The sequence below is a fragment of the Homarus americanus genome, unplaced genomic scaffold (assembly GCF_018991925.1).
Source record: "Homarus americanus isolate GMGI-L3 unplaced genomic scaffold, GMGI_Hamer_2.0 scaffold41877, whole genome shotgun sequence".
NCBI lineage: Eukaryota > Metazoa > Arthropoda > Malacostraca > Decapoda > Nephropidae > Homarus > Homarus americanus.
Window position 1 is genome coordinate 541,287 of NW_024755445.1, and position 72,089 is coordinate 613,375.

Below are 72,089 nucleotides of genomic sequence, written 5' to 3' on the forward strand. Positions count from 1 at the left end.
ACGAAATACTTCATCAATAGTGGTTATGTCAAGTCATAAATTCTTTCGTAAAAAAAATAACTCTCTCTCTCTCTCTCTCTCTCTCTCTCTCTCTCTCTCTCTCTCTCTCTCTCTCTCTCTCTCTCTCTCTCTCTCTGCCCTAGTATAGGTAACAGTAAAGAAAGGTATAGAAAGGAAGAAGAGTATAGAGAAATGAGAGAAAGTAGAGAATGTGGAACTGGGGAAAGTAAATATAATAGTAAAGATGAAGACAGATAATGAAGGAGAGTTAAAGGAAAATCATGATAAGTAAGAAATGTAGAAAACGATAAAACAAAGGAGAAATATAAATGAAACACGAGGAAGATAGGGAGAGTGAGAGGAGAGGAGGACAAGAGAAGGAAAGAAAAACAAAGATAAGGAATAATGCGGAAAACAAATATAGTAAATGATAGGAGAAGGAAAATCGGACAAGATGATTATAATGAAGAAAGAGAAGAGTAAGGAGAGGAGGAGAGGAAAGTATGACAAGATGAAGAAATCTGGATAAAAAGACGAATGAAACGAACCAAAGTAAACAACAGGAGAGGAATAATGAAGAAGAAGAAGAAGAAGAAGAAGAAGAAGAAGATAGTAATATACCAGAGAAAGACAGTCAAGGAAGAAGGAGGAGAGAAGAGGAAAGGAGAGTCAGCAGGAAGGAAGTGAACAAAGAAAGAACACGAAGAGGAGGAGGAGGAGGGGAAAGAGGAAAGAGAAGGGAAGATACAGGTCCCAGGTGTTTGGTAATGACATCGTTAGTGGAGGGTAAAGACCAGGAGAATGAGACACACACACACACAGGTAAAGTGATCTTGAGTTCTACCTGAGGGCTTCCCTTTCATCATCTCTCTCTCTCTCTCTCTCTCTCTCTCTCTCTCTCTCTCTCTCTCTCACACACACACACACAATGGATTAACCTCAAGAGTATGGTTAGTAACAGCGGTAGGGAAGGTGTACAGTATTTAGGTGGTCATTTGAGTGAGGTGTAGTGGTGAGTGATAAGGCGGGTGGTCTAGCGGGGTAATGATGTTGTTTTGGGTCAAATAACTGCTTCAATAACTGCTTCACTGTGAACCGGAACATCGACGTGGTGAAGATGATAATCATTGGGCCACAGTTCATATATATATATATATATATATATATATATATATATATATATATATATATATATATATATATATATATATACTCACAGTTCAGGTAATATGGTCCCAATTTCCCGAGAACGATCCTATTCTCTTCCCAGCGGCGAAGGGCCTCCTAAACAAAACTAACCGCAGGAGGTACCTTCCTTGTGTGTGTGTGTGTGTGTGTGTGTGTTTAATACATTTAGGTGTACAGATAAGTGGGAGTGCTCGCGTGCCAGTAGTTGTACATGTATACATTATGCTGCCCTAAATATATATCTACTCTATATTCAACAATTCAACCTTTCTCACATATAATTACATCTATTTCTACAAGTCAATTCCATCTTAGCTTCATTTTTTATTTAACAGGAATATTTCAGGTGTTTCAATTTACGTTACTTTCGAGGTCACATTTGTTTTGTCATAGTTGAAGAAAATATAAAATTCCTTTTTTTTACACAGATATGATTCCAGATTCATATATAGACATTATTAGTATTTTTCCTTTGTGTCTACCGTTCCTGATGTCTGAAATATGTCTAAGGTGACCGATTGTCCCCGGGTTGGTCAGAAACAAGCGAAGCCTTTGGGATATTTCTTCTTATGGGGATTAACCAACCTAACCTCACCTAATTGACGCTAGTCCTAACCTTACATAACCTGATCTAACTTGATGTTATCGCAGTAGAGTTTTTAACAATTAATATTCATTACAGAGTTCCCAAGACTTACATCAACGTGGTAAATTTGTGTTTCTCTTACTGTACATTCCCTCTCCTAATGGGCATAAAGCATAGTAAGCTTATTTTAATAATTTCAGCCAAGTTTGGAAACATAAGCTTTAATTCAAGTAATTTTCCTTCTTGGTTATAGGAAGTCAGCTGTGTAGAGTGACGCCATTTGGTTTGTATTATGATGAAGAGAAAGTCAACGTAAGCATCAGAGGCAGAGTGTGTAGCTATGAGGGGCTATTATTGTGAGGCAGAGTGTGTAGCTACTGTAGAGTGTGTGTGAGGCAGAGTGTGTAGCTACTGTGCAGAGTGTGTGTGAGGCAGAATGTGTAGCTACTGTAGAGTGTGTGTGTGAGGCAGAGTGTGTAGCTACTGTAGAGTGTGTGTGAGGCAGAGTGTGTAGCTACTGTAGAGTGTGTGTGAGGCAGAGTGTGTAGCTACTGTAGAGTGTGTGTGAGGCAGAGTGTGTAGCTACTGTAGAGTGTGTGAGTGTGTGTGAGGCAGAGTGTGTAGCTACTGTAGAGTGTGTGTGAGGCAGAGTGTGTAGCTACTGTAGAGTGTGTGTGAGGCAGAGTGTGTAGCTACTGTAGAGTGTGTGTGAGGCAGAGTGTGTAGCTACTGTAGAGTGTGTGTGAGGCAGAGTGTGTAGCTACTGTAGAGTGTGTGTGAGGCAGAGTGTGTAGCTACTGTAGAGTGTGTGTGAGGCAGAATGTGTAGCTTCTGTAGAGTGTGTGTGAGGCAGAGGCATTTGTCAATACTTGGGTGGAATACCATGAATATATTCTAAAGTCACTCCCAGGCGAATCACATAAACGCGTTGGTATACTTATTACTGACTTAGAATAACATCAATATTTTACTGTACGTGTTGTAATTTTTGTGCTTTCTTTTTAAATAGAAAATATTAGAGAAAAAATATCCGAATTATCGAAAGTTTAAATAATTTGGAATTCTTTAAGTCACAGGGACAAGAGGTTAGTAATAATTAGTAAGAATTTGTATGATCTTGTTCTAAACTTGAGTGTAAGTTGAAAAATATTAAATATTAAAAAAAATATAACGTAAGTAATTTTAGTAAACAGGGAAATTAACCTGACGGATAAGGTATCATAAACAATTTCGTCAAAGTCAGGTAAAAACAAATGTTGTCTATAGATTTATTTAATTGAAGGTCGATGGACAAAGTTTCCATATAGATAATCAAGGTTAAATAGTCAGGGTTACTGTAAATAATGTAAATCAGGTAAATAGTCAAGGTTTCTGTAAATTAAGTTATATATGCGAGAACGTTATCAAGGTAAAAACGGAATGCAAGTTTACACGAACAGGAAGAACAGGGAGGCAGCATTATGGGCGCCCTGGAAAAAAAAACCCTCACTACATGATGCTTCCGGTGCCGACATTTGCACACCGGATCCAATTGCCCAAGTTTAGGGTGAGACTTGCGGGTGGAGGTAGAGTTGTGTAGAAGACGGTAAAGATAGTGAGAGAGAGAGAGAGAGATAAGGATTGGAGTTAATTTAGGTTAGGTTATGTTAATACAGATACTAATTACTAATAGTTTGCATTATTTTTATTTACACGACTACTCTTATATGCAAATCCTTTCCAATATCCGAAAAAAAAGTTGAAATTATCCATACATTCAACATTCCCAAAATGCATAATGTGTTATGTATACACTCATACTTATACAGTCTTGGTCCAAAGTTCGATCCCCGTGGTGAAAGTGAGACACGGGAATGAGTCTCCGAACTTAGTTACCCCGACTGTTTCATCTGGTGTGGGTTGTTGTCTCATTCGGGGTCGATACTGCTTTAGTTTGGGAGGGCGAGAACTTTTGACCCCGGGTGTACACATAACTTAGTGGCCTATATGTATAACACATCATCATCATCATCATCATCATCGTCATCATCATCATCGTCATCATCATCATCATCAATGTAACTTTACGATTTTGAAATTTTACATTATACACAAACAGAAAACTTTACATGTTAATTAAATCAAGGTGAGTCCAGGTTATAAAGAGGAGAATTTTGTACTTAGAACTTTGTGTACATTAGTTATGGTTACTTAAGCTCCTTAACTTTTTTCTTTATTATAAAGTTTTTAATGATGGAATAGGACGACTGTGTTGTTCCTTGGTGTGAATGAGACCACTGCATACTTCAGATAGTTACAGGTCAACTCTATATTATTACTATTATCGTTCTTCTTCTTCTCATTATTATTATTATTATTATTATTATTATTATTATTATTATTATTATTATTATTATTATTATTATTATTATTATTATTACAAACATACTGTACATGAAGGTTGTTATGTATAATTAACCTGTGTTTACATCATGGAGGTGTATTACATTCTAGCCGGCCCCCCCCCCCTCCCTCTCTCTCTCTCTCTCTCCACCACCCACTAACAAAGAAGAAGGGGGAGGAGAAGGAGGAGAGACCGAGTGGGAGAAGATACTTTGGTTGAGATATTAGAGCCTTGAGGTGAGGAGACAGCGTGCAGTAATAGGACCTCACGTCAAGGCAGGATGTGTCATGGGTGTAGGAGGAAAGGATGTGGGGGAGTCCAGCCGCTCCTGCAACAGCATAGTATGTCACGGTATGAGATATAGTCCCTGCCTCCCACAGGATATGAACGGCCACGTATTAATAACATTCCTTCTTACATATCAGCGAACACAATGGTTGAGGGTGGGAGGAGGGAGAGAGAATGTAGTGGTTAGTTTAGATGATACAGGATTCCAGACAAGGTTGAAACAGCAATGGTAATATATCATACATGTTGATGATTCTGTCCCCCTCTGGTGCTGGGAGTTGCTTGTCGGGTATGGGTTCATTTACGGGGTTTGTTTCAAGGGTTCAGTGTCCGGGTTTTTTTTTTTTTTAGTGTGTGTGTGTATGTGTGTTTTATATATATGGTTGTTTGTGTAAAATGGTGTTTTTGTGTGTTTATGAATGTGTGTTTATGTGTATATGAAGAAAAGTTATCTGTGGGCGTGAATATACATACATGTTTAAGTTCAAGAGCTCAGTGGGGTCATGGCACACACACACACACACACACATACACACACACACACACACACACACACACACACACACACACACACACACACACACATACACACACACACAAAACAAACACACCAATCCCACCAATAATATCATGGCTTCAACTCTGAGCTCCTGATATGACCTCCTAAAACTGTGAGACTCTTCAAGTGATCACTGGTTCCTGTACCGATGATCTCTGGCGAATCTTTGCTGGACTTTTCAACTGCTTACGGACATCCTCTGTTGAGTCTTTAACACAGAGAAGCGTGGAAGGTTGTCAGGCGGTTCTTATTCTTAGGTGTATTGGTTCAATATCTAGGTCAATAAAACGTCAGTGGTCATAGGTCAGGGGTTAAAGGTCACCGATCATAGGTCATTGGTCAAAAGATCAAAGGTCAGGGGCTAAGGTTAGCGATCATAGGTCAAGGGTCAAATGGTCATATGTCAGAAGGTGAAAGGTCAAAGGTCAGTAAATAAAGATAGGACTTTGTGAGGAATTATTAATGGCATCGACCGCAATAAAATTAGATTCGACTAAGATAAACCTTTTACAGTTATATTATTATTATTATTATTATTATTATTATTATTATTATTATTATTATTATTATTATTATTATTATTATTATTATTATTATTATTATTATTATTATTATTTCTCGTTCCTTTATAATCACTCATATGGAAGGAAACAACTGAGAGAAATTCGTACACCAATGGTCAGTTTTCATTTCGTAAAAATAGTAATTAACTTTAGGACAATAATGACAGTCAGTAGCTTCAGGGTGTCAGGAGGAAAACCCCAAATTTATATTCAGGACAATTATGACAGTACCTTCAGGGTGTTATGAGGAAAAACAATTAAAAAACAATTATTTTACTCCCCAAATTATACTCTGAAAGCTGAATATAATTAAAGGTGATGAGGATTTTTTTTTTTTTTTTTTTTCGAATAAACTAACTCAACACATTTTTTTTCCTGGGACCAACGTTATGAACATTTTACTCTTACTTAATTATGCCATTCAGAATACTCTTTGTAATTTAACTCTCTATAATCCTATTGCGATACTGACGTCAACTTCAAAAGGAGTATAATTCATTTTCTTTTAATTTTTTTGTTAACCAGGATTGATTTAATGTCAGAGAGAATTGAATAGCATATATAATCCTCTGGTTTATTCTATAACGGAGTGAGGCTGATTGAGAGACATGGATGAATATGTATACAGACTCTAATGTGGGTTTATATGTATATTACACATATGTATATCTCACACACACACACACACACACACACACACACACTTATTTATGTATTTCTTTGTGTGAAAATATGTGATCATGATATTCTATTTATGTATATTTCGTATCAAGTTATTGTTATGTGAGTCCTCGTAGGCGGTGGTGTATATCTGAAGGTATAAGATCCTCCATTCCTTGTGTGACTCTCTCTACGTCTCAGTTCTTGGGGTGCACCTTCCTCTCTCTCCTCTTACCAGTGTGTGTGTGTACGAGCCATCTGCCCACAACATTACTTTAACTCCTCCTTCTGTTGGCCTCAGCTCACACCTTCAGGCATAGGTTCTCTTTCTGTTTCTCTCCCTTTCTGTCTTTTTGTCCTTCTGCCTCTCTCTCTCTCTCTCTCTCTCTCTCTCTCTCTCTCTCTCTCTCTCTCTCTCTCTCTCTCTCTCTCTCTCTCTCTCTCTCCAATGACCTCAGCGCTGCGCATAAGTTCTCGTGGTTTAGGGCGTCACGAGTATCATATTTCTTCTTTATCGCCTTTTTCCCTCGTTCTTTAAAGTTTATATGTCTATCGATTGCTCTCTCTCTCTCTCTCTCTCTCTCTCTCTCTTGAAATTTCACAGTTCTAAAAGCACAGGGAATAAAACTACTTACCTCAGAGAATTTCACGTCTTTTGTGTTTTTACGGAACAATTCGTTTAATTCCAAGTATATATAATGGACCCTATTTGTCGGGTGTTCAGTTTTAAAACACCTGAGATATTTCAACCCTGCCTTAAGCCCCTCCCCCCTTGAATCAGCTAAAACCACCCGATCGTAGAATCTAAACCTTTTGGCTGTAAATTGAACCTACGAGAACCATTCAATATAGAATGTAATCCCTTTGACAACAGACAAAACTCATTGGAAACATAAGAACATCGAACTTAAACCTCTATTTCGCTATACGTAACTGGTCCATTGTACTGCTTGATATCACTTCCCTTAATGCTCTTCATCACGGGTTTGCTACCACCGATGGAGCTCCCAGGGCTTAACCAGATCAGGAACAACAGATGCATGAGTTAAAACCCACACGTCTCTGGTTGTGTCTCTCAGCTGCTGGAAACTCTTGATAGAATCGCTTCTGTTCGTCACACAATAAGATCGAGAGGATAGCTTTTGAAAACGACCATCTGTAGGATATGAGTCTCTTCTCTTCTTCCTCCTCCTCTTCTTCCTTCTCTTCTTCCTTCTCTGTCCCCTCTGTTTCCTCCTCCTCCTCCTCCTCTGCCTCTCTGATATCTCCTCCTCCTCCTCTTTTTCTTCCTCTGTTTCTTCCTCCTCCTCTGATTCCTTCTCGGTTTCTTCTTCATTCTCCTCCTACTCTGCTTCCCCATCTGCCTCTTCCTCCTTCTCCCTCTCCTCCTCTGCCTCCGTCGTCTTGGATTAAAACCATAATACCAAGACAAGGACTGTGGTACAACATCAAACATTAAGAAATAAGCTTTTGGTGTTTTTCTCTCCCTCCCTCCCTTCTTCCCTCCCTCTATCCATCCCTCCCTCCTCCCTTCCCTCCCTCCCTACTGCCTCCTCCTCCTTCTCCTCCCCATCATCAGCGACTCGCACCTACCCCCCATCACCCCTCCATCCCCCCTCCATCACCCCCCCCTCCATCACCCCCATCACCCCCCACCCCACTTCTTCTCCCCAACGCCTGCTTGCTCAGTCGGATTTGGGGACGGGTTTTCTGATAGTCGGAACTAGAGCTTGGGATATAGATAAGTTCCTGTGTGTGTGTGTGTGTGTGTGTGTGTGTGTGTGTGTGTGTGTGTGTGTGTGTGTGTGTGTCAGCATGTACTACCTGTTCATCTCTGTGTCTGTTAGTGTGTTACCTCGTCTTTCCCCATTAATCCCTTACCCTCAATCCCCTATCCTAATCCCTCCTCCTCACCTCCCCTCTCCCCACCTCTCACTTACCTCTCATTTCCCACTCCCCTTTACACCTCCTCTCCCTTTACGCCTAGATGCTCCATAATTCACTGTACACCAGCGGGGATGGTTAGACGAGGTGTGTGTGTGTGTGTGTGTGTGTGTGTGTGTGTGTGTGTGTGTGTGTCTGTGTGTGTGTGTGTGTGAATAATTAAATTGTGAAATGGTATTAGTTGTAGCCATAACTGTGATTATGATGATGATGATGATGATGATGAAACAAAATTATTAGCAGTTACGACAAAACTAATGATAACGCTAATAATGAAAATGACAATAAACCTCTTAATGATATATAAATAATAATGATTATGATGATGATGATGACTATAATAAAATAATGTCCCCCAGCAGCCCAAAAACATACACAGGCTCTCACATTGTAAGTTTCTCTTTAATAATAATTTTTTTTCAGTATTGACTAGCACACAATAACACATCAACAATACGATAGTTCAATAAAAGAATTGTTCACGTCCACCCAGACAGTATAATTGACGGTGTTATTCATTCATACACAAAAAGCATTCAACACGATTGTCCCAGAAAATTACAAAATAATTCGTCCCCTCCTCAATGTAAGTCTATTGTTTTTTTCGCTTTTTTTGTTTGGATTCATATTGTCTGGAAGTGTCTTTTGTTTTATTATTAATATCTTGTGGACGCATGATATCATTTCTTTGTTTTATGTTGATGAAACTCAGTAAGATATGTGTTATTGGTACTCGGATATGATGACATTTGACCAGACTGTAGTGAGTTGAGGTACAAAGGTAGCAGATGTTGAATGAATTTGTTTATAATTGGATCTTCCTTCACTTCAAAAGTTCACAAAATATCTAATCAAGGTTTAATTAAGATCAATCAAACTATTAGTCCACACGGCGGCAGCTAGTGCAGTTACCAGTGAACTAGCATGACTTTCCAGCTACTTTCTCGGCCTTTCTAGTGCTATTTTTTCAAGGAAATTTGCCCATTTTGCCCGATGTCTATTTTTTCGGCGAATTGGGCTCTTCTATGAAGGTGTGTGATGTCGTCGGTGTCTCAGCCAAGATCAAAGTGCTACACAGACAAGTTCAATGTTGTTATAACCTACAGGACACAGTTATGTGAAGGAAGGTTTGGTTAGAGTTTATCCGGCGAGGTGCTAGTTGGGGGCTCCTTGTCTCTCTTCACACGATAATGTTTTTCACTTTCATAGATGGAATTTCTTTTCAGCCTTCTATTTCTTGTTCTTGTTCTTGTTCGTGTTGTTTTTGTTATTGTTTTTGTTATTGCTTTTATTATTGTTTGTGTTGTTGTTATTGTTGCTATTTGATTTTTTGATTTTTTGTTGTTCTTGTTATTGTTGCTATTTGTTATTGTTATTGTTATTGTTGTTGTTAATGTTATTGTTTTTTGTTGTGTTGTTGTTTTCTTCTTCTGTCCCTCTCGTGGTATGGCCAAGTTCACACACAATTCTCTACCAGCTCCACAATCCTTATCTAACCTCTTCTACCTCACTTTTCCCCCCACCCTCCCTCCTTCTTCCTTTTGTTTCTCCTCCCTACCTCAGCCTCTTCCACCCCTCTTCTTCCCTTCTCCTCTTCCTCCCCTCTACCTCCCGCGTCTTCCCCCCCCACCCTCCCCTCCTCCTTCTTTATTCTCCCTCTCTACCTCAGCCTGTCTCTTCCTTTCCCTCTTCTTCCATCTCTCCTCCCTCCTCACGTCTTCCCCCCCCACCCTCCCCTCCTCCTTCTTTATTCTCCTCTCTACCTCAACCTGCGTCTTCCAACCTCTTCTTCCCATCCTCTTCCTTCTCATCTCTTCCTTCTTCTCCCCTCTATCTCCTCGTCTTCATCCTTCTTTTTCCCATCCTCCTCCTTCTCCACCATTAGATTAACACATCGCTCCCTCAACCTAATACCAACAAGCTTTCCTTTTAAATAACTAAGTCTAATTTAACACCATTTACCCCCGTTACCTACCTACTTTAGTATTGTATTTACCACTGACGCCTAATTTGCCCTCAAAGTACACGCTAGGATCCTGAACTAGTAAAAAAAAAAAGGGGTACTTTTTCCTTTTTCTTTTAAGTTTTACGTTCTACAAGTATGGTACTCTCTCTCTCTCTCTCTCTCATCAAAGGAACGACCGACAGACGAGGAAAAGCTATCAAAGGGAACTCATAGTAGACAAGAAAGTAAAAACCAATATACTGTATTTTTTTTTCTCTGCCCGCTGATAACATTTGTACAACTGCTAATAGAAAAATTCAACCAACCTTCCCCCCTTATCCCCCTCAAAAAAACAAAAAATCCTTTATTAATCTTTAGCTTCATTAATTCGGCCGGATATTAAAAAAAATATATATATATAAAATAGATAAAAAAAATCCCGTGTAGGCTGTAAGTTTAATGGTGATAAGTAATCCTATTTATTATGGTAAGGACATTGTCACTACCCGCTCCGTTATTCTTCCGGCAGAAAAAAAAACCGATGATCACATTTTATTAATCGAATTATCTCCTTATTGTTCATATTTTTTTTCTTCAATAATCCTTTTTTATTTACCGTATTTCTTCTGTTTTAGATGAAAGAGGAAAAAGCAAATCATATGTCAGGTATGATGTATTTATGACGTGTTTGAGATTATTACACATTTTAAAATTTACTAAACATCACATATTTCATTTCAGTATAGTGTAATAGCTCCAACACTCTAATATTTCCGCTTTACCTTTCTCAGATGGCGACCAACTGTGCAATCGAAAACCCATTCACATATTGCCAAGCCATTACTGAACAGGTAATAACATGCATACACAAGCAGTTAGTTAGTCCAATCAACATGTAATCTGTCATTTGCGTCTCCTGCTCTTGTCACCAGTAATCACGTTAATCAGAGCGGATAGGGAAGAATGTGATTGGTCGATCAGTCGTTTAAATGGTAATATGTTTGGTGCAGGCGAGGACATGCTTACTCGGAACTTTCTGTCGGGATTCTCAAAGATTTTGACTTGAAAGATTTTCTCCTTTGATGTGAGGAAAACGTATCGACCTGACTCACTCTACCCGGGACATAAAGATGGCTCCCAAAATGTCGAGAAAAAAGCCCAGAGATTCTATTGTAACTAGATTTTTCTTTTGTCCATCAAGCTAAGAGATGAAGAATTTTTGTACAAGTTGTAAGAATCGTATGTCTAGAGACTTCTTATGACTCGTTCTCTAGACTTCCTATGACTCGTTCTCTACATTCCTATGACTCGTTCTCTACACTTCCTATGACTCGTTCTCTACACCTCCTATGACTCGTTCTCTACACTTCCTATGACTCGTTCTCTACACTTCCTATGACTCGTTCTCTACATTCCTATGACTCGTTCTCTACACTTCCTATGACTCGTTCTCTACACTTCCTATGACTCGTTCTCTACACCTCCTACGACTCGTTCTCTACACCTCCTATGACTCGTTCTCTACACCTCCTATGACTCGTTCTCTACACCTCCTATGACTCGTTCTCTACACCTCCTATGACTCGTTCTCTACACCTCATTTGACTCGTTCTCTACACCTTCTATGACTCGTTCTCTACACTTCCTATGACTCGTTCTCTACACTTCCTATGACTCGTTCTCTAGACTCTCTCCTTGGCTTCCAAAATCCAGCTTGAGTCTCGGTCAGCTTCTTGAGACTTGGTAAATACTACTGAGTCTTTGAGAGACCAAAATGTTCTCGTTAAGTCTCATATTACCAGAGATACATTACTTTTATTACCTCGTCTTGTTATTGGTGTCGGTGATGGTACTGGCATCAGCGTTGGCATTGGTGTCAGCGTTGGCATTGGTGTCAGCGTTGGCATTGGCGTCAGCGTTGGCATTGGTGTCAGCGTTGGCATTGATGTCAGCGTTGGCATTGGCGTCAGCGTTAGCATTGGCATCAGCGTTGGCATTGGCATCAGCGTTGGCATTGGCGTCAGCGTTGGCATAGCGTCAGCGTTGGCATTAGCGTTGGCATTGGCATCAGCGTTAGCATTGGCATCAGCGTTGGCATTGGCATCGGCGTTGGCAGCGTCAGCGTTGGCATTCGCGTCAGCATTGCATTGGCATCAGCGGGCGTGGCATCAACGTTAGCGTTGGCATTAGCGTCAGCGTTGGCATTAGCGTCATGCTGGCATCAGCGTTAGCATTGGCATCAGCGTTGGCATTGGCATCAGCGTTGGCATTGGCGTCAGCGTTGGCATTAGCGTCAGCGTTGGCATTGGCATCAGCGTTGGCATTGGCGTCAGCGTTGGCATTGGCGTCAGCGTTGGCATTGCGTCAGCGTTGGCATTGGCGTCAGCGTTGGCATTGGCGTCAGCGTTGGCATTGGCGTCAGCGTTAACATTGGCGTCAGCGTTGACATTGGCGTCAGCGTTAACATTGGCGTTAGTGTTGGCATTATGTCATGTTAACATTGGCGTCAGCGTTGACATTGGCGTTAGCAGCATTGGCGTCAGCGTTAACATTGGCGTTAGTGTTGACATTGGCGTCAGCGCTAACACGCGTCAGCGTTAATATTGGCGTCAGCGTTACGCCGCGTCAGCGTTAACATTGGCGTCAGCGTTAACATTGGCGTCAGCGTTGACATTGGCGTCAGCGTTAACATTGGCGTCAGCGTTGACATTGGCGTCAGCGTTAACATTGGCGTTAGTGTTGGCATTGGCGTCAGCGTTAACATTGCCGTCAGCGTTGACATTGGCGTTAGTGTTGGCATTGGCGTCAGCGTTAACATTGGCGTTAGTGTTGACATTGGCGTCAGCGTTAACATTGGCGTCAGCGTTAACATTGGCGTCAGCGTTAACATTGGCGTCAGCGTTAACATTGGCGTCAGCGTTAACATTGGCGTCAGCGTTGACATTGGCGTCAGCGTTAACATTGGCGTCAGCGTTAACATTAGCGTTACTTTTATGTTTCGTTACAAGAGATTTAATGTTTGTTATTACTTACATATCTTTTTGTTACTCAAGGCTATAATACGGTACACTGACTTACACTACTATAAGGAGTCAAATATATATCTTTAGACAATGACAATCAACCCAGTATATTTCTTAGTGTAGGAGTAGCAATGCGTCGTATAAACCTGATGGATATACAACATTGAATACCGAGCCTCAGTACACAGAGAGATAGGGGAGACGGCACTGTAATCAACAGCCTTTATTTCACCAATTGTAAAGTCAGGTACCAGTTGACAGCCGGATCGACTCAGGGTTCCACGTACACGAGCAACCAACCGTTAGAAAAAGGTGCGAGTGGAAGAGTTTTCACATTTACTGGTGTTCACATTTAACTGGGTGTTTAAAGTTACTGGAGTGTTCAATGGAGTGTTTACAAGAACTGAAGTGTTCAATGGAGTGTTCACCATAACTGGAGTGTTTACAATAACTGAAGTGTTCAATGGAGTGTTCACCATAACTGGAGTGTTTACAATAACTGAAGTGTTCAATGGAGTGTTCATAATAACTGGAGTGTTCAATGGAGTGTTCATAATAACTGGAGTATTCAATGAAGTGCTCACCATAACTGGAGTGTTTACAATAACTGAAGTGTTCAATGGAGTGTTTACCATAACTGGAGTGTTTACAATAACTGAAGTGTTCAATGTAGTGTTCACAATAACAGCAGTGTTCAATGGAGTGTTCACAATAACTGGAGTAACCACAGTATATGTCGGTGGTCAAATTCACTTTTTTTTTTGGGTACCTTCCTGTTTGGCGGTAAAATATTATCTCAAGAATTCGTTCAAGAACTCCGGCAGCTGTTGTTCCTTGATCTATATTACGACTGCCACCACCTGTTGCTTCTGGTGTAATGGAGACAGGTGAAGGGGTGATGTCCAACTCAAACACGACCACAAGGGTTGATAAAAGAAATTGATATTAAACGTGAATAACAAAAGTAGAAGACGATAATTAAGACAATTTGATGATGACGATGATGATGATGATGATGATGATGATGATGATGATGATGATGATGATGATGATGATGATGACGATGATGATGACAATAACGATACCAGTATATAAAGATGTATAATTTCTCTCTTAACTTATCCTTCCATCACTTTATTGGTGTTTCTCTATCTGTCTATCTCCGTTTCTTCATTACACACTTTTTTCTATCATTATTTCCTCTGTTCTCTCTTTAAATAGATACAAACAGAGGTAATCCAAGTAAGCTTTCCTTCGATACTTCTTTCACTTCCACAACACCTTGTATGTAAAGGAAGGATTGCCTGGACCTACAGCAGTAAGCGACAGGATTTCAGTCGGGATTTGTGACCACTGGAGGAAGTAGAGAGGTGTGTGTGTGTGTGTGTGTGTGTGTGTGTGTGTGTGTGTGTGTGTGTGTGTGTAGAAGCCAAATGCTATGTTAATTAAGTTACAGTTGATTGTTTACTGTTAACATTAAGATAGAATTAAATGTATATATAATTTGTTTATATAAAATAACATAATAATTAACATTCATTGAAAATTTTGCAATAATTGATTTTTGTTGTATTTTACCATTAAATTGTTAAATAAATTAAATAATTTCTCTAAGTATCAACAGAATAATTGTGTTATAATCTTATCCTTACAGCACACACACACACACACACACACACACACACACACACACACACACACACACACACACACCTTGCCAGCCTTGTATTGAAGACGTCTTAAAACAGAGCATCTCCCTCGGCGTCTTGCAGTCATGAATATTCCAGGTGTGATTGTGGGCAGGTAGACTACTGGGCCGCTGGAGGCTAATGTCTTGCAGGAAGGTGATCATTGTGCCAACTTTAGTAAGACATTGATCGTTGGCCAAGTTTGTTTAGCTTCCACTCATCAACTCTATTACTCACTCAAGCTCGGGAGTTCCACCTTCGAGTTTTAGCAAATTGTGCTAAATCTTGACTGCTATTATGAGATTCTGTAGTGATATATTGCTCTTTGCTAACGACCACTTTGTTTCCTTCTATCTTTCTTTCTTTCACCTTCACGCACTTAAGGCACATTACTTTCTTATTTTCATTCATTAATTTTCTTTAAATCTTTCTTCATTGTCTTCTGTTAACCTTAAATTAATTTTACAATGGTGTTCGAACGTGCTTGGGTGTCACGTGCCTCAGCAAGTGCAGCGTACTTAATAGTGGAAGAACAAATACTGTCAATGTATACAGCCTTAAACATCAAACTAGAGAAGTCGACTAGTGAAAGATACTTCGGGGTACTTGTAAGCCCGGACCTTCGGCCTGGAAACAGTGCGTTAATGTTCGAAATAAGGCAAACAGAGTATTGGGTTGTATATCTATAAGTGTAAGTAACAAGAGTGCAGAGGTCATATTGCAATTATATCTTGCGCTAGTCAGGCCACACCTCGATTATGCTGTTCAGTTCTTGTGCCCATTATAGAATGGATATCAATTCACTAGAGTCGGTGCAGCGAAGAATGACGAAAATTATTCCGGGACTTAGAAACCTTCCATAACAAGATAGATTAAAGAAACTTGACTTGCATTCCCTAGAAAGACGAAGAGTGCGGGGAGATATGATAGAAGTATTTAAGTGGGTGAAAGGAATCAATAAAGGAGATATAGATAAAGTTCTTATAATATACGAGCAGGATAGGACTCGAAGCAAAGGATTTAAGTTGGATAAGTTTAGGTTTAGGAGGAAGACAGGAAGAAACTGGTTCACAAATAGGGTGGTGGACGAGTGGAATAAGCTTAGCAACTTTGTAGTAAGTGCTGGGACGCTGGAAAGTTTTAAAAGGAGGCTAGATAGATTCATGGATGACAGAGAGTGGTAGTAACTCTCAACAGGAGCTGCCTTTCACAGGCCAACCGGCCTATTGCAGACTCCTTATTTTCTTATGTTATGTTTTTATGTTCATATGTATCACCAGTGCGCTGCACCTCGCTAACTGCAGTTTATTACAAACTTTTTGTGTTTGTGTTCGGTTAACATTAAGTTTATAGTAGTATGCTAAGTTAAACGAACCACGAACAGTACATGTATTGTTAAAGTTATAGATAAAAAATGACTGAGAATTGATAGAGCTTGTTTTACTATGAGTGAGGGTTTGACTCATGCCTTCCCAAACAGAGGTGTCCTTAGATGGCTCTGTTTCTCCAGTAACATAAAACAGGTTTATGGCAATGGAACATCAACATAGTGAGGGTGAAAACAAACACAAGTTCAACCAACACCTCGAACACATTTGGCAGGTCTGTTGAATCCAAAAAATTCCGCTAACCCACAGAAATTTCCATTAGCCCTTAATTGTTTTCAAAACATGTGGGGATATCTTTTAAAAACTCTTAGTGGTGGAAACACTGGCTCACAAAATGGATACATCTGGTGGTGATAGAGTGCGGCAGGTGTGTGTGTGTGTGTGTGTGTGTGTGTGTGTGTGTGTGTGTGTGTGTGTGTGTGTGTGTGTGTGTGTGACAAATGGTTGGTGCAATACGCGCTTGTCTTCTGGTCTCGTCTCAGGAGGATTATCATCACCATTGTTTGAATTATTTTACCCAAATTCTCTGGCTGATTGTGTGTTAAACTTAAAGCCTGGGATGGCATTTTTTCGATAATAATCTGCATTTTTTTATTGCTGTTGCACAATGATAATTACTACAAGTCCACTCACCATCTTTTCCTGTGTTGGTGGTGCCTCAGTGAGTCAGCTGAGGAGTATTAATTAATATTCATACATTCTTTTTTAGAACTGTTCAATATAAAAACTTTCCAAATCGTAGGATCTACTTACGAGGTCTCCTTCACTTTCACATAAGGCAAAATTATCACTCGCCTGACGGACTCACGATTTTTTAATCTAACTCGCCGTAATGATTGGGCAGCCTGGGTTGGTGGCACACTCCTACTCAACACACATGGAGAAGCACTTCTACTATTTATACTATTGGTAAACACTTTACAGTACGAAACAGTCATATCTGTAATAACAATTATCATAAACCAGACTTACGCCTGACTTTTGGGAAACAGTCCAGATAAGAAGGGTTACTTATGTCCAGACGCCCATAGAATCGCTTTTTTCGGACTTTCACATTTTCTGGACTGGTCTGGCCCAATTATTCCGGTTTTTCGGGGTATCTTTGTGGATAGGTGTTGTATATGTCATGCGTTTTAGAGTTCATTCTGCAGCGGTTCAGTTACTCTATAGTAGTTAAAACACCTCCAATGAAGGCAGCTATAAAGTTAGCTGTTGTATAAACCTTATTTTAGGAACGGTGGTGCTTCATAACCCTGGCAGTTGAAGCGTTAGCAAACCCAAATCTGCCTTTCCTGACTTGTCTGTTTGACATTTTTCATTCTCTTCTGAGGAATACCCTGTTTTACAAGTGTAGTCTAGCACTGCCAGTGACTATACTCTGTCTGTTGTATAATCAGCACCCACTTAACGCCCCTATGAACAGTTCCTGGGTCCCCTTGGCTCAGAAACACCTTGATATAGACTTTCCCAGCCGTATGAACACTCAAGCACTAACACAATAATGGACAATTTTTGGTCACTCCTTCAAGAAAACGCCACAACAATATCACGAATCTAAACTTCCGTGTTGCTGTATTCCGCTGGGACTGGCAGGTCAGCTCTCTATTGAGTTAGTGTTTACCGAGTATAATTTACGGTCAAAACTTCATACACCATTTATCTCAGTAAGATCTCTGGTTGTTCTGCCGCTCGGGGAACACATGTTAGGGTGTTACTGTTGCCTGAAATACTAGGAAAACCCGCTCGGGGAACACATGTGAGGGAGTTACTGTTACCTGAAATACTACAGGAAGACCTCCCGGGGAACACAGGTAAGGGTGTTACTGTTGCCTGAAATATTAGGGTTACACCTGACAACCACGCTAAGGAACTTACCTAAGAGTAAAAACAAATTACCATCAACTCATTTATTACATCTTAAACATATATATCAAACTTCAGGATTAATTTTCATGATTCGTATCTGAAAGTAGAATTCTTGATAGAGCTGGAGAGTTTGTCGAGGTGTATGAACAAAGTTAACTAACCTCCCGGAGACCTTGTTTACTATAGCTTCCCTCCCGCACCCCTCATCTCTCTTCTCCCTCCCGGCTATCTGGCACTAACTCTCTACCTTACCTGCTACCCAGCCTCACTCTCTCACCACCAACACTACTCTGCCACCTCAAGCACCATAACTTACTAAGATAATGTTCTTTTAGCTATTTATGTTACAGTTTAAGTGTGTGTGTGTGTGTGTGTGTGTGTGTGTGTGTGTGTGTGTGTCTCCAGCTGGCCTAAACCCTCGTTGTACTGTTATTCAGGTGGTGAGTCTTTCTGTGCAGCCTTTAGTGACCGGTGCTTTAGTAATGGTCGAGTCGTGATCTATTTACCTTGTGGTCTGAGGCGAGAATTTCCTGTTTCCTGTGTAGCGTTTATTTGTTGTGAGAGGGTCTGTTTATAGTGTGTGTTTGGTGTCTGTTGGATTTACCGGCACACACACACACACACACACACACACACACACACACACACACACACACACACACACACACACACACACAGCTTAATTGTTAGCTTATTGATTCATTTTACTTTTTTTTTCCATTCTTCTCACCCGATCCTTCCTCTCCAATAAACATCGATTCCTCTTCTTTATTTTTCTTCTCTCTTCTTCTCTTCTCTCCAAATCTCACCGTCCTTTCCTACGCTTCCCATAGTAGCTCCTTCACCTCCTTCTCCTTTTCCTTCTCTATCTCTTCTTTCTTCATTCTAATCTCTTTGAAACCCCTATTATCACCCCCCCACACACACGCGCCTTCAAATAATTCTCCACTTCTAAAATTGTAATCGTGAGTTTGGGTCTTGCCTGCGGGGTCAGGATCCAAAGGAGCCGCTCGCCCCACAGAGACTTGGCAAACACTTGGCCACTTATGATGGTAGACCAGCCAGGTAAGTAAATAAAAGAAATGAAAATCTAGCTCAAACATTACTAAATGAACAATGTTGGTGAGAAGATGCCGGGGGGGGGAGAGGTAGGTGAAAGGGTATAAATTTGTGTGTTCAACTGTTCACACATACAACTCGAGCGTCAAAGTGAACATAATGAGAAAAGAGAAGAGTGGAGGCCATTAGAGTGAGGGAAAAGGCTGATGGTTGAGAATGACTTTGTAAACAAACTGCCACTTATGAATGAAAAGCACCAGGCTGCTGGTGGTGGGGGGTGTTAGTCCTCTCATAGGAGGGGGGTAGGGGATTCAATAGGAAGGTATGTTTACCTGTGTGTCTGCACACACAGTCTAAAACACAAATATGATCCTGTACATACACGCGCATGTATATATATACCAACACGTATGCACGCAAATACACAAAAACTGACAAACGCAAACAAACAAGTACACGCACACCTCCCCACCCCCCTCCTCACGCGCACACAACCGATGCTCACTTCAGGTTCCCTTTCAAGTGTTGAGATATGTAGGCTTGGGTGGTCCTGAATACCCATTTGGCCCGGGTGAACTCGCTACAAACACTTCACAGTGTACCTTCGTCTCCTAAAAAAACATGTTTGCTTTTGTCGATCAGCAGGAGGAGAGGATAACCGCGAAATATATATTTTTGCCTTTTATAATAACACTTTTTACCTTTTTTTAGAATTATACAATTTTTCAACTTTCTGTCTGAAGTTTGGACAGCCATAACTCATAAACACCAAAATATATGCGCAATTAGCTTTCACCAACGTGTTTACTGAATCATTATCTAGGACACAGTAGTATTTTGGTGGCATCATTACCAAAGATCAGAGGTGAGTTGTTTGTATTAAATCACCTCAAAGACTGACCAATTGATTCATCTTATCAGTCTTGTGTTGGAGTTATCCTGGAGGTCGTGGCCGTAATAGAATAATAGAGAGAAGTTGGTGATTTATAGAAGGAAATGAAGGTTTGAGAGAATGTCACTGAGGGAAATAGATGGAGCGTAAGACAGAGATACAGGGGACAGAGAGATAGACAGAGAAAGAAGGGAGGAGAGAGAGAAACAGACAGACAGACAGACAGACAAAACACTATCAAAATATCTATACTAAAAACTACACATTTTGTCGTTAATTTATTCATGAAAATACATAAAATAAAATATAATTCATTAGAGTAAAAAAATAAACACAAACGCTATTTTTGGTCACATAACACTAGATGAACCGAGGCATATAGTGTGAGGTACTTATAGGACTACAGCTTCTACTATATCGATATAGGTATAAAGCTTCTCAATAGACCTTATTTTATTATTATATTTCTTAAGGTGTACAGGTGTTCTGGTGTTCAGGTGTTCTGGTGTTCTGGTGTTCAGGTGTTCTGGTGTTCAGGTGTTCTGGTGTTCAGGTGTTCTGGTGTTCAGGTGTTCTGGTGTTCAGGTGTTCTGGTGTTCAGGTGTCCAGGTGTTCTGGTGTTCTGGTGTTCAGGTGTTCTGGTGTTCTGGTGTTCTGGTGTTCTGGTGCTCAGGTGTTCAGGTGTTTTGGTGTTCAGGTGTTTTGGTGTTCAGGTGAACCCTGAAGTACCTCTGATGTACCCCTGAAGTACCCCTGGACTACTCCGGAAGTGACCCTGAAGTACCCCTAATGTAATCCTAAAGAACCGCTAAAATACTCCTGAAATAAGCTTAAAGGACCCCTGAAGAACCCCTGAAATCCTCCTGAAGTAGCCCTGAGGTGACCCTGAAGTACTCCTGATGTAACCCTAAAGTACCCCTGAAACACCCCTGATGGACCACTGAAGTACCTCTGAAGTAGCCCCTGATGTACCTCTTATGTACCCCTAAAGTACCCCTGATGTACCCCTAAAGTACCCCTGAAGTACCTCTGCTATACCCCTAAAGTACCCCTAAAGTACCTCTGATGTACCCCTAAAGTACCCCTGAAGTACCCCTGATGTACCCCTAAAGTACCCCTAAAGTACCCCTGATGTACCCCTAAAGTACCCCTGATGTGACCCCTGTATAGCTGTAACTTCACTAACCTAATAAAATCCTGACCCCATAGAGATGTGACTAATCTCCTCTCTACATAGATAATACCACACTCCTCGCTCCTTACTCCTTACACATCACTCCTCACACCTCACACACCTCACACATCACTCCCCACCGCTACCATAAAACACATACTTCCAGTTATAATATATCTGTATATCCCTTTAGATTTATAAGAGTAATATTTTGTTACATACTCGTACTATAAAAGTCTTCCTCTGTGTAAAGTTGTATCTCTTTTGTATTTGTTTATTTATTTGTTTATTTATTTATTTATTTACGTTTTTGTGTTCATGGTAGTTTTTTATATTTTATTTATCTATTTCCCAATATCGAGTTGGTCTGAAATGAAACCCCGAGATGAGATATTAAGCCATTTTCTACCTGAGGAATTTGAAGCCGCTGGTCACCCTCTGTCCCTTCCGCTCTAAGACGTATTTTGATAAGAACAGAAAAGGGTCAACACGCTCTCTCTTTGGCGTGTGTGTGTGTGTGTGTGTGTGTGTGTGTGTCTGTGTGTGGGAGTCGAGCTTATTAACATGTTTGCGAGAGTTGGGAGTTTCAGGACATTTAATATTTTTTTTTGTGATATTAATTTGCTTGTGTGTGTTTGTCGGGTCGGAGCGTCGGAACTGAAAGCTGACAAACATGTTTTTTTTTAGAACTTTTGTCTGTTGTTTATTTTGTTTTAGTGAATTTGTTTGTTTGCTTTGATTTATTTCTACTTTATTTTATTATATTTTCATTACTTTTGAGTTTTTTTTTTATAATTTTCTTTCTCAATTATCTTATTTTTTACTGTTTTATTGCTATTGATTTCTTTCACTTCCTTCATTATCATCTTTTTTTTTCTTTTGCGTTTTCGTGTCATAAATTCCTCCTGATTTATCATATTTTCTCTTTTAATAATGATTAGTTCCTTTCAGTTCCTTCTATCGTCTTTTTTTTATTTATCTCGAGTTTTTGCAGTACACACACACACACACACACTCTGGTTATAACACACATGGGTAGGACGAGTTCAGTAAGATAATGGTTGCTTTGATCTGCCTTGTTATGTGTGTGTATGTGTGTGTGTGTGTGTGTGTGTGTGTGTGTGTATGTGTATGTGTATGTGTGTGTGTGTCTGTGTGTGTGTGTGTGTGTGTGTCAGACCTTAAGAGTTTCCAATAGGTTTTAATGGTCGCGTGTGTAAGGTGTGTGTGTGTGTGTGTGTGTGTGTGTTGGTAAATAAGTAATCACCTTTGTGTGCTTGTAGTGGGAGTGTAAGCCGAGTGGTGATACTGGTGGTGTCAGTGACGGTGGTAGTGGTGGTAGAGAAATTTGAGATAGTAGCGTTAGTGGTAGATATGATAATGGTGGTTGTGTAGTGATGGTGTTAGTGGTGGTAAAGGTTGTAGTAGAGGTGCTAGTAGCAGTGATATTGGTGGTAATGGTGTTAATTGTGGTGGTGGTAGTAGTATTCGTTGTGGTAGTAGTGGTAGTTGTAGTGGTGGTGGTGGTGGTAGTGACGGTGGTGGTAGTGGTGGTGATGGGAGTTGTATTGATCAGTGGGGGATAGTTACGGTGGTGTGGCACGTACAAGGTACTGACCACCTCCTTGCTGCGGGTGAGAGAGAGGGAGGGAGGGATAAGAGGGGGAGGGGGGAATAGGGAAAGGGAGTGAGAGGGAGAGGGGAAAGAGGTCTCCCTACTCTACATATCAAAAATTCATAAGTTTAATTTTTCAGCCTACCATAAATTAGAGACGTGTTAAGGCATTTAAGTTAAGCTAAGGAATTAACCCAAGAACCCAACATTGCACGAAGCCTGTTTATACACTATTAATAAATACTACATTCTTTAACCACATCTATAATGTTTTTATGTTGAAATGTTGAACCCCCTTGAAGCAACATTTACTACACGGGCATATGAACAAACTCACATGAACTAACTATTACAAAGAAAAACTCAAACAGATAAAGTATATATTTATTTCATCGTTTGTCCTTGATAAGTGGAATTTGAAAGCTCAAAAAACAATAGGAATTTAAACTTAATACAGCCAACATTTTCGTCTTAAGCGTAGCCACTCTGACTGATTGCCCCCAACTCTCAAAAATATAAAATTTGATGAAGTAAAATTCAAGTTATTACTCCAACATTTTTATAGGCGATTAATGCCAGCCTCAGAGGAAACACTCAGACAAAGATAGACTCACACACTGGTGGGGAAAGTATTAGGGGTGCTGGCAAAACACAGTGGCGTAATTTTTCACAGGAGTTTGTTGTACATTAAACCGGAATTACTTGTGAATTTACTGGCAAAATACAGAAGAGATTTGAATCGTGTGCAGAGGTAGGAACTATAGTCATTAGTATTCAAGGCTGGATGGACGACTGTGTTTTTATCATGTGTGTTACTGCCTTTGATATATGACTCAAGGCTTATGTTTACTTGTTTACTCTTCATTAATCCTCAAAACACACACACACACACACACACACACACACACACACACACACACACACACACACATATATTGAAATGATATTGTAAACAAACTGATTATCAAACAACTGGCCATTAACCTTTGATCTTTGGCAATTGGACTACCGCTAACTACCGCTGTATGTTTATGTCCTTACTACTGTTGAATAAGACTCTCAAGTAATTCCGTTTATCAGGAAATATTGTTGCTTATGACGTATGACGACTCAAACATATGGTGCAAGAAGTTTCTATCACGAGCACATCAAAACGCTCATGAGGGAGTGTAGAGGATGCTAATCAACATCTACAGGAAGGAAGGAAAGAAGGAAGGAAGGAAGGAAGGAAGGAAGAAAGGAAGGAAAGTCTTAGATTATCTTGTGCAAGATTAAAATGTTTGCGCGATCTCGGAACCTTGGAAACTTAAGGATTCTGCGCCTAACTTAACTCTTAAGAAAATTATGATTTTCGTTAGGTCATGCTAGGCTAGGTTAGGTTCGGTTTGGTTAAGTTAGTGCTCTACATCATAACCACTCGTAAGATTCCATTATAACACAGAATCATCATCCAGCATAACATTAAGGCGGTGTCCAACAGAAAAAAAAGCCTTATCCGAGCACGACGGGTCCTCCCCCTGGCCTGCCGACAGTCACTGGAGTATGAGACAACTGTGACTAGTTGGGTTAAGTATCAACCCTTCTTCTCTGTCTTGGTCTTATTAACGTTCTATCAGTGAAGGCATAAAGTAGACATACTGAGACATACTGATAGCAACAAATGGGATTCAAATATGGCTTTAGTGATGACGCCAAATAACGCGACTCTATGGAAGGAGCAGGTAAAGTTAAGAGAACATAAGAAATTCTTGAGAGACGAGAGCAGTTAGTTGATGAAGATGGTGAGTCAAGTGTAAATCAAGTGATCCCGTGTAATTGTTTGATCGTTCATGTTGTTGATGTTATAATGTATATCTGAGCTTCTATAACCTAGGTCCTTGTATATTCTATTATATATAAGTAAATACACTACTCATTAACGATTATACTTAAGATAAATACATACCTGTGATTGGGGTTAATGTGTTATAAATTAAATGAAGGCATCACGTAAGCTTAATGAACAATAATGAAAATAAAACCTGATAATGTAAAATGTTTTTATGTAAAATTTTGACACCGGGTTATTACTCTCTCGTGACCTCTCATAACGGGGTCACTGGTGCCCCTCTGTACCCTGGATATTGATTAACTAAAGGTCACTGCTGGAGAAACTTTTTTGATTAACTTTTGGTGTTTGTGAAATAAAGTTCGCCAAATTTCATGTAGGAAGTTTGTTAAGAGAAATGGAGAGGAAAACACAGAGATCATTTGAGGATATTTGGTTCATTTGGTCATTTTAGGTCATAATGCAGAGTGGGTAAAGAATAAACATCAGGTATACCTTCATTAATTACGATTACTGCACCCCCCCCCCCAACAATAACACCTTAAATAATATGTCAGGTGTACTACTAACACTCCACACAGACCAGTATCATCCTCGAAGACCATATAAAGTTACTTCTTCACTAACACACATCAAGTTATACCTGGACTAACATCAACTCACACCTGTAATACTCTGTTTCGATTTGAGTCAGGCTGTGAGAGACGACTAAAGCACTGGGCAGACTACGAACACTCGCCAACCTAAAATTAATCGAAATGAACTTCAATGTAATTCACTCGGAGCAGAGTCATTTGACCCTCGCCTCGTTACGTCAATATACACAGGTAATATCCCACATTAACCAGAGTCTAAATGCTTCGTAAATCAAACTCCATCGTGACTCCAAATATTATTGACGAACTAATCCACTTACCTCACTTTAACTACAACACAAAATTAAAACTTCAAAATGGCACCCACATCAATCTGAGACTCTACCTTCCTAATAAACCTTCACTTGACACCATTACCAAACAAATTTTACGTACAGAATCAATGTGAATCTTGACTCAGAGAAAAAAAAACCTTAAGTGTTATGTTAATCGGATGGTTAAGTAATTAGTAGTTGCTAGTAATTAGTTTTTTATTACATAGAGTGAGTGTTTTAGTGTTAAACTGGATGATGGGTAACTATTTTCTTTATGGTTTCTTATGTAGATGGATTACTTTGAATACATCGTCGGTATATGGGACGAGAGAGAGAGAGAGTGGGGGGGGGGTGGCCATCAAGTGAAATAACTTACCTACATAAACTTTAAGTACAATCTATTGGGAGGTCCTACATGTGTGTGTGTGTGTGTGTGTGTGTGTGTGTATTAGTTTTTGGGCAAATAACATGTACGTGTGCATATAGTATATGTGTGTCTGTTTTTGTTTTTTAATAATAATAATAATAATAATAATAATAATAATAATAAACAATAATAATAATAATAATAATAAATAATAAATAATAAATAATAATAATAATAATAATAATAATAATAATAATAATAATAATAATAATAATAATAATAATAATAATAATAATAAATAATAATAATTAATAATAATAATAATAATAATAATAATAATAATAATAATAATAATAATGTTAATAATAATAATAATGTTAATAATAATAATAATAATAATAATAGTAATAATAACAATAACAATAACAATAATAATAATAATAATAAGGGCTTCAATGTTGGTATTTTCAGATGTTTATATCCTCGTATGTCGTCCATGGGCCTAGTGTTGAAGCTTGTGGTATTTGGTGGTGTCTTAGATGAAGCTTCCAATATATAAAGGTATCATTGTTGAAGCCTGCAAACTCTTGAAGCGTTGTTAGCTGAAGCCTACGATATTCTGAGGGTAATATTATAATTTCCTAGCTGAAGCTTGCATTAATTGGTGGCTTTCTTGCTGAAGCTTGCATTAATTGGTGGCTTTCTTGCTGAAGCTTGCATTAATTGGTGGTTTCCTTGCTGAAACTTTCATTAATTGGTGGTTTCCTTGCTGAAACTTTCATTAATTGGTGGTTTCCTTGCTGAAGCTTAAAATATTTAGTAGTTTATTGAAGCTTACAATACCCGAATGGCTTTATTGCTGAACTACAGTATTCAAAAAGTTTATTTGTTGAAGCCTAAAATATTCAAGTGACGTATTACTGAAGCTTACAGTAGCGTAGAATAGTTGCCAAAGTTGTTTTGCTGAAGCTTAAAAAATAACTTGTTTGAATCGCCTCCTAGTATGTGTCTGAGGATGGCTATTATGTGTAAGATTACGATAGTCCTTTGGTTATATTGCTGTAGCCTTATCATAGCCAGTTGACTACGATACTGAGACTTACAATAACCCGTTGGCTGTATTATTGAAGCCTACAGTATATCCTTGGTTAGTTACTGAAACCTACAGTAACCCGTTGGCTGTATTATTGAAGCCTACAGTATATCCTTGGTTAGTTACTGAAACCTACAGTAATCCTTTGGCTGTATTATTGAAGCCTACAGTATATCCTTGGTTAGTTACTGAAACCTACAGTAACCCGTTGGCTGTATTATTGAAGCCTACAGTATATCCTTGGTTAGTTACTGAAACCTACAGTAATCCGTTGGCTGTATTATTGAAGCCTACAGTTTCTCCTTGGTTAGTTACTGAAACCTACAGTAACCCGTTGGCTGTATTATTGAAGCCTACAGTATATCCTTGGTTAGTTACTGAAACCTACAGTAACCCGTTGGCTGTATTATTGAAGCCTACAGTATATCTTTGGTTAGTTACTGAAACCTACAGTAATCCGTTGGCTGTATTATTGAAGCCTACAGTATATCCTTGGTTAGTTACTGAAACCTACAGTAACCCGTTGGCTGTATTATTGAAGCCTACAGTATATCCTTGGTTAGTTACTGAAACCTACAGTAACCCGTTGGCTGTATTATTGAAGCCTACAATACCCTGAAGGCTTTGATATCGGAAGCCTTAATCAAGTGATCTGGTGCATTAACCCGAGAGTTTTGTTACTGAAGAATTTAATAGTCTGGGTGGTGTCGTTATTGAAGCCAACAGCACCTGGGTGATGTCGTTACTAAAGCCAACTGGCGTCGTTACTGAAGCCAACAGCACCTGGGTAATGTCGTTACTAAAGCCAACAGCACTTGGGTGGCGTCGTTACTGAAGCCAATAGCACCTTGGTAGCGTCGTTACTAAAGCTAACAGCACCTGGGTGGCGTCGTTACTGAAGCCAACAGCACCTGGGTGGCGTCGTTACTGGCCAACAGCACCTGGGTGCGTCGTTACTGAAGCCAACAGCACCTTGGTGGCGTCGTTACTGAAGCAAACAGCACCTGGGTGGTGTCGTTACTGAAGCCAACAGCACCTGGGTGGCCGTGTTTTTCGAAGTTATTGACAGAGAAGAGATAGGGAGCTGGTTGTGCGGACCAACACGGGAGGCGCAGCAAAATATGGCTTCAAAATTTCTCGGTGATGGAAGGAAAATTTTCTCCTCTGTGCCGAAGCGATGAGTTGGGGGAACAGTATACTGACGAGAGTAACTTTGGTTATTTGTCCGCTAAAGATATTTGTACCTCTAGTTTATATGAAGAAAATAGTTATCTATCGTTGTCACTCGTTTGGGACACACACACACACACACACACACACACACACACACACATATATATATATATATATATATATATATATATATATATATATATATATATATATATATATATATATATATATATATATATATATATATATATATATATATATAAGAATAGTTACCTGATGATTAAACAAAACAACAGTCTTTATAATTGGACTTGACAAGTGTCCCCAGCAGTACAGTACATGTGTCTGCCTCTGGTGCTGCTCTTGAGTAATGAATTCAGAAAAAAAAAGTAATGAATTTGATAGGAATCTCAGGAGATTTTCTGATAGATCTTAGAGAGGTTTACTGTACATCTTTATCGAACCCACAACTTCCCCCTCCCTATTGCCTCCGTCATTGGGGGTGAGCAGTTTATAACCTTGTTGGTCTGGCAGAGGGACATCACTGCCCTCACATCAATAAACCTACTCGTATCTCTGTGAATTTCATAGTTTTGTTGATAGTACCGTCTTTAGTATTGTACCTTAACAGCCCCCTCGCGATGACTCCCTACAGACAACATACGTAACGAACCCTTAGCATTTACCCCAGGAGCTATAATTGTGGCCAACTGATAATAACATCAATGATTTATTTTGGTAGATTGCTGATCCTTTTGGGAGACGAATCTTGAGCCAAACTACCCTCCTCAATAAATGTCGTTCAGCATAACACTGTCAGAACCTGAGGTAATACTCACCTGGCAGGAAAGCGATGAAGAACACGATGCCGAAGGTGCGCCAGAGAGTCAGCCACATCTTGTCAGGGACGGCTGAGTGTCACCGAGATATTCTGCCTCACACCTACTTTCAGGAATCCCACCAGGGGTCGAGGAGCCGCTTGCTCCTCTCTCTCATTACCGGGTCCTCCCCGTTACACCTGCGCTCTACTCCAGCTCTTCCTCGTTATAACACCTGCTGAGTACTCCAGGATTTCTGTAATAACATTTGTGGTTTGTACTCTCAGAATTTTTAGTTTTTTTCTCTACTGTATACCTGTTTTAAGCTTCAGTTTTCCCCTCTACCCTTTTCTATGTTTGCGTCCTTGTCACACCTGTGCTGCACCGAGAGTCATAACATCTGCTCTTTTCATTTCCATTCAGATCCTAGATACACCTTTACTATATTTTTTATTTCTAAATCTTGGCTACACCTGCGCCACACTCTGGGTCTGTTATTGCACCCCAGCTGCCAACTACACCCTGGGATCACTCTTGGGACGACCACACCACAGGTCCCGTTTACCACATCTTATCTTAACGCTCAAGTTTTGACTACATCTGTCTTGTTCTCTCCTTCTCTCTCCCTCTCTTTCTCTCTTACTCTCTCTTGAAACAGTCTTTATATTCTTCGCTCCATCTTCCATTCACTCCTCCGCAACAAGTCCAATCTGCATTTTGATATCCCTGTCTTTTCTTGGACTCCTTTTTGCACCAATTGTTTTAACTTTCCTTGGGAGTGAGCGGTTCCTCCTGCTGCAAGCGCTACAGAAGGAGTCACCGAATATCTCTCGTTGCTGATGAGTTTTCTTCCTTAGTCTCCTCTCTTTATGTCAATACTCCTAGAAATTCCTCTCCATCATGCAGGGCTCTCGTGTATCACAGGAGTTATATTCTCTCCATAGTGTCATATAAACAGTTAACTTTCCCACCGTGGATACACAAGCCACCCTGAGTTGTGTTGTTAGTGGCGAGCCCCGTGAGGTTGCGCCACGACACCTGTGCGGCCCTGCTTGTTGATCACCTTTGTCCGGTATTGGGCCCAACTTGGCGACGACCCTCTTCAGCGGCCCCGTCTAACCCAGGCGGCGACACACCACCTTCTGCCTGCCTCTTCCCCTTTATCCATCTGAGTGCTTAACGAAAAGACACTTTCTCCTCCCCATTTATCGCTCATCTGTCACACATATAATAACTCCCTCACCTCACAATATCTTCCTTCTTTTTTTTTTTGCACCAGATACAAAAACGAATCCACTCGCCACTACTGCTCTTAATCCCTAATTAGAGCTTGGTCATTGACACAGCGAGAGGGTTGGGTGTCCTCGATGGTCAGTAGGGACATGTTCACGTGGCGTGGCGTGGGGTAACGATGGTGGCGGGGCGCGCGGGTGTCAGCGTGTGGGCCAGCACTCTTACTACCTTGCCATGGTGACGGCCCGCGGTCGACTGCCGCTCACCGCCCGCCTCCCCGCTCTGCCACCCACCTTCCTCTTCCCCATCCCCTCCTCGTTCTCCTCCTACTCCTCCTCCCCCTCTTGTTCTTCCTTTCTCTTCTTCCTTCTCTTCTTTCTTTTTTGCTTCGTATTTCGAGAGTTTATATTCGATCTTCTGCTGTTGCTTTCTCTTCTTCCTGCCTCCTATGCTTCCTTTAACCTCGATTCACCTACTGCTAAATCTCCTCCTGTTCTTCCTATCTCTTTTTCGTCTTCTTCCATCTCTTCCTTCCCCCTTTTCCTCCTCTAATTCACACCCCTTCCTCTTCTTCTTCCTTCTATTTACTTTACAGTTAATTTAAAAATAATCAATAATTCTCTTTTTTTCGATTCTTTATTAAACTACTACTCATCTTTTTTTTTCTTTTCCTTTCTATATTTTCTATTTTCTTTATTTTCTTCTTTCATTTTACTTCACAGTTTACCTTCGATTATTGTCATTTTCTTTCTTTCAATTTCCTTCTATTTTTTTCCTTCTTTTGGTGGAAGATATATGAGCTATAATCTCTGTTTCTCTGTCCGTCCGTCCGTCCGTCTGTCTATTTCTATGCCTGTCATTCTGTCTGTCTATTTGTCTAACCCGTATGTTGTCCATCCGTCTATCTTTAAGTTTATCGATGCAACTGTTTGTATTTGTCTGTCTGTCTGCCCGTATGTCTGTCTATCCATAGGTTCAGGACACTCTCAGTTATCACCTAAATTTACAGTTGAGGGAAATAACCCAATCGGGTACAGTGCCAACCACCCTATCTCCTTGTGTACTATTGGTTTGTTATGCAGTATACTATATCCACCCCACCTGCAATGGGTTGTAAAGGCTATTAAACCACCTTACAACTGACTTAATTTTGTGTGTATTATTGTTTCTCACTGTTTTATTTATTAGAGTTACTTGTTATTGTTCTTTACTGTTATTTATCTGAGTTATTTGTTATTGTTCTCCACTATGTTATTTATCTGAGTTATGTTATTGTTCTTCACTATGTTATTTATCTGAGTTATTTGTTCTTGTTCTTCACTATGTTTATTTATCTGAGTTATTTGTTATTGTTCTTCATTGTCATTTATCTGAGTTTATTTGTTCTTGTTCACTATGTTATTTATCTGAGTTATTTGTTATTGTTCTTCATTGTGTCATTTATCCAATTATTTGTTCTTGTTCTTCACTATAACATTATCTAAGTTTTTATTGTTGTTCTTTTTATTTATCTGGGTTATTTATTGTTTCTCACTGTTTTATTTATTAGAGTTACTTGTTATTGTTCTTTACTGTTATTTATCTGAGTTATTTGTTATTGTTCTCCACTATGTTATTTATCTGAGTTATTTTCACCTTTATTACCTCATTATCTCTTTTTTGTCTCAACTTATATAGCGTTTATTGCTCAGATTAAATAACTCATTGTAATTGTTGTTGTTGTTTTTTTATTAATTAGGTGCTTCAACAGCCAAGGTTCAGAAGCATTACTCACCAAGTGTTAGTTTCTACACTACATAACAACTTCTACAAAAATCAGGTGTTTGTGTGTTTGTTATAACTCAGCGGTGTCAACAAACAGCCCTGACCCTTGTGTTTGTGTAGATCGAAGGCTGGGGTTGAATGGGCGTATCACATGCGATAGATTATTAGAATTAATATTTAAAAAGTGATATTAAGAGGGTTTTTTTAAATATGTACACACACACACACACATACACACACACTTACATACACACACATTACACGCATACATACACACACAAACACATTACACATACACACACACACACATTACGCATACATACACACATTACACATACACACACACACACATACATTACTCATACATACACACATTACACATACATACACACACACACATTACGCATACATACACACATTACACATACACACACACACACACACACACACACACACACACACATTGCATACATACACACATACACACACACACACACATTACGCATACATACACACATTACACATACACACACACACACACATACACACACACACACACATTACGCATACATACACACATTACACATACATACACACACATCTTAATCTAAACATAAACACACCATCCAACATCGTCCTCGAATGTTACCAGAACACACCCCCCCCCTTTATATATACGTGAATGGAACACTTCCTACTTTTACGTGGCATCACAGAAAACGGGAATCAGGACAAGAACACTGCGGTGAAGATAAGTCCAGGTTTTAGCGTTATTTTGAGAGTATTTTTGCACAAATCGGTGGTTGAGATAGAATGGTATAGGGTACTAGTGGAATGGTTGATAAACTATTGGATTGTTATGAGATTTTCAACTTGGTCATTTTTAAGGGGATACAAATATAACTTTGCACGAGATTCATCACTTCTGGCTGGACTAACTAGGGAAAATTCCTCGTCCTCTCGAATTTGTTTCCTGGAATGGCAAAAAAGAACTGGCATCTGGAGTTCCCCGAAAGGACCCGCTACACTCACTCTGGTTCTTCCTATTAAATAACTGAGGGAGCAATTTTCTTTCCTATCGTTGTCTCATCTTTTTGGTTCATGGAAAAGTGCAAGAGAGAGAGAGAGAGAGAGAGAGAGAGAGAGAGAGAGAGAGAGATAATGAATGGATGGATGGGTGGGTGTGGGTGGATATGTGTGGGTGTGGATGGTTGCTTGTGGGTGTGAATGTTTGTGTGTGGGTGATTGCATGTGAGTGGTTGCATGTATAGGTGTGGGTGGTTGCATGTGGTTACGGATGGTTGTGTGTGGGTGAATGCGTGTGGGTGTGTGATAGCTTTGAGTGAGTCGCTGAAAGATGCAATTTACAGATAATTTGAAACAGTGAAGAATCTGTCTGCAATCGAATTTTTCCTGTCACTTCTCGATTCTGTCTCGGGGCGCTGGTAAACGGGGAAGAGGGGGGGGGGAAATGGCGGATGAAGAAGGGCAAAGAGAAGGAATGGGCGAAAAGAGGAAATAAAGAAGAGAAGGGAGAAGGCTTATGGATAGACATAGAAAGAAGACGAGAATAGATAGAATAAATGAAAAAAAAATGAGAAATATAAGATAGAAAAGAAATGTCGATAAAACGGGGAAAAGATGTAATTGATTGACAAAGAAATGAAACAAAGAAAGAAGAACTACGAGTAATTATTCTCACCATTAACTAATTGTATAAGTAACTTGTACAGAATAACTTTAAAACAATAGATAACTTGTATTTATTTAGGTATGATGGCTTAAACCCTTTTGGGGATGATGGTTTAACCCTTTGAAAATGAGGATGTAACCCTTTAAGGACGCTGTTTTAACCCTTGACGACGATGATGTATGTTACCCTTAAAGGACGATGGTTTAATACTTTCATTAAGGGTTTGGGGATGATAGTCTATCGCTCTGAGGATGATAGTCTATCGCTCTGAGGATGATAGTCTATCGCTCTGAGGATGATAGTCTATCGCTCTGAGGATGATAGTCTATCGCTCTGAGGATGATAGTCTATCGCTCTGAGGATGATAGTCTATCGCTCTGAGGACGACAGTTTAAATTATCTACATCAAAGGCTTAAGTTTGATTGATCGTCTTCCATTAATAATTCTCCCTACAGCCTGTATGGGATATTGAACCCCGTAACATCAAAAGAAACAGAGCAGCGTATGGATACATTTTTGATGAAGATGTTTATGTTATTACCATGGCAGTGATTGATGTTGGTAATCCTGCCAGTGATCCGTGTCCGAAAGGGTTCATTTGAAATAAAAGTTGTAAGTATAAGCTTTTTATAATCACTTGTAACTGAGAATGACATTTTAAGATTATTTTTTGTCATCTCTATGTTTTTATTTATTATATGTATGTAAATAAACTGAATGGAACAAATTTAAAACAGTTTTATAAGTTTCTCAATAGGTAGCCGACAGCACTTTGAGACACTGATGACGTCATGATTTGGGGGGTGTGAGGTGTTTCCGAAATTCAGACTCGGTAATGACTTGCGTTTGAGACATTAGGATTCGTTAATATCTCTTATGTATAATAATGATTAGTTGACGGAAAGCGACAATGAAATGAATTATGAATCAAGAGAGATCTAACAAGAGAAGATAAAGACTCACCCATAGTCATTCAATAGTTTCGAAGTAATTAAACAACACTGCTTCGACCACGACTATTTTGCTTCATATCTGTTGCGAGTTGATGCTGTTCTGTAAAGGTACTCATTTTCGTCGCTGCCTTGGTCTCGGTAACAGTTTCCCCCTCAAAAGTTTATTCCTATAAGATCATTAAGTGTCGTACAAGATTATAAAGTGTCATCGCTACACAAAAGCAAAGAGGTAAGTGGTAGCCAATAGGGAGAAATTTGTGAGGTTAAGTGTTGTAGTGGCTTTGTTGATGAAGACAGCCCCGAACGATAAGGTTAAGTTAGACTAATTAAGATAGGTTAAATTAATTTTGGTCAAGATAGATTAGATTACTTAAACATATGTTTGTTTATATTATTAGGTAAGATTAGCTTAAGTTGGTTAATGTGATTACCGTAGATGGTTTACCTGATATTGTCCAGGTGATCACGACTCATTTGGGCTCGTCACCTGTGTTGTGTTTTGGGCACTGTGCTACTTGGTTCAAAATGCCACGAATCTAAGACCTAGTGATAATGTATTGACTCCCTGCTGCTAGTGCCACTGTATCGTAGTGAGCATGTGGGTTTATTCCTATATCATGGAAAGGTGTTTTTATAACCAAGGTGATGTCCCCAATCAAGATGTGGCAGCAGCGTCGCAGTAGTTGAGTGGTGGGGAATGGACTAATGCCTCATGGATGAAGGCTTCGAATCATCCCTTGTTGTATATGGAGTTATACATAATAAGTATCTTGACTGGGATATCACATCTTTCCCTGACTATGCTAACGTAAAGTATCGTGATGTTACTCTGGCAAATTGATCGATACTTCTTCCATTGTGTTATAAATAAGTGCATTTGTGTAAAGTTTTATGGAAGTTGAACCATTAACGTTGTGGTTTGTGTGCTGCGGGTTTCTCTGTCACTGGGGTTCATTTTTCTAGTGATTTTTTTTTCCTTTCTGTCGTCTACTGGCTTAAAAGTCTCGTAATCCTGGAGCAGATGGCTAACATCAGTATGCATTCTTTTATTTCGTTCATTTTTTCTACAGATGTTCTTTGGATGATAGTAATAAAAATGATACGTCAATGCATAGAATCTAATTGAACCTGACCTAACTTCCTAGGAGGGGGGGGCGGATTCCCCATCATATTAAACAAAAAGTACCTGGTATTTACTTTGATATCTGGTACCAATAAAAGTAACTTTCTTGAAGCGGTATGATGTTTATTTTATTTTTTTTTTTTTTTGGACATGAGAGTACACTAGGGCCGAGTGACCCTCCGTCCTACCGAAAACAAAAGAGCAGACGACAACATACGCCGACAAGGCAGATTTTTCAGCTGAATATTTATGGTAAATAATTAACTTCTTCGTGTACAAAGCACGTAGAGACATCATTTTCGTGTCATATGCTCAGTTTTTCATCGTCTTTTACCCCGTAATTTCCCTCGTCCTTCATACCCTGCCCACTACAGGTGATTCTTGATCGTAGAAAGAACTAAAAAAAAAAAAAACAGTAAATGCTCTTAGTTAAAATAAAAAGTTGTCGTATAGTTTTTTATAACTTACTGCTCCAGTATACCAAAGGCTGTTTTGAGTCGGAGCTCCCTCTGTCCACCGAACTGTTGGTGGGTAAATGGAGAGAACAGCCGAGTCCAGTGCTGGCCATACTGTCTGCTTGTGTATTTAAGGTTTAGGGTTCAGTGAGCTGTATCTGTACTGTCCTTAACGGGGAGTCTCGTCCGCTAAGAGAATAAATCCACGAATTACCACCAAAACGGTTAGATTTTGTGTCGAGTCTAAGAGTGTAGGAATATCATAGGAAGTTATTTTTAATTTACAGTATGGTGATTCGAGTTAGAAAAGCCATTGAAGTCATCAGATGTTTATTTCTAGTAACGTAATTTATCTCTTGAATAGTCTACAGTAAAATCTCGATTTAACGGACTATGTGGAGAGGAAAGTCCATTATATCAAGGATCCGTTAGATGTAAAAAAAAAAATCTAACGGGTTATATGGAAAAAGAAGTTCGTTATATGGAGGTGTGACTGCACTTGACTAACGGGAGGCAGTGTTCTCAGCGACCATCTTCACGAACAAATGATTCCTTTACATACTCGAGACGCCAAACGGCTCGTCTTCCCGTACAGGTTGTATTGCCTCACTTGGCTTTGGTACAGTTCCCAACGGACGTATATTTGTAGAGTCAGACACCTGTAAAGTTGATTAGAATTATAACCTAACTAATTACAACAATTACCGACTATGTTTATTAAAAGCAAAGAGTGTCCTAAATTTTGGTCGAAGTTTGGAATTAATGCGGGAACTAAAATGACCATATGTACTGTAGTCGTAATTACTCGCAGGTGAGACCACATAACATTACCATATCACCTGGCAAGAGTACCCACATCATTAAAGAATTTCACCACTCTTCTTTTTTTTAATTAAACATAAAAAACAACATATCAGTTTATTTTGGACAGTAATTACCGGTTCTATGATAAGTTCAATCAAAACATCATTAAATTAATATACAGTGATAATTTATGTACAGCAACACCCACCACCAACAAATTAATATAATACTGAATGAAGAGTAAATTATCATGTTTCTATATTAATAATTTCTGAAGTTTATAATAACGAGAAGAAACTTTATATAAAATTATATTGATGATAAGATTTGTGTTAGTAGATATTTTAGGCATCAGGGTTAAGCTCAGGGATGTATTAAGGACCTGAGGTTACAATTGACTTAGAAACATAATTATTAACGTCACGGTTCAGGTAAGTGTGGTGACTATACAGGACATAGAAGGTAAATTATTGTATAACAAATTAAATTTAAATTACGAAGAAATAACCAACAAAGGTTAACTTATTATGTTAAGGTCTATATAAGTACAGTTAAATACTAAGTCAGTTCGCCTCTCCTGAACCACGAACCCCAGGATTCAGACTCGTGAACCTGAAGCAGTAGTTTGATGCGGTGTTCTGTCCGTAAATGCTTCGGATTCGTGAGTCTGAATCTCGGGTTCGGGGTTCAGAGGAAAGGCGAACTGACTTTAACAATCGATCATTGTGTTAGGGTTTCATTTACGTAAACTGGTTTCTAGTAAATGTTTTTAAGTGTGAGAGTTGGAAGGCAGGTAAGCTTATTTTATTGTTTATTTTGTTTTTCTAGGGAAGTGTTGGATGGTAACACCTGGAGGGCCAGCAACACACCTTATCTCGGGTATAAGTTGAAGGTACGTTATTTTTCTATAAACTCTGGAGTGTTTTTGTTTTACACCGGACTTTGCTTTCCTTCGCCTTTGAGGAAATAAAAGAGTCCGCTATATTAACATCAGTATAGACATGTTGTTGTCGTGATCCCCGTATCGTTGCGTCTTCTACAGCGAAGTTGACCTCTCCCTCCCTCCCCCCCTCCCTCCCTCCCTCATATAAGCTGTCTTTGGTCGTCGAACCTCCTTCTATCTCTAAGTCGTCTGTGGATGCTGGAGACCCCTACCCATAAGCCCTTTATGAACGTCCAAGACTCCCCCCCCCCCCCTACCACTGCTACGGCCGGACCTATCCCTGCGGTTGTTGAATCACCCCCTCCTTCCCCCTCCCGTCCCCCGCCACCCATCCATCAACATAGGAACCCAGTCTCACTTCAACCTAACCTGAACGATCCTTGAGAAGTTTATGTTATTTATTTTCCTTCACGTTATATCCACGAGGCTCTGTATCCTCCAGAAAAACTTTGTATCTTCCGCCAATTTTGATGATTAGGTTCGAGATATTTCCGGTTTGAGTTACAGACACAATAAACCCTGAAATAAGTTCTTGTGGTTCCCCCTTAGAGCTTAGAAACCATTCATTGATTCTTCCTTCACAACTTTTAAGTGATGCTATAAGAAGAGTTTATTAGGATTAGTCTTGTTTATAGGATTTTGTCTACTATTTCAGACAAATTAATGAGACATAAACTAGATATTATAGTTTGTGTCATAAGTTACCGTTGTTAGTAATGTTAAATAGTTTGTTAGACGAGATATATTCACCATGAGTCTTAAGTCTGTGAAGTGATGGTCGGTAATGGTGTGTTGGCCTCCTGTTTCAAGATCGAGATGACGTTTACCTAATAAGCATTCCCGTGGTACACCCTGTAGTTGCCTTCATCCAGGCATATTGTGTACAGTAGTCTTGAGGAGGAGCATATCCCACACACTACCTCTTTAACTGTACTCCATTAACTCCCGCAGCTTTGAATTCCTTAAGCTGATTGTCTTCCTTAAGCTGGTTGTCTTCCTTAAGCTGGTTGTCTTCCTTAAGCTGGTTGTCTTTCTCCACGTAATTATCCAAAGCTGCTACATCACGTAAAAAAGTAATCTATTATGCTTGGAGCTGGAATACCTATGGCTCAAGATTTTGTTTACATTTCTACCCTATATTTTTTTTTTACAAACCGAAAAAGAAAATTCAATGAGGATTTTACTTTCTCAAAATCTGAATTAATCATCGTGTTATTTATATTAGAGGGAGTAAACAAAGGTAATAATATTTACCCTTTAAAATTTGTGTTGATTTCGATTTTTTTTTTGCTCTTGTGGTCTGAAAAACTAATCATCCCCGAAGCGGAACAGAAAATGAGTACTTGGAGATAATGTTTGTTTGTTTATCTGTCAGTACGTCCCGTGTGCTTCAGGCCTGTAAACACGAGAGTCATTGACCTATATAGTTGATATTTGTCACAGTGGCCTAGCTTTACGTATCCTCCCGCCCTCCCCAACCCCCAACTCCCAACCTTCAACTCCCCAACCCACCCCAACACCCAACCCACCCCCAACCCACCCCCAACACCCAACCCACCCCAACACCCCAACCCACCCCCAACCCACCCCCAACCCACCCCAACCTCTACAGGAAGAACACAATAATCATCTTTTCCATCTTACATTATGAAGAATTAGAGTAAATTACGGAGCCGAGTGGAGGCGAGAAACTAAACTCTGTGATCTGGAGAACTTGAACAACTGGCTAGCGAGGGAAGAGAGGGGAGGGAATTTTGATGAAACTCGTTAAAGTAGTTACAATAACCTCAGTGGATCCCGTATGAGTTCGATAATCACACTTTCATCTATTTCCTGTTGATCCTTCCCTCTATCTCATTCCTCTCTTTCTTCTTCCCACTTATCCACCCCCATCCTCCATCTCCTTCTGTCCTCACGTGGTATCTCCTATTCCCTTCGTCGTAAAACCTGGATCTACTTGGCCTTCGTGTACGGTGTGTATGAGTTTCTGTTTGTACTTTGAAGACGATAGCTTAACAGGATGGTAACTTAATTGGATGGTAGCTTAACAGGACGAGAGCTGAACAGAACGATAACTTAATAGGACGGTAGCTTAATAGGGACGATATAACTGGTTAATAGCTTAATGCAATAGATCGATAGCTGAACAGGACGATAGCTTAACAGTACAATAGCATAACACTACAATGAATAAAACTTAACTTTCAACATTGAATTTTGAAAATCATTGACAATTGATTCCAGGGGTAACGAGTGAGCGTACAATGGCTAACATCATTTACGACTATCTTGTTAAAATACTATGCTAAGAAAGATGTTTTTACCACACGTCTCTTAAAAGTTCAAAAAAAAAATTATGCCAACGAATGCCACAGGTAAGGTCATAAAGAGAGAAGGGGCAGCTGAGGTCACCATATTCACCCTCCCATGCTACCTAACTGTATGACTTAAGGTGGAAAAGATAGCATATTATCCTTCTCTATATCCAAGCTTAGGGTTAGAACATATCTCCCTTTTCAAAAATATCATTAGAAACACATAATAGTGAGTGAGGTCAGGGTTGGAGGTCAGAGTTGGAGGTTAGTGGGGGTCAGAGATGGAAGTTACTGGAGGTCAGAGGTGGAGGTCATATATATGCAGTTGGTCATGTACTTCTTGAGGTATACCATAGCTGAGGTTGCTCGCATGCATTAAGTGTTCTTACCAGTGTGTGTTGTCTAACTGTATCCAGTGAAGTATTAGAACACTAATTAATTATCGTAATACAAATTTCCTTACCCCCTCTGCCCCTTTAGGATTTATGGCTGTCAAATTACACAACTTGGGTTTTTAACTCATGAGGAATCAGTAGTAAACATTTGTGAGTAATAATGATAATAATAATGATAATAATGTTCGATAATTACTACAATATCATTAATAATAACACAACTCAAATACTGAAGAACTAACCCCAACAAGTTTTACCAATCAGATGACCTTTGACCCCAACAACTCAATAACTTCCTAAACACGCTTCGATAACTCTGTCTCTCCCATTACATACATTTCAAGTGATAGAATAAAATCATAACAAACTTCAACCTTAAGATGGCCAGTGAACCCCATCAGTCGAGAACCATGAGGCAATATCCATCACATATCACATAATGAAAGCTCTTACACACACCCCCAAAAAAGTATCTCTACAGGCGGGGGAGGGGGGTGTTGTTCCGATGACTCAGAATGAACACTAACTCCTATTGAATCGGTCGGGTTGTCAAAATCCTTCGTCAGTTGTGTCATATTGTCTAACACAAAATCGTCAAGATACTTTTTGGAGCGAGTTTACATAGGAGTTTATGGTAGGGAATCTGGGAGTTAATATTGGTATTGGAGGAAAATTGGTGTTTGTTTGTGATGACGAAACGTATATGAAGATGATGAGACACTTGTTGTCATTGTGATTCAGAATGAGAGAGCAAGAGATAGTAGAGACGAGGGAGAGCGAGTGAGAGAGAGAGAGTGAGAAACCGAGAGTGAGAATGAGAGGTAAAGGGAGGAGAGAGGAAGATAAATAGGAAAAAAGAGACAAAAAGATAGATAGACAGATAAACATGAACAGACAGGGTACAGACAGGCAGACAGAGATAGATTCCAACCTATACAACAACAAGACTGACCAAACAGTTCCTCAAACTTAACAGACTCCTCTTGTTTTTTCTTCCCCCGAACCAAGTGACGCCTATCGCTAAACTCTGCCGTATAAAACATCAAATAAGGAAAATGTCTGCACGGATATTTCCAATTTCCCCCTCTGGCTGGTGGTATGTTACCCTGCCTCGCTGGTGACTGGCAGTAATATCGACCCCCCCCCCCCCCTCTCTCTCTCTCTCTCTGTCTCTCTCTCTCTCTCTCTCAAATTAACCAATCTTTATTATGATAGTTATGGTATATGTACATATTACACACTTATATATACAAACACACTTATACACACACACTACTTCTACTACTTTGCTGTCCCAGTGAGTTAATAAGGATGTCACCTTCGTTGGTGAGCTCTGAGGTGACTCGAGAGGCCGATACGGGACCGGCAGGGCCGTCCACACATGTTACACGTGTGGAGGGCTACATCTAGTGCGGGAGGAGCGGTGGCAGCGTCTTTCAGGCGCTGGCGCTGTCTGCCTCAGTATGCAGACGGGCTAACTCGAAAGTAATGACACCTTTTCGTGTGATGTTCCTCCAAGCGTTACGGTGTGGAGTAATCGTCTCGCAGGTGAGGGGGTCGATTTGGCACTTTTCAGGTTTGTCTTAAGACTATCCTTATACATTTACAGTTGCCCGCCGGCGTTACGTTTATCACTCTTTAAGGTGACTGTAGAAAAGCTGCTTTGGCAGTCTACTGTCGTCCTTGCAAGTAACAAGAACAGTCCATTTACGTAGTTGTTCATGGATAATGGTAGTCTCGATGCTCCTACATTTAGTGTCAGCGAGAATACTGGCATTTATTCTCTTGTCTTCCCAGCGAACTCGGAGGGTGGAACGTAAACTACATTAGAGAGGGTACTACCGTTAACCTGGATAGATAGCGGAAGTCTGGCTGAGGGTTAAGCTGGAAGAGAATCCGAGTCTTGCGTACATTGACACCAAGGCCGAAGTGTGTGTATACGCATCTGCGTAAGTATACAGGATCTCCTGTAGGTCGTGTTCAATGTGAGCACCGAGGGTGAGGTACAGCAGTGAGATACTTAGAACAAGGGCTAAGTACACGTTCCTCTCTTTATAGTTAGTCTCGTGTTGAATCTTTCTCCATGCCAACATCGTTGTCGATTCTGTTCTTAGTGCTCAGATCCGTCCATCGACTTAACGGTGGTCGACTCGTGTTATGTGATTAACAGTTTTTCTTTAGGTTAGATACTCGCTGTACACTTCAAATAGCATAGTGTCAGTTTTTGCTGCACTGACATATCCTACACTGACAACTTGTTATTGTAAGAGGAAAAAAGACGTGTAATAATGTCTATTTTGTGTTATTGTATTATTATAGAATACATATTATTATTATTCTACTTTGAATTATACTCGTATAATCAGTACATTACTTTATGAGTGAATGTGTTTCATAAAGGAACTATTGAGGAGAGTTTGGTGTTCCTAAACTAGAAAGTACAGCATCTCACAAACTCACACACACCAGCTGGATGTGTCGCTAGGTATTCAGGACACAAACGAGGAGGGGAACTTGTGTTAATTTTTACTTCTAATAAACTATTGGCGTTGGGGATGAATACATTTTCAATATTTTTTTTTAAGACGGTGATTTCGAATGGCCAATAGATACTACGTAAGCACGCCTAGTAATCGCATTACAGTATTTTGAAATTGTAATGAGGGCAATTTGAAATGATATATTCTGTGGCGTGTTATCAAAAATATGTTCGTGTTGAGTTGAATATCATCATCATAAATAACATATTGAGTTAATTTGACATGGATTATTACCGAGATGTATGGCATGATCTGAAACATGATGTGGTACTAACCGGTGTGTGTGTGTGTGTGTGTGTGTGTTTATCACCACCACTACACACCAAGAGTGATAATAGAGACAAGGGTATTAATCAAGGGTGACTGGCGGCTTGAATCACTTTTCAGAGGTCCGGCAGTCAACCATCCCTCTCTTGACCGTATCTCCTCCCCCTTCCCCTCCCGAGGCTCCTCATACTGACTCTTGGGTTGAGTTGGTTTAGTGAGGTTAGGTTAGGTCTTGTATAGCCTTTTAAATATATAAGTTCATTTTAGGTTGATGTATCCCACAGATGCCAAAAGACCTTAACCAAACGTGTTCACTCAATGTATAATTTCACACATAATTTCTGGTTCTGAAAGGAAGACTCGGAAGAGCTGCAAAATTCTTCCCTAATTCATTTTTTTAACATACAAAATATAGAATTCTGTGTAAGGCTGCAGATTACGAGCACTGATTGTAGAACTCAAAGGGTAAAATTTGATTCGAAACGGCGAGACCGAAGCTTCGAAATAAACTTTTGCCGTGAAACTTAGACCTGAGACAATAGCATTAAAACTGTGGTGAATTAAACGCAAGATTTAATCGCTGATAAGACTTTTGAAATAAAATCTTTGGACAGAATACAAAAAAATAAATCGAAGTATTTTTTTATCATGGGAGTGAACTGAATAGAAGAAAATAGTGGATAAAAAAGCTTTTGATATAATATTACAGGATTGAAATTTAATATCCGAAGAATTTCAATATTTAAAGTTACATGTACGAATGTTGAGCAGAAATTTGTACCTAAAACTGCGAGACGAGGATGAAAGATATATCATTTTTCTTCAGTGTTTACCAAATTTTTATTTTTCATATGTGTTAACCTTTCACCAACTCTCTCTCTCTCTCTCTCTCTCTCTCTCTCTCTCTCTCCCTCTCCCTCTCCCTCTCCCTCTCCCCATGAACCTTACGTCACCTATCTTTTCTCTGGTCTTTTCCTTTGCTCAATCTTCTGTGAAAAGCTCTCCTTTTTGGCTCTCTACTTGACCTTTCATTCTCTTAATCTCTTCCTTCATTTCATTCTCTCTCTCTCTCTCTCTCTCTGAACTTTCACCTTTCCTCCCCTCCACTAAAGCCTTACTCTTTCTCTATCTCTCTTTTTCTTTCTACCTTTCTCTCTTTTCTCTTTCTACAGCCTCTCTCTCTCTTATGTTTCTATATTTTCTCTTTTATCTCTCTCTCTCTCTCTCTCTCTCTCTCTCTCTCTTTCTCTCTCTCGTGTCTACCTACCATTTTCTCTTCATGTTTCTCTCCCCTCTCATTATTGTTTTCCCCTTTACTTCCCCTTTCATTTATTCTTTTATATATCATTATTTTATCTCTGTTACCCCACTTCTCCTTTATCCTCTCACATTTCTTATCATTCTCCTATCTTAGTTTTTCGTCTCCCCATCCTTCTCTTGTTCCCTCACTCTTTTCCTCCTTCCTCCCCTGTTCATATCTCCCTCTTTCCACTCCTTATCTCTCTTCTGTCTCCTTTTCTCGACTCCTCTCTCCCTCCAATAATTTCCTCACACTTTCCTCATTCCCTCATACTTCTCTTTCTTTCTTCTCCTCATATCCTTCTCTCTTTCCTTCCCTTTCTCCTCCCTCTCACCTCCCCATCTCCCATTCCATCATACTCTTCCCTCCTTACCTCACACTTCCCAACCTTCTTGCCTTCTCTACAATTCCTTACCTCCCCATATCTCCCCCTCCCCATATCTCCCCCTCCCCATATCTCCCACTCCCCCTCTCTCCTCTCCTTCCCCACCTGTCCACTCTAGTAACTATCTGACGGGCGAACAACACTTCTCTCGTCAGCTGTCATGTTATTTTGGCAGAGCTTGGTGGAGATGGTGCCAGTTGCTCTCACCGATCGTATCAACACAACGCAACTAGCCTTCAGTTCTTTATGATATCCAAATCCTGAATAATGCCCAATCCCTAATCTTAAATGATGCCCAATGTATGGCATTGGGCATCATTTAAGATTAGGGATGACCAGACCAATCCGACCATTTTTTTTTATATCCAACCATGATAATATTATTTTTTAATTTGTTTTGTATTTTGTTGTTGTTTGTTATGGTCGAGTGAGGACCGGATCTTAACGGAGCAGAACGGATACGAGGCCGGGAGTTGTGGGTCGGGGTCGGGAGTCGGGAGTCGGGGTCGGGAGTCGGGGTCGGGAGTCGTGTTGGTGGTTCCGGGGCTGGAGTCAAGGAGATGGGGCGACATATTAAAATCATTGATTATTTTGTGTTAAAGTCACACTGAAAAAAAAATCACAAAAACACGGAAATAATAAAAAAAAAATCGTAAATTAAAACGTATAATTAATATCGACAAAGACACGTAGTTTATATAGTAAAACAAATAATAATAATTTTTATTGTCAGAAAAAACGTAAATTTTATCGAAAAAAATTACGTAAAATTTATCAACAATACATAATTTACATCCACTAAAAACACATTCAATTCATCTCCACAAATAACAATTTATATCCACAAAAAAACCACATCGAGAAAAACAACAACTCCGTAATAAATGACATATCACCATATAATCAACTAAATAAACCATTGCATTAAAAAAGATCAGGGAGGGTAATTAACAGAGAGCAATATAACAGAGGCGACATTAGAGACAGCGGCTCCATTATCACCACGGGAAGACACCAGCCAGACAGCATACCCCAGTTAACGGAGCAGTTGAAGGGGAAATTGGAAATATCCGAGAACCACCGAGCCACCCGGGGTAAGAATCCAATTTTTAATATTTTTTTTTTTTTACTATTAATAATGAAGGACATTTATGGGATATTTTGATCGGGCTTTTGTTGTGTATTTTGTTAGTTTTGTTTTGCTGTTTTTTTTGTGTTTTTTTGTTTCTTTTTCTGTTTATATGACTGTATCTCTCTCTCTCTCTCTCTCTCTCTCTCTCTCTCTCTCTCTCTCTCTCTCTCTCTCTCTCTAACCAGTCATGTTATTCTTCCACTATACAACAATAACAATAACTTCCATCACCTGGCGACAAACTCCTCCCAGCCTCCCTGTAGCACATCCATCCACCGTCACAGAGTCAACAGGATAATGCTAATCTCCTGACCTACCTTCCTCTTCCTCTTCAATACCCTCCTTCTTTTTCCCCCCTCCTCCTTCATCGCCTCCTCCTCCTTGTCCTTATTCCTCCCATCCTTCTCCATCCTCCTCCTCAACCTCCACCTCCATATCCTTCTCCTCCCCAACCTTCACCTCCAACTCCTTCTCCTTCTTTCCTCCCTCCATCTTACGTCTACCCCGTGCAATAATGTGTATAATCCATCTGCATTACTGTCATCTTGTGAATACCTCTCTCTCTCTCTCTCTCTCTCTCTCTCTCTCTCTCTCTCTCTCTCTCTCTCTCTCTCTCTCTCTCTCTCTCTCTCTCTCTCTCTCTCAAGGGAAGTTCCAAATTACAGCCTGATGCTTTGATAAACGAGGCTTGGTGCCAACAGTACTTGTGTGCGGGTGTGGGGTGTATGTATGAGTGTGTGTACGTGTCTGCATGCATGTACGTGTATGTGTCTACGTATGTGCGTACGTGTATGTGTACTTGTAAGTGTACGTTTGCGTGTGTACATGTACATGTGTGTACGTGTACGAGTGTGCATGTGTACGAGTAAATGTACGTGTGTGTACAAGTGATTCAACATGTGTGTACCTGTAATTTTATGCACGTGTACGTGTGCGTGCAATAATAATAATAATTTATTGATAATTAATAATTAAATAATAATAATAAATAAATATCAGTTTATTGAGAGACAATTACACCCAAGGGCTGAAAATACACAATGGAGAGAAATGAAGTAGATTATTGTACATAAGATCAAGAGTGTGAGATACTTTAAACTGTGCCTGATCTAACTCCTGATGGTCTGGTACAGCTGGTGTTGTTGGCCTCCCTGATGCAGCTGTGGTCTGGTACAGCTGGGTGTTGTTGGCCTCCCTGATGCAGCTGTGGTGTGGTACAGCTGGGTGTTGTCGGCTTCCCTGATGCAGCTGTGGTCTGGTACAGCTGGAGTGTTGTTGGCCTCCTGATGCAGCTGGTGGTGTGGTACAGCTGGAGTGTTATTCAACCTCCCTGATGATGCAGCTGTGGTCTGGTACAGCTGGGTGTTGTTGGCCTCCTGATGCAGCTGTGGTGTGGGTAGCTGGGTGTTGTTGGCGCACTCCCTGATGCAGCTGTGGTCTGGTACAGCTGGGTGTTGTTGGCCTCCCTGATGCAGCTGTGGTCTGGTACAGCTGGGTGTTCATTAACCTCCCTGAAGTGCAGCTGTGGTCTGGTACAGCTGGGTGTTGTTGCCTCCCTGATGCAGCTGTGGTCTGGTACAGCGCTGGGTGTTGTTGGCCTCCCTGATGCAGCTGTGGTCTGGTACAGCTGGGTGTTGATGGCCTCCCTGATGCAACTGTGGTCTGGTACAGCTGGGTGTTGTTGGCCTCCCCTGATGCAGCTGTGGTGTGGTACAGCTGGGTGTTGTTGGCCTCCCTGAGTGCAGCTGTGGTCTGCGGCACAGCTGGGTGTTGTTGGCCCCTCCCTGATGCAGCTGTGGTGTGGTACAGCTGGGTGTTAACCTCCCTGATGCAGCTGTGGTCTGGTACAGCTGGTGTTGTTGGCCTCCTGAGTGCAGCTGTGGTCTGGTACAGCTGGGTGTTGTTGGCCTCCTGATGCAGCTGTGGTCTGGTGCAGCTGGGTGTTGATAGCCTCCCTGATGCAGCTGTGGTGTGGTACAGCTGGGTGTTATTGGCCTCCTGATGCAGCTGTGGTCTGAAACACAGCTGGGTGTTGGCCTCCCTGATGCAGCTGTGGTCTGGTACAGCTGGGTGTTGTTGGCCTCCTGATGCAGCTGTGGTCTGGTACAGCTGGGTGTTGATGGCCTCCCTGATGCAGCTGTGGTGTGGTACAGCTGGGTGTTGTTGGCCTCCCTGATGCAGCTGTGGTCTGGTACAGCTGGAGTGTTGTTGGCCTCCTGATGCAGCTGTGGTCTGGTACAGCAGCTGGGTGTTGTTGGCCTCCCTGATGCAGCTGTGGTCTGGTACAGCTGGGTGTTGTTGCCTCCTGATGCAGCTGTAGTAATTACCCACACACAGCTGGGTGTTAGCCTCCCTGAGTACAGCTGTGGTCTGGTACAGCTGGGTGTTGTTCAGCCTCCTAGTGCAGCTGTGGTCTGGTACAGGCAGCTGGGTGTTGTTAGCCTCCCTGATGCAGCTGTGGTGTGGTACAGCTGGGTGTTGTGTAGCCTCCTGATGCAGCTGTGGTCTGGGCACAGCTGGTGTTGACCAACCTCCCTGATGCAGCTGTGGTGTGGTACAGCTGGGTGTTGTTAGCCTCCTGATGCAGCTGGTCTGAGGTACAGCTGGAGTGTTGTTGGCGCACTCCCTGATGCAGCTGTGGTCTGTAAGTACAGCTGGTGTTGTTAACTCCCTGATGCAGCTGTGGTCTGGTACAGCTGGTGTTGTTGGCCTCCCTGATGCAGCTGTGGTGTGGTACAGCTGGGTGTTGTGGCCTCCTGATGCAGCTGTGGTCTGGTACAGCGCTGGGTGTTGTTGGCCTCCCTGATGCAGCTGTGGGTACAGGTACAGCTGGGTGTTGTTGGCCACTCCCTGATGCAGCTGTGGTCTGGGCACAGCTGGGTGTTGTTGGCCTCCTGATGCAGCTGGTGTGGTACAGCTGGGTGTTGTTGGCCTCCCTGATGCAGCTGTGGTCTGGTACAGCGCTGGGTGTTGATGGCGCCTGAGTGCAGCTGTGGTCTGGGTACAGCTGGGTGTTGTTGGCCTCCCTAAGTGCAGCTGTGGTCTGGTACAGCTGGGTGTTATTCAACCTCCCTGATGCAGCTGTGGTCTGGGTACAGCTGGGTGTTGATGGCCTCCCTGATGCAGCTGTGGTCTGGTACAGCTGGGTGTTGTTGGCCTCCCCTGATGATGCAGCTGTGGTGTGGTACAGCTGGGTGTTGTTAACCTCCTGATGCAGCTGTGTGTGGTACAGCTGGGTGTTGATGGCCTCCCTGATGCAGCTGTGGTGTGGGTACAGCTGGGTGTTGTTAGCCTCCCCTGATGCAACTGTGGTCTGGTACAGCTGGGTGTTGTTAACCTCCCTGGTGCATGTGGTGTGGTACAGCTGGGTGTTGTTAGCCTCCCTGATGCAGCTGTGGTCTGTAGGTACAGCTGGGTGTTGTTCAGCCTCCTAGTGCAGCTGTGGTCTGGGTACAGCTGGGTGTTGTTGGCCTCCTGGTGCAGCTGTGGTGTGTACAGCTGGGTGTTGTTAACCTCCCTGATGCAGCTGTGGTCTGGTACAGCTGGGTGTTGATAGCCTCCCTGATGCAGCTGTGGTGTGGTACAGCTGGGTGTTGACCAGCACTCCCTGATGCAGCTGTGGTCTGGTACAGCTGGGTGTTATTCAGCCTCCTAGTGCAGCTGTGGTCTGGGCACAGCTGGGTGTTCATTGCCTCCCTGATGCAGCTGGTGTGGTACGGCTGGGTGTTGTTAGCCTCCCTGATGCAGCTGTGGTCTGTGTTGGCTGGGTGTTGTTGGCCTCCCTGATGCAGCTGTGTGTGGTACAGCTGGGTGTTGTTGGCCTCCCTGATGCAGCTGTGGTCTGGTACAGCTGGGTGTTGTTGCCTCCCCTGATGGGGCTGTGGTCTGGTACAGCTGGGTGTTGTTGGCCTCCTAATGATGCAACTGTGTTGTACAGCTGGGTGTTGTTTGCCTCCCTGATGCAGCTGTGGTCTGGTACAGCTGGGTGTTGTTGGCCTCCTGATGCAGCTGTGGTGTGGTACAGCTGGGTGTTGTTGGCCTCCTGATGCAGCTGTGGTCTGGTACAGCTGGGTGTTGTTTGCCTCCTGATGCAGCTGTGGTCTGGTACAGCTGGGTGTTGTTAGCCTCCTGATGCAGCTGGTCTGGTACAGCTGGGTGTTGTTAACCTCCTGATGCAACTGTGGTGTGGTGGCGCTGGAATGACCAGCCTCCCTGATGCAGCTGTGGTGTTGTACAGCTGGGTGTTGTTGGCCTCCCTGATGCAGCTGTGGTGTTGTACAGCTGGGTGTTGTTGGCCTCCCTGATGCAGCTGTGGTGTGGTACAGCTGGGTGTTGACCAGCACTCCCCTGATGCAGCTGCTGGTCTGGTACAGCTGGGTGTTGATGGCCTCCCTGATGCAACTGTGGTGTGGTACAGCTGGGTGTTGTTAGCCTCCCTGAGTGCAGCTGGTGTGGTACAGCTGGTGTTGTGGCCTCCCTGATGCAGCTGTGGTGTGGTACAGCTGGAGTCATTGACCAACCTCCCTGGTGCAGCTGTGGTGTGTGGTACAGCTGGTGTTGTTAGCCTCCCTGATGCAGCACAATGGTGTTTATGCAGCTGGGTGTTGTAGCCTCCCTGATGCAGCTGTGGTGTTGTACAGCTGGGTATTCAGCCTCCCTGATGCAGCTGTGGTGTTGGCCACAGCTGGGTGTTGTGGCCTCCCTGATGCAGCTGTGGTGTGGTACAGCTACTTGGGTGTTGTTAACCTCCCTGATGCAGCTGTGGTGTGGGTACAGCTGGGTGTTCATTGGCCTCTGATGCAGCTGTGGTGTTGTACAGCTGGGTGTTGTTTGCCTCCCTCGATGCAGCTGTAGTGTTGTACAGCTGGTGTTGTTAGCCTCCCTGATGCAGCTGTCCACGTGGTATCGTCGGCCAAAATATAGTGATGGGGAGGGTTCAAGGTTGTCACTAATTGTAAGGTGTTGATTGGTTGGGGCCGAGTCTCTCTTCACCAATCATAAGACAGACGGGATCTTGCCTTTGTAATTGTTGTATCTTGGATGTGTCCAGACCCAAGGACTACAAGGACCTATAACACATGTTTATTTACCATCAACGATTGGTCAAGAGAGCCAGTCTGGCCTCATAACTTGGCTTATATAGTTCGTCCCCTTTTGGTGGTGGTTATAGTGGTGATGATGGTGACGATGATGATGGTGGTGGTGGTGGTGGTGGTGATGGTGGTTGTAATGATGATGGTGGTGGTAATTATGATGATGGTAGTGGTGGTGACGATGATGATGATGATGGTGGTGGTGGTGGTGGTGGTGGTGTGGTGGTAGTGGTGGTGACGATGATGATGATGAGGTGGTGGTGGTGGTGATGGTGGTTTGTAATGATGATGGTGGTGGTGGTGGTGATGGTGGTTGTAATGATGATGGTGGTGGTGGTGGTAATTATGATGATGGTAGTGGTGGTGGTGATGATGATGATGGTGGTAATGATGGTAGTGGTGGTGATGGTGGTAATTATGATGATGGTAGCAGTGGTGATGGTGGTGGTAATGATGGTGGTAGTAGTGGTGATGATAATAATGATGGTGGTGATGGTGGTGGTGATGGTGTTCCCTGTGATGTGATAACAAGCAAGGCTGCAGTACACAGCGTCCACTCTAATGCTTAATTACGTTAATTAACGGGGTGCGGTGAGCGGTGGCAGTGGCCATTTTGACATTAGGTTAGGTTAGGATTAGGTTAGGGTAGGGTAGGTTGGGTTGGGTTGGGTTGGGTTGGGTTGGGTTGGGTAGGGTAGGGTGGGTTAGGTTAGGTTAGGTTAGGTTAGGTTAGGTTAGGTTAGGTTGGGTTAGGTTAGGTTAGGTTAGGTTAGGTTGGGTTGGGTTGGTTAGGGTAGGGTAGGTTAGGTTAGGTTAGGTTAGGGTAGGTTAGGTTAGGTTAGGTTAGGTTAGGTTAGGTTAGGTTGGGTTGGGTTGGGTTGGGTTGGGTTGGGTAGGGTAGGTTAGGTTAGGTTGGTTAGGTTAGGTTAGGTTAGGTTAGGTTGGGTTGGGTTAGGTTAGGTAGGAAGGAATGACTGAACGTGACCCGTATCTGTGTGTCCTAGTGATCTATTTAAGGTAATATGATCGATTGTGGTCGAGTCTAACCTTTCTTTCCCTCCTCATCTCCCCCCTCCCCATTTTCCTTCCTCGCTCCCTCTCCTTTACTCCCTCCTCGCTTCTCTCCCTCCCTCCCTCCTCGCTACCTCTCCCTCCCTCCTCTCGCTACCTCTCCCTCCCTCCCTCCTCCTTCCTCTCCTCCCTCCCTCCTCCTACCTCCCTCCCTCCCTCCTCGCTACCTCTCCCTCCCTCCCTCCTCCTTCTCTCCCTCCCTCCCTCCTCGCTACCCTCTCCTCCTCCTCCTCGCTACCTCTCCCTCCCTCCCTCCTCGCCCCTCTCCCTCCCTCCTCCTCGCTACCTCTCTCCCTCCCTCCTCGCTTCTCTCCCTCCTCCCTCCTCCTTCCTCTCCCTCCCTCCCTCCTCCTACCTCTCCCTCCCTCCCTCCTCGCTACCTCTCCCTCCTCTCCATCCTCGCTACCTCTCTCTCCCTCCCTCCTCGCTACCTCTCCCTCCCTCCCTCCTCGCTTCCTCTCCCTCCCTCCTCCTCCTTCACCTCCTCCCTCCCTCCCTCCTCGCTCACCTCTCCCTCCTCCTCCTCTCCCTCCTCCCTCCTCTTACCTCTCCCTCCCTCCTCCTCCTCCTCTCCTCTCTCCTCCTCGCTACCTCTCCCTCCCTCCCTCCTCGCTACCTCCTCCCTCCCTCCCTCCTCGCTACCTCTCCCTCCCTTCCTCCTCCTTCCTCTCCCTCCTCCCTCCCTCCTCCTACCTCTCTCCTCCCTCCCTCCTCGCTACCTCTCCCTCCTCCCTCCTCGTTATCTCCCTCCCTCCTCCTCGCTACCTCTCTCCTTCTCCCCTTCTCATTCTCCCTCCATTCTCCCTCCTCGCTCCCTTTCCCATTCTCCCTCCTTGCTCCCTTTCCCATTCTCCCTCCTTGCTCCCTTTACCCTCCTTCCTCGTTCCCTCTCCCTTCCCTTACCTCCCTTCCCTCTCCATCACTCCTCCTTCCCAAGAATACAGGGACCCAGACAGAGACTTTTACTACATGTACATAATTTAAGGCGAAACACACTAGGTAAAATACGAGATGTCGATAAATAAAGTTAACTGGGTCTGTTTGGTTAGGTTAGGTTAGGTTAGGTTAGGTTAGGTTAAGTTGGATAGATTAGGTTTGGTTAAGTTGCATAGGTTTGGTTTGCTCAGAGTAGGAGGCATTAATTAGGTAGTTTCATCATATTTGTGTCATTAGTATCCTGTCACTTAACCTAACTAACCTAATTTGACCTTCGATTGACTATTAAGTGATAAGAAAATATATAAATTACTATGAATACAAAACAACAATTAAACAACAAAACAAGAATCACCAGCATAAAAAAATCAACAAGAAACATAACCGTGTGTTGTTTTATAAATAGTATGAACGTTATTCTTGATGTCTGAAATACACAAAGTAAAAATAAACAACTTACATATAACCTAAGGCATCATGACAGGAATACATTATTTCCGGGTTGACTCTGTATTATCCAAACACCTCGTATCATTTCACAAGACATTAGTGATGCAGTTTTTTTTTGTCTGTTTGTATTACCAGCATTAATAAAACAACATGAATTATAATACTATCCACTTAACATGCGTTGCAGTGTAATCTCATGTCGGGTGGATTACTGAATTTACATAATATTAAATCAAAGGGAAATGTTTATCACTTAATTCTTGATTGGTGATGTTTATTAATGTTTACTTTATAATGTAGCCCAAGAGCTGAATGATGTTAGTTGTTGAAGTAAGTTAGATTGTAACTTCAATTTTCACTTTTTTTAATTTCAGCCATGAGTTAATTAGATTTTGATCGATTATGTAAACTCACACACACACACACACACACATATATATATATATATATATATATATATATATATATATATATATATATATATATATATATATATATATATATATATATATATGTACACACACACACACAAACACACACCATCCTCGACACCGGCTCCTACTACCACCTGAGATCCCTCGTCCGAGAATTGCTGTTCGACACCACAACCGCATCCAGCCCATACGAGCACGAACTGATCGCTATAAGAACAGCCCAGTCCCAACCATTGTAAAAATTATCAATAACTTGCAATCAACCAGTGTATTTAGTCCCAGTCAATCTTACTTTTTGCACTGTCACTATGTTGAAATGCCCTGTAGTTTGAACTTCTCCCCACCTAGTTATTATATATCATATTTGTATCACATATGTTACTTGTATATTATTAGTAAATCAAGAGACCCATTCCCCAATTTAGTAACTGTATATTTTCAACCTTCCGGCTGCCATGCTCTTTCAATAAACCGTTAATTATTATTATTACACAAGCTGTAGGAAACTAAGTAAATACACTAATTACAGTGTTTCTTACGTTGTGTGTTTAAACAATTCAACAACATAATTCACGCCTGATAATATTCTTTACCGAACGTATAGATATTTTGTTACTACCAACAACAACAACAGTAACTACAATAATAACAACAACCAACAACTACAACAATAACAACTACTACAACAACAACAACCAACAACAACAACCACCACAACGACAGCAACAACAACATCTATAAACACCTTTCATTCTTCCTCGCATAAACTTAATTAATAATTCTTTCACTGCCAACTTCAATAGCCACATCCCCTTACTACTTACATGATCAAACAAGGTAAAATAAAATACATAACAAGGTACTGAATAAAGAGAACTTAGTATTAAAGCACCAATTATACTGTACAGACCTGTGAATAAAATTTTTAACGCAGCGAGGTGAGAAAAATTTTAAATTAGAAGAAAACCCCAAAGGTACATGAAACCTTTGGGTAGATAATGAAGGCGAGATGATGGACTGAATGACATTAGAGAATTGAACCTTGAGTGCAAAAATGTGTTGAAGATCTGTAGGCATTTAAGGATAAAAAGATTGGACATGAGACCTCAGTATTGTTGATAAGATGTTGGTCTAGAATTTTAGATTTGGTAAAGTATAGAGAATATGTTGTTATGGGGAATATGCGGATAATAATGGGATATGCCGGGTTACATAAATGGGAGGGGAACCAAATGAAAGGCTTGGGGTACACCAATGGAATGGTAAATAGAATAAGATGTATCTGCCTTTGCTGAAGGGATAATTTGGGGAGAGAGAGAAGGTCCGGGAGATGAGAGACGCAGCACTAACATTGAGAGGAAGTCAGATGGAAAGGGTCTGATGTCAAACTTGTCAAAAGCTTTTGAGATTTCTAGGGCAGCGGGGAAAGATTCCTCAAAGTTTTCGTGGGTAAAGTTAAAATTGTGTGTGAAGAGAGAGAGAGAGAGAGAGAGAGAGAGAGAGAGAGAGAGAGAGAGAGAGAGATCGGCAATGAACTGATAAGACAATGTATCATTATTACCTAAAATTAACACAAAAACTGGTCATGATTAAAAAAAATAATTCAAATAATAACTACAAGTATGTACCTTAATTAAAAATAATCCTACTGTTATTAAATACGTGACAATCAAACATAATCCACAAACTGGTGACATTAGTGATGAAGAATCGAAGCATACACAAGGTACTGAGGACTGGGAGTGGGTAATCACGAGGAACATGCCACAGTGTACAGTACAGTATGTTAGTGTGAGGGAAGTATTGGTACATTATGTAAGGCAAGTTAATGTTTAGGTCAAGAGCCGAAACAACTTAACAATGGAGACAAAATTAAATCAAATTCTTAACGAAATAAAACTGAACTACATCACGTAAACAATTCATTTCCAGTACTTATTTCAGTGTCGTAGTTGATGTGCCATTTATACGTCTCCCTGGTGATACGTAAATGAACCCCAAATTACCTGCCTCAGCATTGAAGATCATCACTCGATTAAAAATATTTCTGACTTTATTATCTTCTGGTTAATGTTATCTTACATTAACCAGAGTTAATGATAGCAAAAAAAGGAGAAAAAGAATCAATGGTTTGCTGACAGTTCGCTCGGTCGTCAAGGGGAGTAGATCCGGTGACAAGAGAGTGACTGGAGTAGTATATCAACCACTCAGAGTACAAGTGTCACTCAAGAGTTTTCCTCAGAGGTGGAGAGATTGATTGATCAAGTTGTTAATTAACTTGGGAAATATAACCAAAGAAACTGACTGAAACACGTAGCAAAATTTTTAAAGAGATTATACATAGAATTTACCCAAAAAACTCATTCAAATTTATACATTACTTCATTGTACTTATATTTCAATTCATTATTCAATTTGTGTAGGAAATGTTTCACCTTTTATTTTGTAACCGAGGAGAAAAAAAAGAAATTTGTTCACCTTAATTATTATTTTTTTTATATTCTCTCTATATAAGTTAGGGGGAACACGTGTTAGGTTATATTAGTACAAGACGTATCATCTGCTGAAGGACCTGAAAGTTACTGTAAGATCTATAGTCGCTGTTTCCTTCCTCATTATGACGCGAACAGATGTCAGCTAACTCAACAGTGACATGTACAGATGTCAGCTAATTCAGCAGTGACGCGAATAGATGTCAGCTAACTCAACATAACAGTGACGTGACCAGATGCTAGTTGCCCTCCCCCTCTGCTGGTGCCCCCCCGCCTCGCACGTGCAGTGGTTTAATAGCTGGAAAAAAAATCACTTGGGAACGAAGTGAAGAGGCCGGTGTACCCTCCCTCCCTCCCTCCCTCCTTCCCTCCCTTCCTTCAACCGGATCCTTCCCTCCCTTACCTCTCCATCCTACTCCCTCCCTATCCCCATCACTCCAACCTGCTCCCTCCCTCCCTCCCTCCCCCCTCCTTCCTTCTCTATACCCCTCCACTCAGCTCCCTCTCTGACCTCACCCCTCCACCCACCTCCCTCCCTTCCTCCTTCCCTCTCTCCACCCCTCCACACTGCTCCCTCCCTCTCTCCCTCTCTCCACCGAGCTTCTCCCTCATCCCTCCACCCGTATCCTTTCTCCCTCCATCCCTCCACACTGCTCCCTCCTCCTTTCCACCCCTCCACCCTCGTCCTTCCCTCCCTCACCCCTCCACTTGAGCGGCACGATGAGGAGCTTGGCCTCAATTTGATTGCCAGCTGTCTCCTCAAATGCCCTGCCTGGTCAATACAACTCCCAGTCAGCTGTCGAACTCTCCATCCCCTCCCGTAAACCGCGTCGACACTTATCCAGAACACACAACGGGTGGTTTACGGTCAACTAGGTCACACCGGGTCAACCTTACCACGAATCAGGATAGAGTGCATTGATCTTACCATGATGAATCAGGATATAACAAGTTAACCTTACCATGATAACCTGGATACAGCCCGTTGATCTTAATGTAAACCCCCGCATCTTATAGACCTTGAAGAAAACGGGATTAACAAAGAAAACGAGATGGGGGTAACTTAAAAAATCTAACGCTAAAAAACAAGACCACATCAAACAACTTGACTTCTGACCTTTGACCTGTAGTTTTGGCGTCACCAAATGCATCTAACACCAGCCAACAAGTTATGGGTCAAGGCTAAGAGAACAGACCGAGGCCTCTTGTGTTAATCAATAGTGACGTGTAGTGAGCCTTTGTATGTAAAACCGATTAACATTTAGTATATATCATTGGTATTTAAAGTTGATTAGATCTCTTTATGGAAACTCAAGGTAACTTAAGGTAATCGGTATTCAATTAACTTTGTATTATTTTTGCCTATACTAATATGTTTCCTTGATTCTTCTGTGCGTAATGGATCCTTCAAAGACATTCGTTAATCTAGTATATTTTATAGGTCTTTTCTTGCGTCTTAGGATCCAGTGGTGGGTGTCCTTGGTCCAGTTTTGTCTGTTTACTCATTGCAGCGTGACCTACTCCCTGTCACTCATCATTAACCTCACCCTTACTTCAAAAATTTCTTCTCCTCCTGCAGGTCGTCCTTCAGGTCGTACACACTACACTACACTACACTACACTACACTACACTACACTACACTACACTACACTACACTACACTACAGATAAGGAATGTAATCTCACATCATACCTTCAGGATTCCTCTTCTATATCTTCGTGTATAAGCTTTAATATTATCGCTATTTGGTCAAGAAATGTGTGAGCTCAGTGGTGTAGATGACCTTGTGAGTCCGCCATGTTAGATATACTCACGGCAGGGAGATAAAAACAATATGTGTGGAAATCTTCTTTTATACGAAACAGATATTTATCCATTTATTGTTGAGTCCTGGAGATATAATAGTTTCCCTGTGGATTGTCGTCAGAGATCACAGGTCTCACTGCGTCACTGGGATGTGAGAAATGCCGATGTTTTGAGTGTGTACAGATGAGACATATTATTAGTACCCTGTACTGAGAGAGATAGTGAGAGAGACAGAACAATGGGTTTTTTCTGTGTTTATTATACGTGTTTATTTAACGTTTTGTGATAAAAATAATCATAAATTTTGGTCTCATTTTTTCGAACAAGATTCCGTACCTGTGCTGATTAACCTGTACACGAGGGAAGGATTATAATACACGCTGGTCCTTTCTAAAATATTAGTGAGTCGCTTTGACACTAAACCGGCCGTTAACTTGTGCATGATTACTCCTCGGTAATAATACTGATATCTGATAAACTCCGCCGTGACGTCCAGCCAGGTGTAGAGTGCTAATCATGGCCAGGTACGCCTCCACACGACTCAACGCCTCACCTCTGAACTTTACACCTGCTTACTGATATATAATTAATCAGCGTTCTCTCTCTCGCTCTCTCTTGACCTCAGAGCTCCACCTCGGAACCATCTCTACTCTTCACTGTTTCTCTTCTAACACTGGTTCTTGTCTGTATGACCAACGGAAGATAACACAAGGATAATCAAAACACATATCTCACTCTTCTCGTCCAATAAATGAGATTCTCTATCGTTTAATCTGTTCCTCGTAAGGTGATGCTCATCTTTCCATCTTGTCGAGTGAATTAGACTCCCGTAGCAGCCAGCCAGCATATTCTCTCGTCCTCCCTGGCTCACTCCTCTACTGGTGACGGTGTGATCAGAAAGTCATGTTCAATAAAACGAGTGAATCATACCTCTGCTACTCATCCCCGGGCCATGAAGCTGGCAGTCAAATCTCTCGTGTCAAGTCATTGTTTTATCACTATTCTCCATCAATCACTTCAAAGACCTACCTGTTACCTGTACCGAGTTAATTATCGATAATAGTCATTGATGGCATTACACACTCTAATGCTCACACCTGGCTTAATTTACCTAGTTAAGAGGTAATGACTCGTACAAAGATTTAAATTAAGATTGATAGATCTGTTTTGGATAGTTTTTGGCTTATACCTGAAATGCCATAACATGAAGCTACTGTATTTCAATAATGTGATTTATTTCTTCAGTGAATATAATAAATCAATCAATATACACATCACATTACGGTAATACATCTAAACATAATGATAACGTCAGAATAGTCGAATGTACTGTACGTCAACTCTGAACCACATTTACCTTAATAGAAGTCGTCAAAATTTATGTTCTTTGGGTTAAGGATTCATAAAACTGTACTAAGGTTTGATTGTGTGTTGTGTATTGAACCAGAGAACCCAACCTTCAACAATATATGTACCCTTGGTAAATAAATCCCATTTGTGTGTGTAAGAGTTCTTGGGGTTTTTTTTTAATATATGTGCACAGGTTTTTTTTCGTCTACTGTACAGCCATATACCGTACGTGTATAAAACCTCACCACAACCTAGCAAGTAATTCCTCGTCCCTCCATCACGTCAATCCTGAAAACGAAATCGCTCGTTTGGCTACAAAATATTCCGTTAGTGAGCGCCTGGCTTTCGTCTTTTTTTTTCTCTCTCTTCATTGTATTTACTCGGTGGTGTGTTCAGTACCCGGGCAAATAAGTTAAAGCTGAGGGATGGGTGAATGTTTGGGAGGTCTGGAGGCGGGTGGTGGCAGGGCAGCTGACGGCCTCTCTGGCAGTCGTGACGAAATGTTTAGTGTGATGAAATTGAATGAGAGAAATTTAGTATTATACTTATATTGTATAAGAGGGAGGGATAAGGAACGTAGTCAATATTTACGTAGAGAAATAGAATAAACGAGACAGAGAGAGGTGGAAAGACAAAGGAAGAAAGAGAGAGCGGGAGGAGAGAGGGGAAAGGGATACAGCGGGAGGAGAGGAGGGAGAGAAAGAAAGTTTTCACAAAAGTACTCCCAATTCTGACTTCTTTTAATTTCACTTAATTAGCAGTCTTAAGAGGATAACAGCCCCCCCCCCACCCCCCACGTCTCTCATGTTCCCAGAATTTTAAAGTTTGAAATCACCAACTTGTACACCCGGCTGCACCTACCTGTAGTAGACAACTGAAGGTGGATTTAGATACGAATAAGTTTATATACAGTAGTCACTTCACTTCACTTCACTTACCTTCACTTCACTTCACTTCACTTCACTTCACTTCACTTACCTTCTTCCAGTTTGTGTTTATGACAGACTTTGTAACTGAAAATTTTTGAAGTGAAATTGATTTAAATGGAAGTTATTTTATAAAAACTCTGTGTTATTGAAGAGAAATTGTATAGACCAATAACATAAAAAATATAAGATAAAAGTAATTCAATGAAGAATCGGATATAAGAGGGTAAATCCTATTGACTCTCAACCATATTTCTACCTTAGTGACTGATTCCTTGTTTACTCTCTCAGGTAATTTAAGAAACACCTATCTAATTAAACTTCTCTTTCATTTCTATCATATTGGCTAAGTAACCGAATCACACATACAATAAAAAAAAATATATATATATATCCCCAAATGGCGTCATAATTAATCTGAGACTCTACTTTCCTTACATACTTCCACCTGATAACATTTAGGAAACAAAGTTAGAAATATAATGAATAATAATTAATTAGTGATTCTCATTATATGTACTTCCTCAAAGCCTAAGTTCCTCACTGTATTAACAAGTTTTATTTTATCGTTTTGTAATTATTTTATTTATATTAACCCTTCAATATATTTCTAGAGAGTCTATGAATAGTTTATGACAGGTTTAAACTATCATTAAGTACAAACTGTTTCACCATTTATAAGTCAATGTGTAAGGGTTATTTTTTAAGTATTATTAAACCCAGATTGTTCTTACATATTAATTGGGTGTGAATGGTTTATGATAGCCTATTTTAAATTATATTAAACCGGGGGGGGGGGGGTAATTATCTTCAGTTTTGCACCTGATTGTAATATAATTTATAATACTTTAAAAATAATTAAACCCAAATCATTCATATTATTTATAGCCGCTGTGACAGAATTGTTTTGAGGGCCGATAGTAACTGTTGGTTTTATTTGATACAGCAGGAAAAAAATACTCTAATTGGTCTACGGTTTCCTGTTCTGAAGAGAAAAAGGTTATTGGTATTGTTCTAACTCTTTTATGGGTATATTTCGTTTAGTGCTGTTACATTTTGATAAAACTGTAATGACGGACGGACAGACCGACAGACAGAGAGAGACAGCCACACCTGCTCAAGTGCAATTATCGGGTGTCAGAGCAGAGCAGCAGGCGCCGACCTGTTCCTCACAACACGATTTATGAACATTTTCACTCCCACGGTAATTTATGTGACAGACAAGCTCGACACTGAGTTAAAATTTACTGCTACTCTGCCGAGACAGGACTTAACCGGAATGGGTGTCAGCGGGAATGGGTGCTAGTGGGAGTAGGTATCAGTGGGAATGGTTGGGAATGGGTGTCAGTGGGAATAGTCGGGTGTCACTGGGAATTGTTGGGAATTTGTTGGCAGCAGGAATGGGTGTTTGCGTCTCTCTCTCTCTCTCTCTCTCTCTCTCTCTCATATTAAACGATTATCTATCTTTACTTCAGAATTACAGCGACCAATTTTCCCCTCAATGTTATACGCCTTCAGTAACAATATAATTTGGCCTCCTATTTATCGTGGTGTGAGAATGTCGGTAAATATAATCTCACATTCTTCTTGCTCATTCTTTCCTTCCTGAACGAATGCCAGCGAGAATATTAATGCCCGGGTTTACAGAGGGTGGTAATAATAGAAAAAATCTTTGTAACTCAACACGTAATTATGCTCCCTTTTAAGTGATTGACTATTAAGTAAAACACGAAAACATAATTAAATAAAACACGCAAAATTGTCAAATTAAAACAGGAAAACTTATTAAAACGAAACTGGAAAATCGACTTCACTAAAACACGAGAAATTATTAAACTAAAACTGAAACATAATTTAACGAAAACACGTAAACTTATTAAAACTGAAACACGAAAACTTATTAAACCCAAACATGAAAATCGACACTAAAACACGAAAATATACTTAAACTAAACCACGAAAACAAGTTAATTAGATACGTTCACTCACCGCCACTTAAAGACCAAACATTTAACACACAATCCATTGGAGAAAGTTACTACACCTTAATTTATTCTTTTGTTAAATATTTTACCGTAATCTCGAACCTACTTTCGGTCTCATCTTTTAGTCTTAAGTTAACCTATACACATCCTTACGTCTTTAAGTTACGAGGAATATTCACCCTATGACCATTAGTGAATTAGAGTTCATTTTCCTTCTCCGACTAAGGCAGGTTTTACCACAGTCTACCCCCGCTCGCGTCTTGTACACGCTCAAGGAGGAAAAATATAAGCGGGACAATGATATACTATGATAATATATCTAACATATGAGGAGCTAGAGAATGTTAGACCCATGGATATATTTTAAACGTGCTTGCATGTCTCTATTGCTTGGCTGGGTGTAGTTGGGTGTGATAGGGGGTAGTGTAGGTGTCGTTTAATAGCGTTTATGTGTATATTATTATCTCATACATACACACATACACACACAGACACACGCGTTCTATTATTTCAAGTAAAACAATAAAATAGACACATTTTTAAAGCCTGTTTCCCCCACCTTTGTTTGTCTTCATCACGCTCGTGTTCACTTCTCAAGACTCAGTGTTGTGTACCGTCTCTAAACACTCGTCAAATATTTAACATTACTAACTCTTATCCTTCATATAATAACATTCTTACATATATATTTAGAATATACATACATCTTCATACAATAACATTCATATATATACATTTATGCTATACATACATAGACGTGTATATTCTAAGACCATCAACCTCACTCCCACTATTTTTAACTTACACTGTGAAAGTATTTGATATATTGACAATTTAATTAGCCCTTCAGGTAGTCTAGACACCTCACTAACGACTGACAATAATATAATGATAAGTTGTAGTAAACACCGGTGTTCCTTGTCCTGGCACCAGGTGTGTAACTCCAGGTGAGAAATAGTAGATTTTTTCCAGGTAAGTTTATGTTTGTGTAAATGTGCTTTGTTGTACGTGAGGTCTATTGACACAAGCTCAGTTTATTGTTTTTAAATATTTCACTTTAAGGAGTTTCTTCTCTGTATGTGTGTATTACTTTTTGTGTATGTTTAGGTGTATATATACTACTAGGTGTGTATGTTTTATCTAATTGTCATATCTGTTATACATCGTTATTTATTTTCTCAAGGATTAAATTATGCAGGTGTAAGTAGAGTTTAATTTAAAACGAAACTGTAAATGGATTATTCTGTTGGATTTGTTGTGAAGTGTATCAACTTAGGTGTTGACTTGATGAATGATTTAACTTAGTGTGATTCTCTCTACACAGACTCAAGCTTCTTCCTTAACACACCTTACTCTTCCCTCTCTCCCCATGCACACACCTCCCCCACCCCTCCTCTCACACACACACACACACACACACACACACACACACACACACACACTTCATCCTCCCTGCCCTCTGTACACCATAACAACCACATCTTATGTTAATGAGCTGTATGACCCAGTGTCGAGGAATAATCCAAGGAGATCGGACAACTCACCAACTGCACTGGCTAACCATTACCCCGCAACATGATCCGTTAATCGGTTAATAATCAGGTTTCTAATTACTGCTGGGTACACAGAGGCAAATGGCGTAAAGAAACTTGTTCATAGTTACACACACACACGTACACCACCCGCACACACATACCTACACATACACCCACACAACCATCCCCGCACATACACCCCCTTCCACGCACATGCTCGCCTTACTGCACATTAAGGTCTCCAAAGCCCCCCTTACCGAGTCTATTTCCTCCTACGTTAATACAAGTTAACGCTGTATGACTGAGGAAAAAACTCTGGAAATATTAGGAAGGAAACTAGCCAGCCTGTGTTACCGTGTGTTTGTTTGTTTATACTGCAAACAAATATAATCGGATTTTGCAAATATTGTTTCGGGTTTGTTATGAGAATGCGTGTGTGGGGGGGGGGTTGTAATCTGTAGCTAAATCCTCCGTCGAATATAAATACAGAGAATTAAAAAATTTTCTTGGGTGTTGTGGTGTTTTTAATCCTCTCGCTTTAAGAAAAACTAAAGGTAAATACAGTTTGTGGGTGTTATTTTATGTAGATTATTACCTTTAGAAATGAATACAGGAAAATACAGTTATTTTTGTATACCGTAGGTCATTGATAGAGCCCCCCAAGGAAAAGGTATAGTGATTGGTGTTTACCTTAATAGTGCCCAGATGCCTCCATGATGGTGTTAAATGAGACAAAGTGAGAATGAATGAGTGAGGAAATCTTTTGTTTTACCTCACTGGGTCATGGGTCATAGGTCATGGGTCATGGGTATTCAAGGTGTAGTGTGTTAGTAGACAGTCTCGCGCCACGTGCCTCCTGAACTCGGTAAAGTCTGGCAGGAAGAAAGTGTCTTCAGAAGAAAGGTGGACTTCAAGCTAATCCCCAAAGGCTTACCTGCTCCACCTGGCCCACACGGTGACTGCAGTCGGCAGGTGTAGGTAGTGCCCAGTTGCATTCTATTTTGGGCATCGCTTTCTTTTTTTCTTTCGATTTTAATTGTTAAGTTTATTTTATATATTTTGTAGTGTTTTACTCTGTTTGTTTTTATCTAGAATGTTATGAGAAAGTTGTTTGGTGTTTTTGTTTGGTTTGCTTTTCGCGAGTTTGAAATTTGTCTGAGGTGTTAGTGGATGTAATGGCGCACTATTTACCAGATTCTTACCTGAGTTTACTTTTATACATACATACATACATACATACATACATACATACATACATACATACACTTAAATATGTGGGTGTAACGTTGGGAGGATGAAGCTGTACAAGAAACCGTAGACCCAAGTGACTGTCTTGAACCGGATATAAGAATAAGTTTACGTTTTTATTTCCAGTTATCTTGTAAATCACTTTATCGCTACACACGACGTCCTCAGTAGGGTGAGGATCTTCCGGGAGGAGAAGTGTATTTTCTCTACACTTACACCACTTACACTTATTACTGGGTCTTCCTGTTCTCTGCTACACCTTTACCTGTGCTGGCCAATAGGGTTATGTGTCCTTAATTAACCAATAAAGGGGTCAAGACGTTTATTAAATAATTTCGTTTGCATAAATGCATTACACTCAGTAAAGTGGAAGTGTCGATAGTAATTTGAATCACGTGAAAAAAATGATAATTCCACCAATTATCTTAGGTTGAATTTCTTTATTGCCAAATATTTTATCACTGTGACGTGTTCTATCTCGCTGTTGGTGAGTAACTAAAGATACTTTGTCATATAATCTGACTCCTAAATCCTGACATGATTAAGATTTTGAACAAAAAGTAATCGGAGAAAATTATGAAGTAGTTTGAGTTGTAAATATACCAGCCTCAAACACTGCCTTGACAGCCTTAGCATTCAGTGTTCTTATATAAACACAAAATCACTCTTTACCCACTTGCTTCAGTAACCATTACCACTTTATCTTCAAGTTTTGTGTTGCTGTCACTTTATTTCTTGAGTATTTGTGTACTTTTCTCAGTGTTGTTATTAAGTGAGATTCAACGTTGCCAGAATACTGCTTTACGACATTGTGTTATTTGTACATAAAGTCGGTTATGGGGGCGTCTAGGGGCGGTCAAATTAAACCGAGGCCAACATGAACCCCTGAATGTTAAGTTGTGTTTTGAGATATATACTGTATATGCATATCCTCAACAGACCTGATTTTTTCCTGCCTGTGTAAGCTCAGGGGCTTAAGATTGGCCTGATATTAATGTGCACGACCCTAGACTCTTGTATAAAGTAAACATAACCCATATAACACACACTCATACCTGGAACATCAGCGAGAGAGGTTGAAGACTTGGGGAAGGAAAACCTACTTCTTCAGAACATCATGAATATTAGATCCATAATAAATAGCTAGGGTGGGGGACGATCTTCAGGTCTCCCTCTGTGATGATACGTGGCTTGGTGGTCCAGCAGGAGGCCAGGTAGTATTCAGTTAGCCAGGTTCTGTGTTTTCTGTTATAATGCTTTTGGGTCGTATGAAAAAAAAAACCCGCTCTTTAAATTACTCTGTTTTATATGATGTTATTGTGTAAAGTGCCAGGAATAATGTTATATTCTTCCGTGTTCATTACAGTGTTTTGCGTGATATGTCTCGGTAATTTTACATTGTGTGGTGAATTACGACAATGCTTATTCATTACACTAATTCATAGCACTAGCAGGCTCATAAACATACACACAGGCCGCCCTACATAACTTAATAGCAAGAGATACAGTTATGGCTGTGGGTAACCGTGGGCCATTACTGAATGATGGCCCATAACTGTTGTACTACACAGTGCCACACTATCACCCTTATTATCAGCTCATTTCCCTACATTATCACCTCATTAACCATGCTTAATGTTACATTACCATGATGCCTACAAGGAATGCCTTACCCTCATGGTTGTGTTTATTTACCATTTATTCCATCGTGAATATCCTGTTGGATTTTCCATTCGCTGTTTGTAGGATCTTTTTTAGATGAGTTGTTGTACTGTATGTAATTAATACGTGATTCTATAAATGAGTGCTGGAAAAATGCAAAAAAAAATTCTCACCATCGTAATTTATAGCCACTATGATAAATCATATTTTATTATATATGGTATAAAGTTTCCTCTGGTAGTGATGGTGGTGTCGACTTTAATGACTGGGGCTTATATCATTGTATAGATCTTTATTGCCTCCGAGGTAACTGTAGCGTGTTGGCAACGTCCCTGCTGAGGAGAGCCCATTCTAAGAAGTATATGGTGACTCCTATTAGGTTATAACTACAGTAAACACACCTAGATGCAGCAGCTCTTACTCCTTCCCTCTTACCACCCGCCCCCACAGTACATCAGGCTGGTCTTGGCTTATCGTTCCTCTCCTTCTGTTTCTGTCTTCCCAGCCTTAAAGCCACTGAGCTTCAACGCCTCCCACTTCCTAGCAAATCTTCCTCTAGTCCTTGGCTTTAAAACGAAATACCATCTAGGCTACTGTCTGTGTCAAGAAAATATGGGGTTACTTTTTTTTTTACGCAATGCACTTTTGAGGTCTTACTTTAAGGCTAGTTTAGGTTTGGTTTGGTTTGGTTTGGTTTCCTTACCTCCTCCGATAGATGACGTTTAGTACATTATGGGGGAAACTCGTGTATAGTCTAACCTGCCCTCACCTGTACACCTCGGGTCCTCCAGGTACTCTGCCTTGATGAGCTTCTCCCAACTCTTACCATACCTTTTTGGCCCACCACTACGGCAGGTGTTTTCTTTCGTGTGTGTGTGTGTGTGTGTGTGTGTGTGTGTGTGTGTGTGTGTGTGTACCTATGAGTGTATACATGTCTCTTGCCCTTTGTAAATGTGTAAAATGCAGGAAGTAAGACTCTCGATCAGGATGGGAATTATAGTATATATTGTGCGGAAGTATTCTGTGCAGCTGAAGACTCCCTCAGAGTCAGTAAAGGCGACGTTCCTATGTAAATCCTAGCTGTAAATTTCCCTTCCTCCTGCCTTCTCTCCCTTCCCCCCTGCCTCCCTCCTCCCTTCCCCCCCTTTGCTCCCTCCTCCCCCTCCTCGCCTTCCTTCCCCCCGCCTTCTCCTTCCCCACCTTCTCCCTACCCCGCCTCCTCCCTTCCCCCGCCTCCCTCCTTCCCTGCCTTCTCCTCCCCCCCGCCTCCCTCCCTTCCCACTTTCTCCCTTACCCCCGCCTCTCTTCCACCTTCTCCTCCCATCCTCCCCGCCTCCCTCCCTTCTTCCCCCCGCCTTCTCCTCCCCCCTGCCCTCCTTCCCCCGCCTCCTCTCCCCCACTTCTTTCTTTCTCTCCCCTGCACCCCACTTTCTCCCCACCCCGCCCTCCACCCCCCCCGCCTCCCTCCCCACCCCCCGCCCCTCCCCACCCCTGCCTCCTCCCCACCCCGGCCTCCTCCCTGTACTCTGCCCTCCTCCTCCCTTCCCTCCCCTGGCCTCCTCCTCTCTCCCGCCTTCTCCTTCCCCTCAGCTCTCTCCTGCACCCCCGCCTTCTCCTTCCCCCACCCTCCTCCCTTCCCCCCCCGCCTCCTCCTCCTTCCCCCCCGCCCCTCCTTCCCCCCCGCCTTCTCTCCTTCCGCCCTCCTCCTTCCCCCCGCCTCCTCCCTTCCCCCCTGCCCTCCTCCCCCACTTTCTCCTCATGCCCCTCTCTAAATTCGTCTCCTTCCCCTCCGGCTCTCAGCTGTTTCTCCTTCACAGGTTTCTAAATTTTTTCCCCATTATTGTGAGATATTTTATTTTTGTATGGCCTTCAGTGTATATGAGTGTATGGATAAGCTAGCGCACACACACACACACACACACACACACACACACACACACACACACACACACACGCAAATATAAAAAGAATAAAAACACTATCACAAATTCGTACATATGCATATAAAACACACAAACATTTTTGCATACTGACACACATGTTACGGAGAGACATATTTCGAAATGCTTCTCTGCCCTGCGTGCGTGCGTGTGTGCGTGCGTGCGTGTGTGCGTGCGTGCGTGCGTGCGTGCGTGCGTGCGTGTGATTAGGTATTTTAGGCACAATGGATAACAGCAGAGAAATAAGGGGTATACGTACTTGACATCTATCTTCTTTTTCTTCCTCTTCTTCCTCTCTCCCTCTTCTCCCTCTTCTCCCTCTTCTTCCACTCTCCCTCTTCTTCTTCTCTCCCTCTTCTTCCTCTCTCCCTCTTCTTCCTCTCTCCCTCTCGTGGTTTGTTACAACTCCAACATCTGGGTCGCTCCTCTGCCGCTTTCAACTGTCCTCCACCCTCCTCTTCCACTCTCCTCCTCCTCCACTCTCCTTCTTCCTTCACTTTCATCCTTCTCATCCACTTTCCTCCTCCTCCTCCAGTCTCCTTCTCCTCCAGTCTCCTCCTTCTTCATTCTCCTCCTCCTCCATTATTTTCCTCTTCCTTCTCTCCCCCTCCTGCTCCTCCTCCTCCCCTCTCCTACTCTCCCTCGCCCCCTCTCCTCCTCTACTCGCCTCCTCCTTCTGCACTCTCTTCCTCCTCCTGCACTCCTCCTTTCTACTCTCCTCCTCCTTTCTACTCTCCTCCTCCTCCTCCTCCTCCTCTCTCCTTCTCCTCCTCCTCCAAATCTCTTTTCGTTGTGTCTATCCACTAAGTTCTTGGTAACTCTCTCTTCCTCCCCTCTATCTCCATCTTCCACATTTATGATATCAATTTAAAACCATTTAATCAATTCACTTATTACCAAGGTAGAAGTTGAATATTAAATACAGTGCATTATATTATGAACGAAGATTTAAGGAATTATGAGACTTTGAGAGATATAGATAATAAAGAAATAAAATGTTTTTCGACCGATAAATTATGATAAAATATTTCTTTACGTCGACAACAGAAGTTCGAATTCCACGTCGAGAATTTAATAGGATACAAGAGAAACAAAAACGCATCGAATCGTCGGAATTAGCATTGATGTTGATGATTAAGAATTCTATTAATTTCTTCTACGGAAATAATTTTTTTAAGATAAGAAGATTTTAATCAACTATTCATTTAGGTTTATGTTCCTCTATTAATATAATACAAAAGAATGTATTTAGCACAGAACGATAAACATTACAATAAATAGAAGAAATAAACGTAGTAATTGGATGAGATTATTATTATTTATGCAGGGAGAATCATCTAGTTACCACGTATCATTTTGTTATTTTCTCTCGCCATTTTCATTCGTTTAAACTTTTCATCACGATCATGCAAATAAGATAAACACACACACACACACACACACACACACACACACACACACACACACACACACCAGATTATGGATTTAATCGCTAAAAAACAGATAACTCGAAAACTAAAATGATTTACACCCGATAAAATAAAGACTATTTTGTTCCTTACCGAGACGATCTGATGTGGCCCAAGACGATTCGAAACCTTGCTCCGAGAATCAAATCCAATACGACTAAAACAAAAGAGTAACGATTCGAAGAGAAAGACACTTAAGAGAAGTAAATATTGGTTGGAAATAAGATATAAAAAGGCCAGTTTTCCAAATGAGAGAGAAGGAGTGGAGGAGAAGAGGTGGAGGAAAGAAGGAAACAGAGACAAGTGTGAAGGATTAAGGAAAGAGAGAATCGAGGTGAAAGTGGGGAAAGAAAAAATCCACAAATAAGAAAAAAAAAATCAGAATTACCACAGGAGGAAAAAAAAATATTGTACCAAGAGGTGAAAATCATTCAAGGAGAGATGAAAAAAAAAACACATTGAAGAGGGAAACAGAGATATGATACACGCGGAAGGAATCGATGGTGGGTGGTGTAAAGATTTCCCCGTGTTGTTGTTCATGGGGGAAAATATATAATACTTGGTGGAAATGAGGAATAATGGCGGTGAGAGAGAGAGAGAGAGAGTTTTGTAAGGAACGATGCAAGCAGTCCAGGATAACTAAATAAACGGCATAAAATGTGAAGAAATCATTAATAGATAAATTACGTGATGGAACATAAGAAAATATACTGAGAGAGAACTGATAAACAGGTGATAAGGTAAAGATGAGTTAAAAAAAAATATAAAACGAATAGCATGTCCAGGATAACTAAATAAACGGCATAAAATGTGAAGAAATCATTAATAGATAAATTACGTGATGGAACATAAGAAAATATACTGAGAGAGAACTGATAAACAGGTGATAAGGTAAAGATGAGTTAAAAAAAAATATAAAACGAATAGAAAAAATAAAAGTGATGATGAAGATATGTAGAAATAAAAATAAAGAAAATGGAATAAAGACGTGAATGAGAAAGAGAGTTTGGTAAATCGCCTTTCAGTATGTTAGGCGGCGGTCTGAGTCGAGAGGTAAATAAGACTGGCTTTTCATTTGCTGTCATCATCCACTCTAACTGCTCTAACCTCCTCCACTTAAACCACTCGACGTCATGCTCGACTCTTTAACTCTTAATGTAGTCTTGTTTTTCTCTTATCACACTAATACATTAAGATTAAAACGACAGCTCATACTTCGTAATAAATAATGGAATTAGTGTGTGTTATCCAGTATATCTGTCGTACTATTTGTCTACACACACACACACACACACACACACACACATGGTAGAAGTCAGAGATAACAGTCTTCATACGGCCACAGCTGCCACATTCAACCGGGTTACTGTTACAACTG

General features: G+C 41.0%; 1 protein-coding gene across 1 annotated transcript; it reads right to left on the reverse strand.

The window, feature by feature from the left end:
• Positions 1-12,731: 12,731 nt before the first annotated feature.
• Positions 12,732-29,089, reverse strand: LOC121856530 (circumsporozoite protein-like). Its single transcript, XM_042352126.1, has 3 exons — positions 29,032-29,089; positions 27,992-28,103; positions 12,732-13,104 (listed from the first exon to the last, which is right to left on the reverse strand). The coding sequence occupies exons 1-3, from the start codon at positions 29,087-29,089 to the stop codon at positions 12,732-12,734; spliced, it is 543 nt and encodes a 180-aa protein (XP_042208060.1).
• Positions 29,090-72,089: the final 43,000 nt, after the last annotated feature.

Bases quoted from the DNA above. Each gene is read 5' to 3' on its own strand.
- LOC121856530 (XM_042352126.1), bottom strand. From the start codon at position 29,089: ATGTGGCTGACTCTCTGGCGCACCTTCGGCATCGTGTTCTTCATCGCT. The intron at 28,104-29,031 runs GTGAGTATTACC...CCGCACAACCAG, and splicing joins CTTCATCGCTTTCCTGCCAG to CTCCCTATCTCTTCTCTGTC. The intron at 13,105-27,991 runs GTGCTGTTGGCT...GAAACATAAAAG, and splicing joins TCAGTAACGACGCCACCAAG to TAACGCTAATGTTAACGCTG.